At 38.8% G+C, this 72,089-nt stretch overlaps 2 protein-coding genes across 3 annotated transcripts; one reads left to right on the forward strand and one right to left on the reverse strand.

Annotated features, from left to right (window-relative positions):
- The first annotated feature begins 1,111 nt into the window (after positions 1 to 1,111).
- On the forward strand, positions 1,112 to 3,210 carry LOC133866811 (metacaspase-5-like). Its single transcript, XM_062303459.1, has 2 exons — positions 1,112 to 1,581; positions 2,117 to 3,210. The coding sequence occupies exons 1-2, from the start codon at positions 1,236 to 1,238 to the stop codon at positions 3,022 to 3,024; spliced, it is 1,254 nt and encodes a 417-aa protein (XP_062159443.1). The 5' UTR covers positions 1,112 to 1,235; the 3' UTR covers positions 3,025 to 3,210.
- On the reverse strand, positions 3,192 to 53,518 carry LOC133866809 (protein FORGETTER 1). Of its 2 annotated transcripts, XM_062303458.1 has the most exons (32): positions 52,894 to 53,518; positions 36,526 to 36,591; positions 36,213 to 36,386; positions 36,001 to 36,131; positions 35,727 to 35,803; positions 32,210 to 32,391; positions 31,601 to 31,678; positions 31,028 to 31,160; positions 28,897 to 28,957; positions 28,745 to 28,826; positions 27,158 to 27,286; positions 26,886 to 27,029; positions 26,679 to 26,778; positions 26,464 to 26,595; positions 25,914 to 25,978; positions 25,671 to 25,843; positions 25,462 to 25,555; positions 23,296 to 23,393; positions 23,071 to 23,206; positions 22,780 to 22,886; positions 19,770 to 19,865; positions 19,578 to 19,665; positions 19,337 to 19,457; positions 19,022 to 19,133; positions 18,813 to 18,936; positions 18,666 to 18,743; positions 18,420 to 18,538; positions 7,498 to 7,551; positions 7,311 to 7,413; positions 6,442 to 6,570; positions 3,930 to 4,041; positions 3,192 to 3,616 (listed from the first exon to the last, which is right to left on the reverse strand). In XM_062303458.1, the coding sequence occupies exons 1-32, from the start codon at positions 53,305 to 53,307 to the stop codon at positions 3,585 to 3,587; spliced, it is 3,744 nt and encodes a 1,247-aa protein (XP_062159442.1). In that variant the 5' UTR covers positions 53,308 to 53,518; the 3' UTR covers positions 3,192 to 3,584. The 2 variants fall into 2 exon arrangements, 1 of the variants encoding a protein (XP_062159442.1); XR_009899925.1 differs by lacking the exons at positions 3,192 to 3,616; positions 3,930 to 4,041; positions 6,442 to 6,570; positions 7,311 to 7,413; positions 7,498 to 7,551 and having other exon boundaries at positions 18,477 to 18,538; positions 18,813 to 18,893.
- Positions 53,519 to 72,089: the final 18,571 nt, after the last annotated feature.

Consider the following 72,089-nt stretch of genomic DNA (forward strand, 5'->3'; position numbering starts at 1 on the left):
TATCTGTTTCCTTTTTTCCCTTTCTTTATCCGTACAGCCATTTATCACCCTGAGATGCTTATCTTTTCTCAATTAATTTCCTTCGGCTATCTCAGACAGTCATCTCAAGCCACAGTTTATACTTTCTCATATGGCGGCGGTTGTCTTTGATTAGCAGGATCAAAGACTTTAATGAGGTGATCCCCTCATTAAAGTTCTCATTTAATGCTCCGTTCCTCCTCTTACTCTGTCCGAATTTACCCTGTTGTAGCCGTTGAACTTTGCACTCTTCCGGGATCAATGAAAATGTTTTTTATTTTCTTTTTGGGAAATTTCCCTAACAGATATAAGCTCTAAAAAGTAAAAAGGCATAAAACATTAAAGATGCCCAAATGCCAATTACTTGAAAAGCAGTTAATAACCTGCCTTAATAATCGCTTAATCGCTAATTGACCTAGTGGTTGTAATTACGGTTGGAGTTATTTAAAAATAATAATGCTTAAAAGCATGTACAGTTACGATTAGAAGGTAATAATCGCAACTATTCGTACACTTTTAAATAATGTGACATGAACCTAGTAAAAAATGGTAGGATAAAAGTGTAATTATGCGTCATTACTTATTTTGGTGCTTCTTGTTGGGTTGTCCGACCTTAATTTATTGTTCTTGACCATAAATCCTCTTTACTTACTTTTGAAAAAAAAAAAAAAAAAAAAAAAAAAAATTTACTTGGGTTTGGGTAGAGTTTATCTACAACATATTGGGTCATTTTGAAAATGTATTTTATAGGCGACATTTCTTTATTCTTTTTTTTAAAAAAAAAAAAAAAAAAAAAAAAAAAAAAAAAAAGAAGAAATCTCCTTTTGCCGACACGCACGCAGCTAATTACTTGCACCCCACCACTCACTGAAAAAGTAAAACGATATCTGTATCCAGCCACCCATCAAATGGTTTGAACAGCAGTTGGATCCCGAGGCCCTCAATCCCAAAACATTACTATTATACTATATATCATTATTTTTATTTTATTTAATATAATTATTATTATTTTGACGTGGCATTGTGAATCAATTATTGATTGACTCTTTTTGTTTAAAAAAAAAAAAAAAAAAAGTGATCGGCGCACGCACATCAGCAAAGGGTTAAAAAAGTGTGGTGTCACCGTGATCAGAATTCAGAAGGTGTTTGTCTTCAAACATCAACAAAAACAAGAAGAAGAAGAAGAAAGAGAGTCATTCTTTCGATCAAATCATATTATGGCAAAGAAGGCGGTGCTGATAGGGTGCAACTACCCAGGAACCAAGGCGGAGCTCAAGGGTTGCATAAACGATGTGAGGAAGGCTTACCGGTGCCTTATCGACCGCTTCGGCTTCTCGGAGGACGACATCACGGTGCTGATCGACACGGATGACTCCTCCACTCAGCCGACGGGCAGGAACATCCGCAGGGCTTTGGCGGATCTGGTGCGATCGGCTGAGCCCGGGGACTTTCTCTTTGTGCACTACAGCGGCCACGGCACCCGTCTCCCGGCCGAGACCGGTGAAGATGACGACACTGGATATGATGAGTGCATTGTTCCCTCTGATATGAATCTCATCACTGGTTGTTCCTCCTTCTCTTTTTTTTTTTTTTTCTTTTTTTTTCCCCCTTCGTGTTTGTTGTTATTTTTATTGGGTGCGCGCATTGCCATGCATATGATTTCAGATCTCCGTGTGTCTGTTTGTGGAATAATTCTAGAAAAAGCATTGCTTTCTAGGGTATATTCTTGGGCGATCTGTGGAAAGAATCTTTCTTGAATTTCTCGAATCTCTGGATCTGATCCTGACTTTTTCCTTTATATCGCGAGAAACTAATGGAGTTAAGATGATCTTTTTCTTTCCAAAGCTTCATGGCAATACATGGAGCTCGATCCTCAACATTCTCTTTGTTTCTTGGGTGCAAATTTTCCCTAAAAAAGTATTCTTCTTCTTTTTTCTTTTTTTTTCCTTTTTTTGCTTTATCCAAATCCATGCATTGCATTTTGGAATTTCGGAGGATTTATTATAAATAGATCATTGCTATTTCAATGAGTGAATCGAAAGAAGAAAAAAAAGATGCCATGCTAACAGTCAGTGGGGATATAATGTGTTGTAAACAGATGATGATTTCAGGGAGTTTGTGGACGGTGTCCCAGAAGGTTGCCGCATCACCATTGTATCCGATTCGTGTCATAGCGGTGGCCTAATTGATGATAGTAAGGAGCAGATTGGGGAGAGTACAAAGCGTGAAGAAAACAGCTCCGGCTCCTCCGGTTTTGGATTCAAAAGCTTTTTGAAACAGGCGGTGGGAGATGCTATTGAGTCTCGTGGAATTCACATCCCACATCGCCGTCGTCACCGGGAAGAAGAAGATGATGATGCTGACAGAGATGTTGAAATCGCATATGGTGAGCAAGGGTATGTTAAGAGCAGATCTCTGCCTCTCTCAACCCTCATTGAAATACTCAAGCAGAAAACCGGCAAGGATGACATTGATGTTGGGAAGCTGAGGCCAACGCTTTTCGACGCCTTCGGGGAAGATGCGAGTCCCAAGGTGAAGAAGTTCATGAAGGTTGTGTTTAACAAACTTCAACATGGTGAAGGTGGAGGTGGAGAAGGAGGCAGTGGGTTGTTGGGGATGGTTGGAAGTCTGGCTCAAGACTTCCTCAAACAAAAGCTGGAGAATGACGACGGGTATGCAAAACCAGCCATGGAGACGCAAGTAGGTAGCAAGCAAGAGGTGTATGCCGGATCAGCCAAGCGTGCCCTTCCTGATAATGGAATCCTGATCAGTGGCTGCCAGACCAACCAAACATCTGCCGATGCTAGTCCTCCCGGCGGCGATTCTGATGAAGCTTATGGAGCCCTCAGCAATGCAATTCAGACTATCATCGCCGAGACAGATGGTCAAGTAACTAATCAGGAGCTTGTTTTGAGGGCCAGAGAGATGCTGAAGAGCCAGGGCTTTACTCAGCGACCTGGCCTCTATTGCAGTGACCATCATGTTGATGCTCCTTATGTGTGCTGATCTTGAAGCCCTTCTATATATATATATATATATATATATATATATATATATATATATATATATATATATATATAGTGAGAATAAATAACAGTGTGGGATTTTTGATGATGTGTGAGTCCAAAATTGTACTGCTTTGCTTTTGGGATTTGGTAAATAAATCTTAAACAAAGAGGAATTTCAATTTAATTTGTTCTTTGAATAAAATAGTATTTTGACTCATACAAATTAGTTCAAGCAGAACTATTATCATTACAGCCTAGTAAACTGTTGTCTTTCACCTTTCGTGACAATGTTGATAATATACAAAATTGTCGCAAAAAATTGAAGCCCGAATCAAAAAAATCAAAATGAATGAGACTGCACGATGCTGTTAGATGGTGCAGAGATATCCTCTTTTTCTATTTCTTCCTCACTCCTCCCTCTTCTCTTCTTCAGTGTGAGGCCTGCACGGGCTCCTTGAAACATAAACTATATTCCCCGCTTCAAAACTGTTGCATCTTGGCAGGAGAGAGAACGGATACAAACAGCTCTCTATTTTGAGCAAAAAACTTGCACACATCTCAATCGTCGATATCTTGTACCCATGCTAGATCTGCAACCAGTGTAAAAGTCAACTATATTAGTTTCTCCATGAATAACTTCCACCAAATGAATTGAGATCAGAACCAATAAGCATGTAATCCAAGAATATCATTCATGAGATCTCTGAAGTTTGAGTTTCGGGATTGTAATTGCATATATTAACAATAGTGTCAGATATTTTTGCGATCCCTAAATCACCAGATTACACAAATGAACATGCTGTGTAAATAAAACTCTGTACAAGTAATTCAACAAGAAGGAAAAAATAACCAAACATATAGTTTGTCTGTGTGCATGCAAGCACCCATGAAAGAGAGAGAGACCTTGAAGCACAGATTCAACTGCTGCATTGGGGACAAGAAGCCCAACTATTCGCCGATTATCTGTAGTAGTTTCTATACGCACCACACGGAGCCGCTTGTGGCTATGGCGGGCCTACATAATATTTCAGTTGTCATTGATCAGTAATTACTTATATAGAACAAGATATACATGAGTGGGCCCCAAATTGGAGGACCAAAAGCAAAAAGTAATCAGTCTTCAGCAAGCCAAAATAAACATCACTAAATGACAGAAATCAAATATGTGGATCATCCGAAATGATGCACAACTAAAATGGAATTAGTGAATTGGTCCACACAAAAGTGAACTCTTTGTAACATCTTTGCATTTAAACATGACCCTAAGATATTGTGGTCAGAAAAGGCAGTACTAAGCATACAAAGCAATGAAAGAGAGCGAGGGGGGAGAAAGACTAAAGCACATTCCTCTCTTCTTAAACTACCATCCAACTCTTCCCCTTGAAAGTTCTGCTATTTCTTCCTTTCAAAGACACCTGAGAAAGCTATTGATGCCCAGGAATGAAGAGAAAGGGCTACAGACTTTAAGGGTTGGGGTGTCATTAGGTATCAATTTCTTATTGTTGACAAAAAATAACTAATGGAACAAAAATGCACAAACAATAAACAAAAATTGTGTGTGTGTGTGAGAGAGAGAGAGAGAGAACAGAAGGAAGACACCAGATATTGCAAAAAGGTGCAAATACTAAGAGCACTTGAACTCATCCAAACTTCGCATGAATCCCAAGCAGTATATAAGGCTATATTGTATTATCAGCAAATCACTAATAGCAAGTTAAGAAAGTGCGCCACCTATATGATTACGGTAAGATGGATGCATGTTAAAATGAGAAATATGCAATCTTTAAAAGGATGCAAAAAGTCATGTAAAGGATGATAGGCCCACGTTGAAGAAATAAAGATGCAAGAGTGCAGAAGATTAAGGGTGTGTTTGGGATTGCGATTTCGTAGAAAAAAAGTGCGATTTTAAACCAAATCGCAGAAAATGAACCATTTGGAAACTGGGTTTTTAAAAAATTGCGATTTGAAAACGTAGAAAAGTGCTTATTTAAATCGCAATCAATGGCGTACGTTTTTGAAAACGCCGTAATTTAAAAGGCTAACCTGCGATTTTAAAGGCCAAACTGCAATTTTGCCAAACACTTTGCCGTGTTTTTAAAAATCACTTTTTTAAATCGCACATTTTAAAATCGCTATTTTTAAATCGCACTTTTTGAAATCGCAATCCCAAACGGACCCTAAAGTTGAAGAGGTGAAAGGACAAAGAAGGGCCAAGAAGTTAATGGAGAGTACGGCTTTAGACAGGGCAGAATGACACAGTTCACGTAGCAAAAGTTCAATACACCTCTTCATCAACCTTGGAAAAGACCCATACTACTCTAAAACAGGACAAATTGCCATAAAGCAATCTTTCGATGAAACTCAAGCTCCCCAAATTCCCGGTGCTAGGAATAAAAAACCTTGGCAAGTGGGATTTAAAAATATATATATATGGAAAAAAGAAAACACTTAGCAATCAAGAGACCCATAAACAAAAAAACCCCCTCCTTTCTTATACTAAAAGATATCAACCTAGTCTATCCACCTCAAACTTAGATAACATATAGATGGAGCAAAAAGCAATACAATATTAATATCCTATTTATCCAACACTACTCTTGAAGGCCTCAACTGGTGCCTTTTCAATGGTCAGAAATAGCTTGGAGGCTGAGAATTGAACTTTGATAATTTACTTTGTACCAAATTTTATCCTAAAAGATTTACAAGTCCTTTAGTCCACCACAAACTCGATCACCTCCAAAAACTTGGCTAATGACTCAGCAATTGGGGTAAATAACCACCTTATTTTCAACTTCCATTTCTGGATAGGATCAGTTGGAAGCTGTAGCTTTGACGAGGCAAGAGATAATAAAAAATAGTAATCATAAAATAAAAGTAGCTAGCATTCAGTTTGTTGTATTTACTGCTACTTCACTTGAAACCCTAGGAGCAATTAGGAGAAATGAAAGGTCCAAGGAAGCAGTTCCAATGGGTGATCCTTGGAAAGAGTAAGTACAAGGATGTTAAAAATATCCGTTGAATTTATTTTTTTCAAAAAAATCAAGATTGACTAGCCAACTGAAGCAAAGGACCTCCAAAAGCAAGGAGATGGTTGAAATTCTATTGTCAGCGGCACAACACTTGTTGCATGAATATAATCCAGAACTCTAGATGTTGCTTGTCTTTGCCCAACATTAAAAATGTCTCTTTTCTTCTTTCCCCACCTTTGGTTTGTATATCTACTGACACACCCAAGGGTCCAGTAAATAAACACAAAACTAACAAGAATCTTGAATACGGTATTTCACATTCCAAAATAAAAGATCAAAGAAAATAGCAAATTGGAAAACAAGGCATCCATCTTATACCTTTGTGCTTTTGCAAATTACAAAATCACTTGGCTCTATCAATTAAGCAACAGGTGAGGCCAGGTTACCTGCTTAGAAAGGGCCTTCTCAATAGTGCCCCACACGGGAAGGATAAGCCCACCCAATACATTTACTTCCTGTATTCTTCTGCCAACTGTACAGAAGTTGCCAAGCTTACAATTGGGGCCATGCATGCACTGCAGGTAAAGAATAGTAAGCAACGGAAAATAATAATAATACAGAATCAACAGGTATTTACACCAACCTTTAATTGAGCATATCAGGTTTAAAGATTAGAATCTACAGTACATATTCTAGTGTTAGCACAGGATAGATGGACTGAGTTTTCTTTTTTGACAGGTAATCAAAGAAATAGCGTTAAAAAGGCGCCAGGCGCCCCTAAGTATACAGAGAGTATACCAGGACACTAAAATAGAAGAAAAACAGAAAACAAAGGAGGAACACCCGAAAAAACCCAAAAGACAGAAGAAATCCCCAACCCTAACACAGATGGACTGAGTTTTATTGATGCTAAAAGCATCTTAAAATTTTGTGAAAAGGATCAAGAAGCCAAGCAGGTAATGCAACGAATAAAACAACTAACAAGAATAAAACATCTTACTCCAGGATTCCCATACACAGAAATACACACATACACAGCCACCTTAAGCATCTTTCCATTAAGTGGCTGTTCCAAAGAATTGAGCTATGCACTTAAGGATGACAATGAGAAACTTTTATCATTGCCTTAATTAAATGATAAAATTCACCATTTCCTATGAGCTCAAGTTTTTAGGAGAATTGGTGATTTAAGAATATCAGATTTTATTCTAGACAGAAATAACTCCAACCATAAAAAAAAATAAAAAATGAATAAAAAATAAAAAAATAATAATAACAATAATAATAAATAAATAACTTCATCAACAATCTCTACCTGTTTAGATGATACTTCATATTCATCTTCCCAACCACTACGAGCCTTCTCTAAAGATGATATTTTACGGTACTTGTTTTTAAGCTCTGCCAGAGACATTTCCCTGGAGAAGGTAAAAATGAGGAGGTTAAAAACTAGACATTAAGTGCAAAGCTAAATGAATCTTGTAACAATCGTTTTTTTATACCTTAGTGACTCCCCAACAGCTGGACGGACTATCTTAAACATTCCAGATGCAGAACTGAATCACAACTCAAAGGAAAACAATAAAGAAAAAAGAGTCAGGCACATGGTTTTACTGATTTGAATTATATATAAGTACATATGTGTACATGCATTTGTGTCGGTGAACATACATAACACAGAATCTCTACAAGTAACGTTCAAAAAATGCGATTATACTAGTCCATTTGCATCTAATTCCACATTATAAGAAACAGAGATAAGAAGGTAAGGGTTTGATTTTTTTTTTTTGATAACTACATATTCTTATTCTGTAACTAACTTGATATACATTTTTTTTAATAAATAATGTCATATCATTAAAAAGCGCAGAGGGGTGCAACCCTACCATACAGGAATTATACAAATAAAGTATTAAGCACATTTCGACACAACTCCAACACTGGCATTTCTACATATTCAAAATGCCGAGCATTCCTCTCACACCAAAGACCCAAATGAAACATAAGGGAACCTGCTTCCCAATTTCCTAAACTTGACCACGACCCAACGAATTGCCCCAACTACTCAACAAATCCAGCACCCGTCGCGGTATAACCTTCTCCACCCCAAACAAGCTATAAAAAAAACTCCATATATCCCGTGCAACATCATAGTGATAAGGGGTGGTTAATGGATTTCTCACTCTTCTTGCACATACAGCACCACTCAACCACCACTATATGACGCCTACGCATATTGTCATGCGTCAAGATCTTTCCTAAGGCTGTTGTCCACACAAAAAACAACACCCGCGACGGAGCTTTAACACGCCAAATACTCTTCTATGGAAAAGAGAAAACCTCTTGACTAGTAAGGCTTTATAGAATGACTTCACTTCAAAATGCCCCCTCTTAGAGAGACTCCACACTAACCTATCAACCGCTCCATGCCGAATCTGATGAGAATACAAACGTTCATATAAGGAAAGGACCATCTCCACCTCCCAATCTTGTGCAAGGCGCATAAAGACAACATTTCAAAGTGCAACTCCATCTAACACAGACAAATTATCTACCACCCAAGCGTCTTTAAAACGAGCAATACTGAACAAAATTGGATAACAAAGCTTCAGTGGCCTATCTCCACACCAAAGATCATGCCAAAACCGTACATTATACCAATCCCCCACGTCCAAGCCCACAAACTTATAAAAATTATCCCACCCCCTTTGAATCTATTTCCAGACACTCACACCATAAGACCCCACAACCGTTGATGAACACCATCCACCCCTCAAACTCCCATACTTGACTTCAATCACCGATCTCCATAAAGCCTCCTGCTCCTTAGCAAATCTCCACATCCACTTCCCCAATAAAGCTCAATTATCCCTTTAAAAGGGGTTGCCATCATGTGGATTGGTGTTGTTTGGATTCAAAAGGGGCCTCAGGTGGTGTTTTGATTATGGGGGATAGGAGGGTAGTGGAGAAGATAAACAAGTGTGTGGGACACTTCTCCTTGGCTGTCACCTTTAGAAACGTTGAGGGTCATTTCATTTAGGCGTTTGCGGGCGTCTACGGCCCTAATTCCGATAGGGATAGAAGGCCTTTGGGATGAGTTGGATGGGTTACTCAGCTGGTGGAATTTGCCTTGGTGCATTGGGAGTGATTTCAACGTTACCAGATTCCCTAGAGAGAGATCGGGCAAAGCTTGCGTATGCCCAGCTATGGTGGAGTTTTCTGACTTCATTTCTTAGCAAGGCTTGATGGACCTCACTCTTGTGGGTGGAACTTTCACCAGGTCATATAATTGGGAATCTCCCTCTTGGTCCAGAATTGATAAATTCCTGGTCTCTCTAGAGTCAGAAGCCCATTTTCCTGGCGTATCACAAAGGAGGCTTCCTAAACTTTGCTCAAATCATTTTCCAATCCTCCTTGACTGTGGTGACTTTCATAGAGGTAGCAGGCCCTTAAAATTTGAAAATATATAGCTAAATTCTAAGGGTTTTGTGGACAAGGTGAAACAATGGTGGGACTCCTATCTTTTCCAAGGCTCTCCTAGCTTCATTTTGGCTAGCAAGCTCAAGGCTTTGAAAGTTGAGTTAAAGAGATGGAATGAGGAGGTTATTCGCAATGTAGAAAGAAAGAAGAAGCTCGTTTTGGAGGAGCAATGTTTATTTAGTATAATTAAAGAAGGAAGGGCTTTAGGTGTTGAGGAGACTATGAAGAAGGCAGAAATTGTTAGTGAATTAGAAAGATCCACTCTCATGGAGGAAGTGAGTTGGAGGCAAAAATATAGGATCTTGTGGCTCAAGCAAGGTGATAAGTGCATGAATTTTCAAACAACGGTTAATTCCAACAGAAGAAGGAACACCATTGACTCTTCGTTGATTGATGGCACAATTTCTACCAACCGATCAGAGATCAACAAGCACATTGTTCGTTTTTATAAGTTGTTTATGGAGCAGTCTAGCTGGATGCCTGTGGTTGATGGGCTTTCCTTTGATTCTATTGATGAGGCCGAGGCTAATTGGCTAAAGAGAGACTTTGAGGAAAAGGAGGTATGGGCGGTTGTAAAAACAATGAATGGTGACATGGCACTAGTCCCTGATTGTTAGTTTATAGCGTTCTTCCAAGCTTGTTCGATTGTTTTGAAAGAGAACATCATGAAGGTCTTTTGTGATTCCATGCAAGTAGTAAGTTTGAGAGAAGCCTTAATGCTACGTTCGTTACTCTCTTTCCGAAGATTCCAGGGGCTGTTGACCCCAAGGAATTTTGCCCGATCAGTCTAGTGGGTAGCATTTACAAGATTATTGCCAAGATTCTCGCGAACAGGCTTAAGATGGTGTTCGAGAAGCTTATTTCTAAGTCACAAAATGCATTCGTCTGAGGTAGGCAAATGCTATATCCTATTCTTATTGTCAATGACTGCCTTGATAACAGATTGAGATCTACAGAACTAGGGGTTATCTGTAAAACGAATTTAGAAAAAGCTTATGATTATATTAATTGGGATTTCTTATTGTACATGCTGAGAAGGTGCGGGTTTGGGGGGAAGTAGTGCTCTTGGATTGCTCATTGTATTTCCTTGGTGCGTTTCTCGATTTTGGTGAACAGCTCTCCCACAGGTTTCTTAGGAAGCTCTTGGGGCTTGAGGCAAGGGGACCCTCTATCTCCTTTGCTGTTTGTCATAATGATGAAAGCTAGAATGCTTACAGTTGCAATGAATAGAGGTTTGTTGTCTAACTTCTCTGTGGGGACAGGGGTTGATATCTCTCATATTCTATTTGCTGATGATTCATTGCTTTTATGTGGGGCCGACCCAAATCATCTTCACAATTTACGAAGCTTATTCTTATATTTTGAAGCTGTGTCAGGTCTGAAGACAAACTTAGCCAAGTCGGAATTGGTTTTGGTGGGAAATGTTGATAATGTGACTGGGCTGGCTGGGATTCTAGGTTGTGGGGTTATGTCCCTTCCCCTAAAGTATCTTGGCCTCCCATTGGGGGCGTCCTATAAGGCCAAGCATATATGGGACGGTGTTCTTGAGAAGATAGATCGTTAGTAGGCTAGTTGAAAAAGATTATATTTGTCTAAAGGTGGTAGGATTAATCTTATCAAGAGCACCCTATCCAACATACCTACGTACTTCACGTCCCTCTTGCCTCTCCCTACGAGTGTTGCAAACTGTATTGAGAACCTCCAACGTGATTTCTTATGGGATGGGCTAAGTGAAGAATAGTTAGGGTTCCCTTTTTTTTCTTTTGTCTTTTTTCTTTTTTCTTTTTTTGCCTATGGTCATGCGACTGGTGTATCCACGTCTTTGTAATTGTCCAACTAGATGTTGCTCATCATCATATAGGTCACACGGCCCACAGAAGGTATCACCAATGTTCTCTGGACAGTTGCTCCGATGAACGGTGGCAATTTGGTGAGCACACTAATCAGTGTGCTCGATGCATTGATTGTGAATAAGATGGTCTTCCCTGGTTTGTTCGGCAGTTTATGGTCTAATTTGGAGGTTTTGAGGCCTATCGGAGTACGTGGGCGGCGGCCCATGAACCTCTAGCAACAACAAAGGCGATTTCATTATGCGCAACTAAACGACACATCGCTCCATGATTGGTGGAGAACATGTCGTTCAGAAGGGTGGCACTGGTCTGTCGTTCAGCCCTAAAGAAAACAACATGCAATTCAAACCTAGAGAAAACGACATGCCGTTCAACAGTGTGCCAAATGACAGGTAAGCCCTAAATGACCTGTAGTTAACCAAACAAAAAAAAGAAAAAGAAAAAGAAAAATGGCAGATGCTCATTGCAGAATAATCAGTATTTTTTATGGTTGAATTTTAGTATATTCTCCTCTTTTATTTGTAATTTTCCTTGGGCCCACATTCTATGTCTTGGAGCAATTTACTGGATTGGATGTCTAATTTGAAAATGTTAGAAACAAATCAGAAGAAATGAGTAGAGAGTCAGGTGACCTCCCACTGTGAAAATCCAACCCTCCAAATCACCACAGTCAAAGTGGATGGACTCAACTATCTTTTTTGGTCACAATCTGCTCTTATGTATATTAAGAGCAAAGGAAAAATGGAATACTTGAATGGAAAAATTCAAAAACCAAAGCCATATGACCCGACATATGACAAATGGGAAGCAAAAAATTCTACCATTATGTCATGGTTATTGCATTCAATGCAACTGAAGATCAGTCAGGGATACTTGTTTCTTCATACAAGAAAAGAGGTTTGGGACGCAGCTGCTCAGATTTATTCCAAAATGGGGAACGTTGCACTAAAATATGACTTGAAGCGCTGGATACATGGACTAACCCAAGGTAACTCATTAGAAGCCACTTGTTTTCATAAACTTCGTAGTTTGTGGCAAGACTTAGACCATTATCAGAACTTACAAACCAAGTGTGCAACCGATGCTCTTAAAATTAAGAATATGATTGAAGAGGAACGCATTTATAAATTCTAAGGTGGATTGAATTCTGACTATGATCTTGTGCGGGTTCATACTCAATCTGCCCTAGTAAGTGCCACTTCACGCACTTCGAACGGTGATTTTCGAGGTCCGGATGGGGGCAAAGTAGCAGATACGACTTCCGATGACAAGGACAAACTATTTTTGCGACCACTGTAATCAGTCACGGCATACTCAGAAGACTTGCTGAAGACTTAATATACAGCCTCACCGAGGTCATGGGGGTCGCACAAATGCAAGAACCAGGCCTCAGGCCAATCATGCTTCCATAGTCGAGATGGACGTACCCACACCAGATACTCATTCCCCTTCTACTGATACAGGAGGCCTGAGCAAAGACAAGGTAGAAACACTCCATCGACTTATTTCTCGATTAGACACACCTGCTACTGCATCCTCCTCCTTTGCTCATACAAGGAATTTAGCTATTGCTCTAAATGCATCTGCTACTCACTCTGATTATCCTTGGTTCATTGACTTTGGTGCCTCTGATCACGACTATATGTGTCCTTTATTTCTATCATATAACCCTTGTTCAAGCAAAGAAAAAGTTAGAATAGTTGATGGCTCTTTGTCACCACTATTGGGTAAAGGGTTTATTTCTCTCGGGCCCTCTATGATCTTGTCCTATGTTCTTCATGTACATGATTGTCCATTTCCGTATTACCCTCGAGTTGAATTGTCGAGTCATTTTTTACACACATTATTGCTTGTTTTAGGACCTAGTCATGGGGTGGATGATTGGCAGTGGTAGCTTGAAGGATGGCTTGTAATACCTGGACTCTCAGCCCAGCACGCAAGGTTGGCTGATACAGGTTTATCATACAGTTCAGGAGGATGACTCTGCAGCTAAAATCTAGCTCTGGCATCAGCAATTAGGGCACCCTACATTTTTAAATTTCCACTGCATGTTTCCTTCTTTATCTATGCATAAAAACATTTCTAAGTTTCAGTGTGAAACTTGTAAACTTTCTAAACACCATCGTTTGTCTTTTCTCCTAGTATCAATAAAACTAATGAGCCTTTTGTTCTTGTTCATACTGATGTGTGGGGCCCTTCACGGGTGGTTTCTTTATCTAGTTATCGGTGGTTTCTCTTTTATTGATGACTTTTCTCGAACCACGTGGGTTTAATTGTTAAAAGAAAAAAGAGATGTGCCCTCTGTGTTTCAGATGTTTTACAAAATGGTGCAGACCTAAATTAATATCAATATCAAAATTGTCAATTCTCACAATGGAAGTGAGTATATGTCCAGTCATCTCGGGCTTTATTTTCGTGAGCAAGGCATTATACACCAAAACACTTGTGTCAATACTCCGCAACAAAATGGTGTTGCTGAACGGAAAAATCAACCTCTTTTAGAGGTAACTCGTCCCCTAATGCTTGAGATGCATGTTAACAAATCTTATTGGGAAGACGCCTTACTCACTACTACTTATCTCATTAATAGAATGCCTTCTCAGGTCTTAAGAGTTTAAAACACCACTTGTGGTGTTGTCTACATATTTCTCTACTTCAAAAGGTGTCTCTCCGAAGATCTTTTGTTGTGTTTGCTTAGTCCATATTCATGGTCCTGCTCGGGGTAAGTTAAACCCTCAAGCCCTCAAATGTGTCTTTGTGGGCTATTCTCCTACTCATAAGGGGTACAAATGTTATCAGCCCCAATCGAGAAAACACTGTCTCAATGGATGTCACTTTCTTTGAAACACAATCCTACTTCTCTCCATCCCAAACTCCTCTTCAAGGGGAGAGTCACATTGAAGAGGATTTTTTACTTTGTTACCTGTTCTTACTCTTATGCCTGAGCAGGAGAAACAACTTACTAATGAGTCTTGTATTGAACCTACTAATAAGTCATTTGCGCCGCTTGTGGAAGAGTTGAGAGTTTACTCCAGACGCCAGAAAATAAGACCATTCCCGATGCTATATGCCAAACATCTGATCCTGACTCTGGTAACACTACTACTATTTTTGATATGAATTATGTAATACCTGTTGTTGATCATATGAGTCTAACCATTGCACAACGCAAAGGAGTCTGGTCATGCACACACCATCCTATCTCTAATTTTGTTTCCTATCAACATCTTTCACCATCATATCGCTCCTTTGTGTCCAAATTGTCATTTGTGTCTATCCCTAGAAATCTACAAGAGGCACTTAGTGATCCAAAGTAATGGACAGCGATGCAAGAAGAGATGAAAGCTCTTCACCAAAACATGACTTGGGATCTTGTTAAATTGCCTAATGGGGAAGAAGGAGGTTGGATGCAAGTGGGTGTTCACGATTAAACATAAGGCCAATGGTTCTATGGAACGATACAAGGCCAGACTTATTGCAAAAGGTTTTACACAAACCTACGGGATTTACTACGAGGAGACATTTGCTCCAGTTGCAAAGATGAACTTAATTAGAGTTCTACTTTCTATAGCTGAAAATTTGGATTGGCCTCTCCATCAATTCGATGTAAAAAATGCATTTCTTCACGGAGATCTAGAAGAAGTATGCATGGAAATTCGTCCTACACTGGAAGATTCATTCTCAATGGGAAAAGTATGCAAACTAAATAAGGCTTTGTATGGTCTAAAACAATCTCCAAGAGCATGGTTCGAGCGGTTTTCCTAGGCTATGCAAAGATTCAATAACAAGCAGAGTCAAGCTGATCATACGCTATCCATTAAGCATTCCACTCAAAGAAAGATAACATCTTTGATTGTGTATGTTGATGATATTGGCTTAAGAGGTAATGATGATGGGGAGATACAGAATTTAAAGCACTCTCTTGCCAACGAGTTTGAAATAAAAGACTTGGGCAGTCTAAAGTACTTTCTTGGGATATTTATCTCTAAAAGGAAATATATTCTTGATCTCCTTAAAGAAACAAGATTGCTCGAATGCAAAGCCACTAATAATCCTGTAAAAGTAAATGTTAAACTGCGAGAAGTTAGTGAGAGTCCTCTGGTAGACAAAGGAAGATATTAGTGATTGGTTCGCCGGTTGATTTATCTATCTCACACTCATCCATACATTGTGTAACACTCCGGTCACATATTGGGAAGAGATAAGTAAGCCCACATAGAGTAAATAGTTTATAAAGATAATCATGAGTGCTAAGTCTCACATTACATAGTTACTAAGTGAAACTGGGTTTTATAAAGAATTCTAAAAAAGCTCCAAATTGATTAGTTCTTTTGGGATGATAGCGCAGATATGGCTAGCGCTTTTCCCTGGGTCGTTACACGTTGCATACGCTGTTAGTATGGAAAGTCAATTTATGCATTCTCCACGAGAGCCTCATATGGAAGCAATTTACCGAATTCTTTGCTACTTAAAATCCTCACCAGGTAAAGGACTATTGTTTTCTAGACATGATCGTTAGAAAATAAAAGACTATACAAATGCATATTGGGTTGGCTCAATTATAGATAGATGGTCCACGTCATGGTATTGTACATCTGTGGGAGGTAATTTGGTTACATGGCATAGCAAGAAACAATCAGTGGTTACCAGATCCAATGCAGAAGTAAAATTCAGAGCCTTGGCTCATGAAGTGTGTGAAACATTATGGTTGAAAATAATCTTGAAAGAGCTTGAGTTTGACTCCAAGGATCCTATGAGATTGTATTGTGACAATAAAGTGGCAATTAGTATTGTTCACAATCCAGTCTAGCATGATCGAACCAAGCATGTTGAAATTGATCGACACTTTATTAAAGAAAAACTCTGAGCCGGTATCATCTGCACACCATATGTGAAGACAGGAGAACAACTTGTAGGTATTTTGACAAAGGGAGTGTCTAGTAGTGTTCTTCATTCAGCCTTATGCAAGCTGGGCATGCGAGACATCTATGCCTCAACTTGAGGGGGAGTGTTGAAGATGGAAACTATTGACATACTATGATTTTATTCTCCTGGAGTTACTCTAATTATAATATTGTCTTTATTTCTTTCCATATTAGTCAATGGGATTCTTCTATTTAAACCTATGTAATCGTATGAAACAAAGCAACTACATAAGAATTTACTCTTCCCTCTCTCTACCTTTCTTTTCTACTAGTTTATGGAAGAATATTAGGAGGGGTTGGTATAATTTTTGTAGTCACGCCAGATTTGAGGTGAAAGATGGCTCCATGGTTAGATTTTGGCATGATCTTTGGTGCGGGTATATGGCCTTTAAGGATGCCTTTCCAGTCTTATTTGGCATTGCTTGTGCAAATGATGCTTTTGTTGCAACTCATGTGAAATTTTCTGAAGGTGTCATTCAGTGAACGTGAGCTTTGCTAGAGTGGCCCATGATTAGGAGGTGGATACCTTTACCTTGTTCTTCATGTATTTAGCGAGAATGACACCACAAGGGAAAGACAACTTGTGGTGGGTCCCTTCCAAAAGAAAGTTTTTTGGTGTTAAATCCTTCTACAATGTCATGATGGTTTCCGTTTCCCTTGGAAGAGTGTTTGGCGGACTAAGATTTCGTTGAGGGTGGCCTTTTTTGTGCTCGACAGCCCTATGAAATATCCTTACCATGGACAATCTCTAGAAGCGACGCGTCATTGTGGTTGATAAGTGTTGTATTGTCATAAGGAATTGAGAGCCTGTGGACCATCTTCTTCTTCATTGTAAGATTGCTTGTGCAATTTGGAATGTTTTCTTCCGTTGATTTGGATTGTCTTGGGTTATGCCTAAACAAGTAGTTGATTTGTACGCTTGTTGGTGAATAGTCGGAGTACGATTGTGTGGAAGATGGTGACCTCGTGCCTTCTATGGTGTCTATGGAGGGAAAGAAATGACAGAAATTTTGAGGACCCCGAAAGGACTTTGCAGGAAATTAAGTCTATATTTTTCAACACTATAAAACTTTGGACAGATACTTATGTTTCACCTTTAGTTATTAGTTATCATGACGAAGATGACCTGCAACTTTCTTGGATTGGGCTTTGGTGGGGGATTCGTGTGAGGGAATCGAAGACACTGAAGAGGACCACCCTCGGAAGGTGAAGGGTGTTCGCCCTAAGCCCAAAAGTAGAAGGGAGCTTCTAAATTTAGAATGCTCCATCACACGTCCTCTAGGAGTGGGAAAAGGCAAAGCTCACGCTGTCTAGTGTTAAGGGCTTAGTGTGGGTTCGGGTTTGAGGGCTTTTTGGGTTTTGTGGGTTTTTCTTGCTGTTTTGTTTGGGTTTTTCTTTTGCTCATTCTAGTTAGGAGCTTCCTATGTATACTACATGCGTACTTAGAGGCGCCTTGCGCTATTTTAATAAATTGTCCATTACTTATCAAAAAAAAAATTAATTATCATCATTTTTTTTTGTTCTTTTTGCCCCTACTAGTTAAGTAGCTTCTCTTGTATACTTCCTAAGTACATGGGGGCACCTTACACGTTTAATGATATCTTGATTACTTATCATAAAAGAAATAAATAAATAAATGTTCAATTAAGGAATTATATTATTCAAGATCAGTTCCTCTTCACCCTAACACTGCCAAATATCTGGGACCTCTACTCTAAAATAAAATAAGAATAACTTAGGATAACTTTAGAATCATAATCCAGTATATAATCATGGTGGTGGAACATGCCTTGCTTTTTTCTCTTATAAGTATTTAAAATTTTATAGAAAGAGAGGAAAGCTATACATACAAGCAATACACACAGAATTCCCATAAAAAACTACATGCAACATTCCTTGATTGTTTTCAAGATAAGAAATTAATGTTATTACTGATCAACTTAAGATTTAGGAAATAGTATAACAGTTATGAAGACAAGCCAACAAGTTAGCAAGTTGAACCCAAAAAATACAAGAATAATAGATACATATGCAATTAAAAAGTAAGAAGTCAGGACATGAATAGTTTGCTATAGCTTTTCTTCTTTGATTTACATATATAAAATTGTGATTGCACAGATAAACAGGATTCAACAAGAAAAACATGGATATAAGATCCAAGTATGATACCTTTCAAATGCTAAAGTGAAGTGGCGTCTCCCCAACCACTCCCTTTTAGATTCATAGAATCCATCATGTGGTGAACTAAGCCCATCCTTTCGCTTCTCGTCAAGCATGGTACTTGCAGACTGACAGGCAAATGAATTACACATTTTTTGTTTTATCCCAAAGTAAATATACCATTACTTGTCAGGAAAAAAAAAATTACTGATCAGAATATACCATTCAGCTAGTAATTTGGAATGAAAAAATTACCTCCCATGTGATTCCACGATCAAGAGTGAAAGTAAACAGCACTGTTGATGCCCCAGACATTTGATCCATATGAACAGTCTGCAAGAGAAAAGAAATTAGTACGATCAAATTGGTAAAACCAGCAAGAGATCCAGCAGAAGTATTAACCTTCGGAGTTCCTTGTAATTCAATGACATTAGCTTTCATATCAACAATGCCTGAGTCAAGATTTCCTTCAATGCGTGCATTCTGAATAAGGAGATCCAAGATGCTGATAAATAACTCAAACAGCCTGTGTTTTGATGGACGTGTTCAGATAACAAGCCCAAATCTAACTGCAATGAACATATCACTTTTTTAATCAACAAACCACAGACCTATTCTGAATATCAGGCGGCAGTCCTAAAATCCGATTGAGGAAACGTCCGACGTCATGCATGTCCGAATCAACAATACGGCCAGACAACTTTCCAGAATCTTTTCCATTAGCTACATCAAGTATAAAACTCAGAAATTACAAACAAACCAAGTAAAAAGTGATGTTACAAGATTGTGCACTGTGCCTGTAGTATAATCCAAAACTAATTACATAGCAACAATTAAATTTTTTTTTTTTTAAAAAAAAAAAGTATTAAAGTGTGACACTTCTATTCCACTCAATGTGAGAAGATAATTTTAGTACAAAGAATTACCAATAACTGTGTCCCTAACTATTCCTACAGACACAAGAGCAGCTTTTGCCTTCACAATAAAATCCTGGATTGTATCTGGTTTTTCTGATGAACATCCAGGAGGCACAACTGGCAGAGAATCCTGAAAAAATGTAACTTGGTTATTTCCCACAATATTCAGCGTAACGTTTTCCACTACACACCAATAGAAGGGAATATATCATTGTCCAGAAAATCTTATAAATTAAGATAAAAAAAGAACCTGCTCCATGATCCCTTTATACATCACCATAAGTGCCCTCTTTCCATAAGCACTATCATAATTATAAGCACTCAAAGTCGGCCCTGCCCTGCAATGCATTCAACCACATACACTAAGACACAGGATTCATTCAAGAATAAGGTTGAAATCCATTTCTCCCAGCTCTTATAACCAAAAATAAGTCCAACTTGCCTGCGGTCTCCCTGTGTTAAAGCACCAAGAGATTCTAATCTCTTGGCAACAATTGATGCAAATCGGCGTTCTCCACCAAGAGTAGTGAAGAGTAGCCTGCAAAACATAGGATTAGGAATTAATTTTGTCAAACAAATTCAACGACTTTATAAAGCATCAAAGATGTCAACTTCAAATTTAGCATCCATGCCTCAACTTATACCATTTTTGGCTTAAGTATTAGGGGGCTGCAATCATGTAGCTCATAGAATAGGAAAAACTAGAGAGCAATCCAAAGAGTTCCCAACATAAGCATCAAATTTCCTTGATTTCCATGGGAAAAATTATGATTTGAGGTACTTATCAAAAAAAAATTATGATTTGAGGTACCATGTTCAATTTACAATCAACTCAAAGTCAACAAAGCATTCTGCGAACTATATTATACTAGGTGTATGATCTTATTTCCACATTCTACCAGCAGCCATGCATTGCATCGATGCACAGACTTCAGTTTTTAATCTTAGCCTCCCCTACATTCTAAGTCGCCCCCACTTGTTTCAGTAACTCCAACCTCTATCATACATGATGGTGTACTAGAAAAATAGTAACAACCATGGAAGCCCCAGAATCAAGCTACAGGTCCATTCCAATGTCATCTACGGAAAGGAACAGATAATTGGTTTACTGAAGATCAAGCCTTCCAACATAAGAGAAAAGACGCTACTATAGTTCTGCATGAGTGAGCCTTTGTGCCCGGAAGCAGATTGAACCTATGAAGATGAGTGCAGAAGACTCAACAGAACATTTCGTTGCAGAGAGACTGAATTTTCTCTACTGAAATCTTTGATCAGGGTTGACTTGGTTGATGTCCATGTACTGCTAGACTTTGCTAGTTTGATTGTATAGCTATGGTGCTATGATGTATATGTTCTCTAGAGCAGTTGCTATAGCTGGTGGTAGTACCAGCAGTGTAAAGCGTTGCTGCTAGTCCTTCCACCCATAAGGCTCTGTTGCCGTTGTTGTACAGCCTAGGATATGCCCCCCAATGCTCTATACTCTTTTGGTTCTAATGTTCCGTTTGTTCCGATGTAAAATGATTTTTGCATTTTACAGTGTTTAATAAGGGTGAAAATAATGGTCAACGAAAATCATTTTCAGTTTGACCGTAAAACCTTCTTTAATTTTTGAAAAACGATTTACGGTTTTAAATCATTTTCCGAAATTAAACTCTTCGTCCTTGCACACACGTTTGATATCTGATTGTCAGAATCCGGCAATGGTCGATCGTCGGAATCCAGGCGGCACCGGAATCCGGCAACATCTGGCCACCAAAATATTGCCGGCGCCGGAATCCGGCGACATCCGGCCAGCGTCGCCGGATTCCGGCCAAAACTGGCCAGAAGCCGGCCGGATCTGGCCAAAATGGCCGGGATCCGATCTGATTTGGATGGATCTGGCCACTGATCTGGCCGGATCTAGATGGATCCGGCAAGATTTGGCCAAAATGGCCGGGATCCGACCGGATCCGGAGAAGTCCGGCCGGATCCGGCCAAACATGCTCGCCGGAATCCAGCAACGGCGACAAGATGTTGCCGGAATTGCATTTTCACATTGAGAGCCCCTTCTATAAGGATGGGCTGTAAAAGTAATGTTTTACAACTTCCAACAAAAAGATGAAACATCATCTAAAAGAGTAAAATACGTTAGGCATGAAAGCACCGAATGTTTATCCTTTCAAGAGCTCAACTGGTCTTAAAAAAACCACTAGGTCCACCACCTCCTCAGCCTCACGCTGCCGCCGGATTCCGCCAACAACCACCAACAAATCTGCGCCGAAACATGGAGCTACCAGATCTGCGCCGGTGGAAGCCGTGCCACCACGAAGCCGACCTGACCCCAACCCTAACCACCTCACCCTTAACCATCTCCGGTTAAACCAGAATGCTGGCAACACCAAATCACCGGAAAGAATAACTGAACCAACACCAGAGCCCCGAAAACAAAAAATCACCACCGGAAAAATCACCCGATCATACCATACCACCGGAAAAATCACCACCCGAAAATTGCCGACAATCACCAAAATCTCCAGACCTGCACAAGAAAAAAATCCCAGAATCTTTTCAAGGCACCAGACCAGATCTGATCACTGACGGACTCACCAAAATCACTCGATCATACCAGACCACCGGAAAAATCACCACTCGAAAATTGCCGACAATCACCAAAATCTCCAGACCTGTACAAGAAAAAAATCCCAGAATATTTTCAAGGCACCAGACCAGATCTGATCACTGCCGAACTCACCAAAATCACCCGTTCATAGCAGACCACTGGAAAAATACCGAAAACCACCAATCGCACACCACGGCCAAATCAACGAGCAGCACAGAACAGCACCCGTCCCCGTCGACGAGATTTGACAGGCGGCCGGACTGTGGTAGTGGGAGGACGGCTGTTGACTTCAGCATTTTCCGGCGGTGACTCCGTGGTTCCCGGCGGCGGCGCTCGACTGGGAGAGGTGGGGTGGTTTGCATGTTCGTTCGTCTTCACTACGGTGAGAAGGAAATAAGAAGAAAAGATGATCCGATGTATTAGGCTCTACTGTATTTATTGTGTTTTAAATGACGCGTTAAATTTTTATTGAATGCTGTAAAAGTGATGTTTTACAGCCCATCCTTATTAAAGGTATTCTCTTTCATATTTCGTAATTTTTTCGTGCAAACCAAATGCCGAAAAATATTTTCGAGAAAATTATTTTTTTTTTTAAATAATTTCGTCAAAAATATTTTACGACGGAAATTATTTTACGTCGAAACAAATGGAGCATAATACACTAACTTCGTACAAAGCTAAAATAGTTGAAGCACTTGTAGCTTCCCCATCCCATCCCCTGCCCACCCCCCTCCCTTCTCTGCTGGACCAAGCTATTGTAGCTACCAGTTGACCCATTTATCAAACAACAGTAAGACAATGCAACTACAAAACCTATATATTAAAGCCAATTAAAAATATAATGCTTGTCAACCTGTATTCAGGTGCAGAAGCTTGATTTGACCGATGAGTTCTTCCAAACTGTTGAATTGCTCGGTCAGCACTCCACGGAAGTTCTAGTGTTAAATGAACCCTTCTTTTCTGGCCCAATATATGTCAAATGAAAAGAATGAGAAAAGCGAACAGCTTGAAAAGAAAACAGTATATAAAATTACAAATCTGAAAGCCTACTGGGATAATAAATTCAGTTCTCACTAAGAAGACAGTATGCCATGAAAAGAACCATGACCTGCATATGAAAAAAGTTTCACAAAACTAAACATACCTGATTTGCAGCTCTTCTATCTGCCTGCAAAGAAACACCAGCTGACCCTGCTTCAGAGATGATCGCAACAAACTTCTTACCATCCATAAAGAGCTGTTTCTCATGCATGTTGACCATCTCCATGGTAACATCTTTTCTAAAGCAATATACAAAATAGCAATTTAGCCAGCATAAAAAGGAAAAAAAGAAATCAAGCATGATATCATGAAAGATACCCAAACTCACGTGTTCCGTGCCTGATAAGTAACACCTTTTCCACTAGAGGCCCTTACAAGCATGCCTCGCCTCCCTGTTATTTCTGCCACTTTATCAGGCCCTCCAAGCTGCATTAAAGTTACATGCATGGTCAACAAGGACAATAACATCAGATGCTACTAGGAGGTGGCCATCTTTTGACTCTAAACTAACCAGATGCCCAATGTACCAGACTAAAAACCAGATAAGCTGAACAGTGCATATAAGAATGAGAAGCGACAAATTGCAGTAACAGAAAAACTAATTTTGAGCTTTTAAAGGACTGGTATCTGTTAAAAATAAAAAAGACTCGGATATGAGTTGTGACAGCATCATCACTCAATTAGTGAATTAGATTCAGGAAAAACCCATATAGAAAGTTCAAGGTTTCTTAGTCTTTCTGAACTGAATCCAGTCAACCACAAAAAAAAAAATAAAAGATCCTAGAAAGTGATCATAAACGCTTTCACTGAGTATGCATGCTCTCATTTGCTCAGAGCCACGGTATTCTGAGTTCTGTCCTAGTCAGCAGCCCCATGAAGGAAAGCATAGCTTTACTTTCCACCACTACACAAAAACTCCTTACAAATGGTAGTCAAGGGCATCAGTGAGGATTTCCAGCTGGTGCTCATGGTCATGATTGGGTTGCGGACCTGCAACTGTGTCACCATAATGTACAAGTAGTAGGGAAGTTAGAGCACTAGCAGCAACAGCTTCCCTAAATCACATTCTCTTCCCTAAATGTAGGGGAAACTCCTAAAAAACTCATTGAATTAGATTCTTTTGTTGTTCCCTAAACTAAGGAAACATCAAAGGAACCAAAAGCTGTACCAGAAATCTGGGGAAGCAAAAGTGGTTCTCTTTACATTATTTTAATATAAAAAAAGTTATATTTCCTCTCTCATTCCTTTAACATTTATTTGAAACAATATTTAAATGATTTCTCTTTCATCTCTCTTTCCCCTAACATTTAATTTAAAGAATATTTAAATGGTATAAGGAATAGATATGGGAAGCTATTGTGCGAGCATTTAAATAGAAAAGCAAAAAGTGGTTTGGTTCTCTAAACTGAGAAAATGTTTAAGAGAAGCTGCTGCTAGCGCTCTTAAGAACCTAAGGGAAGGTGATAATCTATATAAATTTTTTTTATATATATAAGTAATTTCAATATTATTAAATAAGCACGAAAGGGCACAACCCTAGTACACAAGCAATATACAAGCGAACCCCTAATATGAAGAAAAAGAACAAAAGTTCAAAAAATCTACAAAACTAGAAACAAGCAAACTATGATGTGCCGATATCCAAGTATAGAAAGTGTTGAACATAATCTTCTGCAACTGTCACCGAAGTCTCTACATCTTCAAAGCTCCAAACATTTCTCTCTCACCAAAGACACCGCATTAAACACAATGGAGCCAACCTCCATACTACCATAATTGTACCACACGCAGCCTATCCTCCCCAACTAACCAACAAAACGATATTAAATAATAAGCTTAAACTATTCTAGTGTTGGTATTGAAAAAAAATGGGTTAGTTACACAACGTCATCACCTAGAAAAGCCAAATCCCATCAGCCAACTACAAGCTATAGCACATCTCAGTAAAGGACTTCCACTATTAATTCTATTAGTCTCTCCCATGACAAATATGACGCTAAAGGGCAGAAAATTGGAAGATGTTCGCCCCTAATGTTGCTGCATTCACTTTTTTATTATTACTTGGTTTGCCGATTCAAATCCCACTTCATAGGTCATCAACTTAAGAGCCACCATTCTCTTGTTAGCAAAGTCTTATTTGATTTCTAAACAGCAGGTTATTCTGCATATTCAGTAACTCCAGCTGATAACAGTTCTTGCGCTACTGATGGAAGTCAAATAACTAACTACATCTGATAGACAGAAGCATGTAACTATCTTCAGTTTTCACAGGTTTCCAAACCGCAAGCATTGAGATCGACTGCAGAGGTCATGAGCCAATAGGTCCTTATGTTAAGCCTACAACTATTCATCCCCATGTGTTCAACTAAAAGGCAAAAAGTTATTGGATCTACCATCCAGCAAAATATTGGGAACTTCTGAAAAGCCATGAGGTATATTTCATACCATACACTATAAACAGGTCATGAAAATTATAACATGGCACGTTGTTCACCTGATCGATAATGTCATCTAAAGGATTGTTTGGAAGATCCAAAGAACGAATTATCTCCAAAATTTTGGTCTTACGCTCCAGAGCCGCTTCATACCTATTTAAGGTTATAACATGTACAATTGCTTTTAGCAAGTAGTAACTTATAAAAATACCATCACCAACACCCCAGACACGCTAAATCCCCCAAAGATGAAAGAGACAGAAAAAACCTCTTCAAAAGATCAGCTAGATAGGCATCTCTTGCTTGAAGATATTCATCTGTTTTTTCCTTGCAAGAATGACAGGACCAATCTCCGGTTACTAGGTCTATGACAGGTGGGACTAAACAAGCAGGATGGAAAAGTTGGCCACAACAGGAACATCTGAGCAATTTCTTACTTTCCTGCAAAGAAGAATATGATCATTAGTCACATATTGCAGACAAACCAGCAGCACAATTCAAACGAAATTACCTCTTCAGTGTTGCAAATCTCACAGATCTGAAACTCGTCATCAGATTCAGTATGAGCAGAATCAGCTGCATTGATTAAACAGAAACTTAGTGATAAGAAAGCAGGTACTTCAACAAGCTCAGAACTTGTCTCAGCAGATGATATGCATCACTTAAAGCAGAAACACCTAAGGAAAACATTTTTTTTATAAGAAAACGAACTTCATTAAAATGCAAATGGGCGCTCTCAGTACACAGGAAGTAAACAAGAAAAATACTTAACCAGAAAAGGAAAAAAGATCAAAAAGTCATGTAAACATATTATGAATGATAATATTGATAAAACCAACAATTGCGCTTAGTAAATAGTCTAAAAGTGATGCACCCTATGAGGCTACAAAGACTATAGAGGAAGTTGCACTCATAACAAGCAAGGTAATGATGCACTGAGTTTTCATATAAAATAGAGGTAAATAAAATCTGATTTTGCAAAGCCTTTATACAACAGAAAAGAAGGTAGTTGAAAAAGATAAATGCACCAGATCCTTCAGTGTCCAGTTTGGAAAACTCACTTTCAGATTCTTCATCACTTTCACCATCACTTGCAGGTTTCCATTTTGCAACTTTCCTAACCCTCCCTTTTAATGAGACACCAGGAGTTGCTGAGTGCCTTTTCCGTTGAAGCTCCTTAACACTTTCCTCTCCTATATTAAAATCAGAAGTGAACCTCAATTACAGAAGGTGTATGATAAAGGAACAAACAATCCACAAATAACCAACTACATGCCTGGCAGAGGTTCAGGCTTTTCTGGCAGAGGATAATTTTCCTCCACAAACTTCAGCAAAAGTTCTCGAGGCCCAGAAATAAAATCGTCAAGTTCAATACCCTATTCAAGGTGAGGAATTAAAAGGAATTCAAAAATGAATTAAACCATCCAAACAACATTTAAAATATAGTATATGCATAGACCAATACAAAATCATAGAAACGCACATATTTTGTCACAGCTTCCTCAGTCCGAGCCTCTCCAGTACTCTGAAGGCCAATCACCACACACTTATCTCCCATCAATGCTTGCTTAGCTAGTCTTACAGTAGCAGGCACCTTAGCTGACATACACATATGTCTGAAGAAACGCTACAACAGCACATGGAGAAAACAAATAGCAACTAAATGGTTGAAGAAATAAAACTAAAAAAAGTCAAATGAATGCCAAAAATGTTAACCATGTTAGACCAGTACCAATGATCCAGAGGTTCATATACCTGATGGCTTGCCCAATATAATCGCCACAGCTGACTGCTATTAGGTTTGTCATTTGATAGAAATGCACTTGCAGACAACAACTCCACACGTAACTCTGCCCAAAACTCTGCAGCTTTTTTATACATTTCCTGAGGAAAAATAATTTAGGATAAGATACCGCAAGAGATCTTCAGAAAATTGAAGACTTAAAAAATTAATAAATAAATACAAATTTAATTGTAAATTTGAAAAACATAAATAAATGAGAGATGATGCTTTATGGGGTTTAAAAAACATTTCTATGAGATATTGAATGTAGTTGTTATCAATGATCATTGAGATAACCATGATTCACTAAAAAATAAGCAAAGCCAGCAGCTAAGCCACAAAAAAGCATTCAAATAACACAGGCATATCCATGTAGGAGCCAGCAGTTCTTATCCCTTAAGCTAAACTAGGACAACACACTAATAATCTCTCTCTCTCTCTCTCTCTCTCTCTCTCTCTCTATGTGTTGTCTGTGTGTGTGTGCACATGCGTGCATACATACAACATACAACAGTGTGAGCTCTCTCCCCCTCTCTCTCTCTCTCTCTCTCTCTCTCTATGTGTTGTCTGTGTGTGTGTGCACGTGCGTGCATACATACAACATACAACAGTGTGAGCATGTGTTATTTAAACTTGTATCTGCATGAATCCTCCTCATTCCTTTGGCTAGCCAACTTTGTAATCCTCCAGCTGTTATTTAAAAAGAGTGCGACTTCCAGGTATCGTCAAACCAATAAACGATGTTCAAAAATTACAATTATGTGGAAACTTCACTTAACCCCATGAATTGACGCCGCTTTTGCAATTATCTCCCTAAACTACAAAAACTCTTAATTTAGTGTACCCATCTTTCAATTTTTTTCAATTTCACCTCTCCATTAAGATTTTCCGTTAAATCATGACAAAATTCTTAAAATATCCATTTTTTAAATATATATATATATATATATACACACACACACACACAAAATTTCAAAGATTCAAGAGCGAGTATTTTTACAAATTCCAATAAATCCTGACTAATGCCTAAATCCTTGCAATTTTTTTTCCTAAAAATATGAGTATTTTTAAAATTTTGACACCCCTCCATTGGGATTTAAGGGAAAATCCTAACGGAGGGGTGAAATTAGAAAAAAAAAAAAAAAAAAAAACTGAAAGATAAATACACTAAATTGAGAGTTTTGAAGTTTATGGGGATAATTGCAAATGTGATAGAAATTCAATGGGGTTAAGTGATGTTTCCCCTACAATTATTTGAAAGGGGGACGGGGACGGGGACGGGGAGACGGGGAGACGGGGGGAAACGGGGAACGGAGAACAACGTCATGGACAATCACCAAAATAACCCCACCCAGGAGCAACAAAACGATCTGAGCAATTTTATTGAGCATGACCAACTTAATTTTCATTAGGCAAACGCAGAAAACAGAGATTATGAAGCATGTGCGTGTCAAATTATTACCATTGCTTGAATTAGCATTACATACATACCAACTATAATAACTAGAAAGGATTTGGTTTTAATGCAGTGTCAATATAGCAAAGCAAGTGCCTTATACCATCATTTCAGCTTCTAATGGTGCTTCAACAACTTCAAATTCCGCACCTTTGTAGCTAAGTGTACGACATACATACATTCCCCTGGCATGTGGAGAACATGATTTAGAAAAGTAAAATATTGTACTTAAATGAATTTTACACAAATATTAACCTTGCTTTCATGTCCATGGCAACAAGTTCCAGTGCTCCAACACCCCCTTTTTCAAGAGCGCCTGCAAGAAATTTTTTGTTAGAAATTGCTCTGCTAAAACTTTAATAATTTTGGAAGGAAATTTTTTGATAAGTAATTTAAAAAGAAAATTAACAAAGTGGTGTAAAAATAACATGAGTAAATTCCATGGTATTTTTTTTTTTTTTTTTTTTTGCCCCTCAAATGAAAAATCAATGCAGTCCCGAGGTATGCACGGAATCTTTTAATTGTGATATTTCATTGTGATTCTGCCACTAGTGATGTTTGACCAGCTGAATAATCACAATTTGCTTAGTCTTTTGAGCCGTCTAGTCTGCTGCTTCAAGCAAGTTGAAAGATGAAAATTGTTGCCACTTCATAGTATAAGCAAATTCATTGTGAAGAACTTTTAGCATGCTTATGCAAGGGTAAGCATTCCCGACCGAGTATAATCTATTGGACATATAATGCAAAGTTGCAAACCCAGGTCCGCCTTTTTTAGATTGATTAATAGACCCCTTGCTTCAAAATGAAGTCATTTAATTTTGCCCCAATTTGCTAACTCATCAATTGATCATCAAGTACGAATACCTACATCATTTCTTGCTCAAACATTTGAATTCAACTAACACCCACACACCAACACGAATTTGGGGATAAATTTGTGGCATACCATATATCTTCACAGTTCTTCCTCTCCAAATTCCACAAATTACCAAACAAAATGTACTAAACCTTCAAAAAATCATCAATTACCCAATTCCTAACACTCTTCAAACTCCAAATTCAGACATATACATGGAGAGAGTGAGTGGGAGAGAGGAAAGTCATAATATTGTCCTGTGTCCTACCTTATCTTTCAAATTCATTGTCGGCACATGCCGGGTTTTTTTTTTATCACTTTGTTATTTTTAATGGGGCAAAGAGAGTAAGCAAATTGTATGAATAGCAAACATTTACCAAGAATGAAATAAGATTTACCTACCAACATTGAAAAACATTTATATAAATTAATGCATGTGGGTTTGTGCATTTATGGTTGTGCATGGATGCATACATCTATCTACATGCAATGAACAACTCTTTCAAATAAAGCCATGAATTTCAAAATTACACTGCAATCACAATTTTCACTTGAGCAATTAATTTTCTGGCAATTAAAAATATGAAACCATAGAAAAGGAAAGAGCATCACTGCAGTTAGCACAAGAGATGAGACAAAGTAGAAATTCAAGAAGCTTGCATGATTAAATAGCATAAGCAGAAACTACATCATATTTGATAATTTAACCCACAAACATGCAGCACACATATTTCAGATCATCTTGTATTCCAAATATCTCATATCACCATATCAGTATCTTATTCTACCCATATGCTATATCCTTATTCACGCTTCAAGAGTTGGCCATGTTGAAGGTACCTCGCTGACACCATAAAATTCTATACCTGAGCCTCACAAAGCTTCAAGCTCAAAGCATGCCTAGGAGCTTGTAACAAGTTGAGAATTCAATTTGGTTGGAAACCAAAAGAAAGAAGGTGCATAGGGAAACAAAAGAAAATAAAAGCAGAGAGAGAGAAAGGGGGGGGGGGGGGGGGGGGGTGGGGTGAGAGTATAAAGAGAAATGATAGGACAAATGGGAAGGTCAATTACACATAGCACTTTAGGTGGCACGTATCCTTACAAGTAGCTCCGATAATGGTGATAACCTATCAAATGCTTCATAAGGTAAACAGGTGAAACAATCAGTAGGCCACACAAGTAGTGGTTGATTTGTGAGAGCTCAAGTTGACGCCTGAAATTGATAGCCTTTCTCCTTGGCAAACCTCAATGGGCATTGTGACGAGAAAAGCAATAAAAAAGAGTTCAAGACTCTAATCATTCCAAACTCTGAGTGGCAATGGGCTCAATCATTCAAAACAAGAGATGCAATATGTAAACTATAATTACGGTCATAAGATAACTGAACTAAAGCAGCTATCATAATGTCGTAAACTCTTTATTTTTCCTGCTCACCTTTAATATAATTACTCAACTAAATTAACTTGTTTCCTTGACATAATATGTATTAGAGAGAGAGAGAGAGAGAGAGAAAAAAAAAAAAAATCTCACCTAGAAAATCACGGAAATCTAGGAAAGAGGTACCAGCTCCCCAAAGACCAAGGCGGACCATATAACCCATATTACGTGGTTCGGATGCACCAGTTGCTGAGCAATAAACAACACGAGCTTCAGGAAGTCGAGCCTGTAATTTTCAAAAAGTTTGAACATTAAGACTTAGGGAAACCTAATTAAACAATTCTCTTCCCTTCTACAACAATAGTAGCATATTCCATCATCTTCGGTTGTTATCTTTTCTATGGAGCATCATCTAACACAAACCAAGGTTTTTTTTAATTTTTTGATTTGTTATTTTTTCTGTGTGCCACTAGCTTGAGGCAACAAAAGATAATAGCTAAGAGCCAACTTAACAAAAGAGTAGAAACTCCCCAAACTTAAAAGTATATATAATCACTACCACTACAACACCCATGCCAAATACTGTACAAGAGATAAGTATAACAATACCAAAGGCTCTAAAACAAAAGTTAACAATCTCAGAAAGATGACTCAGAGAGAGAGACAGAGTGAGAGGAACCTTCTACGCAAACATGTGTTTACTATGTCCAGTTTTAAAGGACAAACCTGTATGTCAAGAACAGCTTCACCCGTTCGCGTTGGCTGACTTCCAGCTTCAGGTACCAAATTTTTGGCTTTGTGGCACTACAATGAAGCCATTGACCCTTAGCAATGAAAGATAGAAGAAAATTTTTTTTTTTTTATAAGTAGAGAATTTTATAAAAAGCGTAAAGGCGCCCCTAAGCATATAGGAAGTATACAAAAGTACACCAAAATAGGAAAGAGAGGGGAAGGGAAAAAACACCCGAAAAACCCAAACAAAAGGAAACCCAGAAAACCCCTACAAAACCAGCCCACAAAATCCCGAGACTAATACATCACATTAGGCCGCTTAGCCTTGCCCCTACTAGAACCAAAACCTCTAGCATCATAATTAATCGAGCACTCTAAATTCTTCACTTCACAACTCCCTTTAAACTTAGAAGATAAAAGAAAATATTGAAACCTTGGAACACTTAATTGCATCAGTTATACAAATAAAACAATTACATTGTACTAGGGTTGTGCCCCTTGCACTTTATTAATGATATGCAATTACTTATCAAAAGAAGTAAAACAATTACACTAGGAGTGACAAGTCCCATTAGAAAACCCTTCCGAATTAAAGTCTAGTACCTCATCAAATATGACAAGAGCATCAAATCCTGATCCACACCACTGCACAAGCTGCTGCAGACGAGACCGACCTTTCTCAGAAGATGCTATCAGGCTGCTGTATGTTAAAAACACAACTCCCTCCCTGACCCCAACAGACTTTGAATCAAGCTTAGAATAAGGCAGCTTGTTCAAAGCATGCACTGTACACAAAAATATATACTTTTTAGAAACATATAGCACATCAGGCAAGGAATAACACCAACAATCCCATTAACATTTCTAAAATCCTCACTTTTTTTTTTTTTGATAAGTAGAAAATTTTATTAAAGCGTAAAGGTGCCCCTAAGCATACAGGAAGTATACAAAAAGGACACCAAAACAGAAAAGAGGGGGGAAGGAGAAAAAACACCCGAAAAACCCAAAAACCCCTACAAAACCAGCCCACAATTAGCAACCAAAAGCTATATTTAAGCAGTTAGCATGGCATTGTGCCCTACAAGTGCTTCTCTAATATTCTTCTTCATGTTATTTTAACAAAGTGAACCAGACATACACATGAAGAGTTAAATCATGCAACGTCACATCTACAAATAAGGAGGTAACCATATACAAAGTAAATAAGCGAAAAACTTAAAATCCTGAAAAACACCAAGAAATCACGCAAGACAATTATTTGAATTTTTATTTATTATAAAGAATCCAACTTAAATTTAAGATTGTTACAATTACTCCCCAACACTCCAAAAGAACAATGTGGACACTTAAACCACTACGCGATTTTCTTTTTCTTGTCTTTTTTTTTTTTTTTTTTTGGTGAAACAAATAGGTAAATATATATATATATATATATATATATATATATATTTTGATAAGTAAATGAAATTTTATATAAAGAAAAAAAGCGTAAGGCGCCCCTCTAAGTACACTGGAAGTATACACAAAGAAACGCCTAAGAAAACTTTATTAATGAAAGCGTAAGACGCCTCTAAGTACACAAGAACAACCAAAGCTAACCCGTAAAAACCCAATAGAACCCACAAAACGTAGGCCCCAAAAGACGAAAAAAACACCCAAAAACAAACTACAAAAGGACCCAACTAAGAACATGACAACCCACCACCCGCCAAGGCACAACTAGCCTACATCAAGTGTGCCTTGCCTTTCCTACGCCTAGAGGGATATTTCCCGTCGCTATAATTGATGGAGCTATGCAAATTCAGTAGCTCCCTTTTGCCTTTAGGCTCATGGCGCGCAATCATCAAATCCCGCTGGAATTCCTCTTCCACGGCATCCCGAATTGCCATGACCTCCTCCCCAAAAACCCCATCCATCACCCAATCCAAGGGCAATCCATCCCAATAATCATCTTCCTCCTCCCAAACCACAATCTCCCCATTATGATCAAAACCGACTGGCCAATTCTGGGATTGGAAGAAACCATTTATGCAACCACTCGGAGGGGAGGAAGGACCTACCACCTCGACATTGTTGACCTCCTAAAGCGACGAGGGAGGGACTGAAACTATCGGGGGAAGGTTGAGAAACCCTTCCTTAAGAGGCCCTATTTCACTGGAGTCTCTGTCTTCTTCTTCGCAGGAGGCTCTACCACCTTCTTTGCTAGCGGCTCTGCAACCGTAACCTTCTTATCAGCATAGCCAACAGTCATCTTCGCAGCTTCCAAGGACTCAGAAAATAACACATCATTCTACTTCACAGATTGCCCTTCCCTCAGTTCCTTCGCCCTCCTGTAGTAACATTGAAAAGGCTTAGAAACCACCACAGGGAGGGAAGAACGCAGCTTCTCTCCTAAAACAGCCACTCCAGAGAGAGATGGAGGGGCAAAACATGGTTGAGGAATCTGAGGCGCCCTCAAAGGAGTGAAGAAAAAGACAGGAGCCAGAGAAAGAGCTGGAGACGCCAAAAGGATAAGATCCGAAGCCAGCGAAGGGGGAAACCCAAATTCTTTAGAGGCTGAAAATTTGCTTGACGGCACCTGAAACACCTGCAAGCTACTATACCCACCCCCGAAAGAGGACTTAAAGAAGCCATCCCAGTACCTGACGACAACGAGGGTTCCAGTTGAAGGGAACACCCAACAGGAATCGTCGACGCCGGACCCAAGCACTCTGTGGCTACTAGTGTGTCAACCTCCAAACCCCCAGGAGATTCCGAACCAAAAACATCCCAGAAGACAACAACGGCATCGACGGACGAGAAGCTTTATGTTTCGGTATGAGACAGGCCACGCGGAAACCAGAAAGATTTTAACCCAGCCTCGACCTGACAAACCAGTCCAGAAATTTCCTTACAGCCCGGCCCAATGCCAAATTAAACCCGGTACCCAGCTTACTCCACGTTCGCATTGTCGAAAATTCAAATTTCATATTAGACCAAGAGATAATCTTCTTACCCTGCGGACGAAGATGTCGATCAAAGTCAAATAGAGCAATTCGATGGGACTCCAACGAGAAACAATCCACCGCCGATCTCGGTTCAACCTCTGCATGCCTTACCATCGGAAGAATATCAAGAGCACATGGCTCCGCCGGCGAAGCCCTCCACCCAAACTGACGACCCTGCACAATGGGTGCCCTCTTCACTGCAGAGACCGAACTTGACCTCAGTATCTCCACAAAGGAGGGCCCCTTCCACAAAGGAGCCAAACCCAGCCTTACCTCTTCTTCCTTCCCATCTTCCATAACCGATGCAAGCGAGGACCCAAACCCACAACCCACTTTGGTAGAGAGATAATTTACGGCCTTTCTTAGCTCGCCGGAGAATTTGTGCCATCCCCACCCTCCATGCCCCTCAAGGATCAAAAGAAAACCTTTCCGGCCACCCATCCTGAAATCTTCTGCCTCTAAGAAACGACTAGCTTGATTCCCACCTCTCCGAGCAATCAAGACTTTCGATCCTTTCCTGAAGGATTTGATGAAATCTAGATCTTCCGGATAACCCAAAAGAATCTCCAATGTCGATGCAAGCCACTCAGCACACTGAGAATTGATGATAATTTCGCCATAAAAACTATTTCTCTTCTCCCCCACCCTCAGCATCGACGCCCCATCCAAAACCGAGAAGACAAAAATCTTCGACTCCACGATAAAGCTTTTCTCCATCTCAAAACCCACCCAACTCTCAAACGGCCGACTCAGAAAATCACATTGTCGCCGGAAGAGAGAAACCCAACAAGAGGAAACACCGGTTGAAACCCCTATGCGCGAAACAAGCGAGATCCAAGAACCGGAAAGACGAAACTCAAACCCCGACAGCAAAAACGAGAAGCAAGGAAGCGAAGAGAATGGATCTGCTAGCTTGACGTGATCTGCGGAAGTCACATCACATCACATCTGTCTTTTCTAGTCCTTTCAATCCCCAACCTCCATCCTCCAAAATTATATAGTGTAACACAAATCAAAAGTAAAGCATTTTTCAGAATTATAATACTCCAGCGAGAATCTTTACCATCTAAAATAACCAAATTATGTCATATAATTTATTTTCTAAGATAACTATAATTTAAGGCTTTTTTTACCTTCAATACAAGTTGCTCCCACATCATCCAAGTCTCTTCTTGCATCAAACTTCAAGTCTGAACCAACAGAAATCCACCTGTGTAAGATCATTAAAAATGGAAGAAAAAGCATTACAAAACACGAGTTAAAAAACACAAGTACTGCCAGCAGCATATGCAGTTATCATACGTTTCAAGGAACAATTAAAATCAAGTAGACATTCCCCAAAAAAAATCAAAATTAAAGTTGATAAGCCAAAAAACATGCGCACAGAGATTGCAACAGAAAACTTACAAGGCTTTCCTCCTACCATGGTGCCAATTTTCCCATATTAATCCTGCAATTGTTCGACCTTTACCCACACCGGCTCCATCTCCAACAAAGAATCCTGCCCTAGCACCATTGGGAAGGTGATGGAGATGTCTCTGTCATAGAAATTCGCATTATCTTACAAGAAAAGGAGCAGAGGAAGAATTCTTAACCACAAGTTCTGTCAAAGAAGCAACCTGACAGGCATAAACCAATGTCTCAATTTGCAAACATGACAAAGAATTGGAACTTTCCAGGTCATCCTTGATTTTTAGATCATAGGTTGGTTCAGGTGGCTGCACTGCAGATAAGGAGGATGTCTCCACAATGGGATCTGGATGGAGAGGTCCAATAGAAAGTTTTGGAGGGCGCTGCAAAAAGAATCACACAAAAGTCATCTGAAATCCTGGTTCCAAAGCTTAAAATAAAAATTCAAGGTACCAGAAGAAAGGAGAGAAAATCCCAAAACAGCACTTCAAATCATATAGTCTTGAAAAGCAAAAGACTCACATAGTCCGTAAATGTCTCTCCCACCATGCCACCTTCATCTTCTTCTCGCTCTACTTCAATAGCTACCTGACAAAGTACAATGTTTTTTGGAGCACAGAATTATAGATGTGAGGAAACTAATAGGACTTTAGACTGAAACACAATAAGAAAAAATATATCAGCCAAGCAATGTACTTAAGTTTCACAAAAAACAGAAATCATCAAGTGTTCAATGCAAACATGAAACTTTAAGGACTCCTGATGAACAACAGAAAAGGCAAGTGATGAAAACACCTATCCAACAAGAAGTTTTATTGAAGAAAGAGGAAAATCCTCGTACACGAAGAGTATAGAGATGGATTCTATTTCTCCTAGCCCAAAACAGAAAATAAATAGGAAAAAAAAATATCCTGAGAATGATCAATGTCATTTATCAGACAAACTGAAAGCAACACCATTCCTATCCCTTTGTTAACAAATAATAACCAACACTAAATCCAACAAAAATAATCTTCCCAAAAAAGTTCCCATGCACACTTTTCAAAGATTCAACTTGTAAAATGAAATTTAATATACTCTTTATTTTGATGCCAAAAGATATGCCACAAGAAGGGCAAGCCTACCTTCATATACGTTCATAAAAGAAAGAAAGGAACATAATCCCAAAAGATGATGTTCCTTCGAATACTTTCTTGATACGTTCCTTTATTGAATGTATTTCAAAAGGAGTAAAGCATCCATCAGATATGTATTTTACTTTACATTCTAGCTTGCTGAAAGCGCAGAACAAGTAAGGTACAGTTTAAAAGAAAAGTTTTCAGTCATGTCTCAATGTCCTAATACATCTTGCACTTGTATTTCTGGCAATAATGTCCACTCATAGTGTTAATCTGTACATTGAGGACATATCTGATAACATATAGGTGAGGCTGGTACGTGGAATTTATTACTGAATTATTAAGGTGCATGATCATATTGTTAACGTTGTAGGACACATAAATCAGTTAACTATAAACTGCATATAAGAACAAGATTATGGATAACCATTATGGTGATCTACAAAGTGCTCCCCAAACTTTTCTCGTGACTTCTAACTTAACCAAATTCCAAAAAGAACTGCTGGAACTTACTAATGATTTCCTCAATAAAGAAGAATTTTTATTTCAAGAACACCTCAATATTTGGGATGTTTGTATCCAGCGCTAGGTTTCTGAACCCACACTTTTTCTTCTTCACCTGTCCACTAGATGCAAGTGGTTTGCCACACTTCTTCTTCACTTCTCTATTAGATGCCAGTAGTTTGGAGAGAGAGAGACAACAATTCGCAAGGTATCAAAGCTATTATTTTTCCTTCGCCCTTTATTATTAATCTTGGTTCTTCTCTTTGCCTCACACTATGTTGAGTTTCGAATATGAATAAACAAAATAAACCAACAAGAAAATATATAAATAGGATGAGTGCTCTGTCCTATGAGATAACATCCTCTGGTAGACATCCCCTTTCCTACATTTCCCAATTGGTAACAGCACCCCGTTTTGGGATGTATTGCCTTTGGATTGGGCGTCAGAAGGTGCTTTTGGGGAGGAGGCGTTGGCAATTCGGGATGCCATAGAAGAAGAATTTCAGCGTGACAAGATGATATCGCGTCAAAAGTCCAAAGGCAAGAGAGAGCTTCTGAATCTGCATATATCTATCAACTATGGTGACACTAAGCCTTCTACTAGGAGTAGGAAAGGAAAAAACCTTATGTTGTAGAGTTGTATGCTTGGGTTGGTTTGTGGGTCGTTCTTCAGGCTTTTGGTTTTTGCTTGGGATCTTTTGAGGGTTGTTGTTCTTGGGTTTTACCCTTTGTTTTTTGGGTTTGCTTGTATTTCGGGTTTAAGGTTTTGGGGGTGTTTTCATGTACTTTGGATGGGGGTTTCTTCTGGGATGTATTTTGTAGTTTGGGCTTTTTGGGAGTTTCTTCTGGATTTTGGGTTTTGGGGGGCTTTGGGTTTTGTGCGTGCGTAGGTTCTTGTGGGTTTTTTCTGTGGGTTAGCTGGGTGTTCCTGTGTATACTTCATGTGTACTTAGGAGCGCTTTTCGCTTTTTTAATAAAGTTTTCTTACTTATCAAAAAAAAAAAAACAGCACCTTGTTTTGTACCAGAAAGCAACCAAAAGTACCCTAGCGAGAGGGACTTCATTGATAATTGATTTATTTAATTTTGTAAGCCTGGGGCAGTGAAAATTGGTAGAAAAAAAAAGGTATAAACAGAAAAACAGATCAAGAGAAGTGCATGGGAAGGAGGTTTGAAATTTCTGAACAAAGGAGAGGATCAACTATTCAGAGAACTAACAAGCTTTGGTGGTTTCCCCTCCAAAAGACGTTTGTTCGCTATTAGATCCTTCTATAGTGTCTTGATTCGCACTGATGGCTCTCATTTCCCTTGGAAGAGTGTTTTGCAAACAAAAAATCCTTTGAGGGTGGCCTTTTTTCCTTGGTCGGCGGCCCTAGGTAAGATCCTTACTATAGACAATCTGAGGAAACAACATGTCATCGTGGTTGATAGGTGTTGTATGTGTAAAAGAAATGAAGAGTCTGTAGACCATCTTCTTCTCCATTGTGACGTTACCGGGGCTTTATGGAATGTTTTCTTTAGTAGATTAGGGTTGTCTTCGGTTATGCCTAGACGAATACTCGACTTATTCAGAACTTGAGGATGTTCAATAGGGCCCTTTTAGAGAAGTGGTCGTAGACTCGTAGCGTCATGTGCATGAGAGAGAGGCTTCGGGGAAAATTGTTGTGGATGCTAAATTTGGTAGTGGTTGGGGTGGGTGGTGTTTTGATCCCCCTAGGCCACATGGGGTGGGGCTTTGGAAGAATATTAAGTGGGGGTGGGATTTGTTTTTTAGCCATACCAGATTTGAGCTAGGAGACAGGTTCAAGATCAAATTTGGGGAAAACATGTGGTGCAGAGAGATGACCCTTAAGGAACCATTCCTGGTTTTATATGGCATTGCTCATGAGAAGAATGCATTTGTTGCAACTCACTTAGACTTTTCTAGTGGTTCCCTTAAGTGGGATGTTAGTTTTATTCAAGTGGCTCACGATTGGGAGGTAGATGTCTTGGCTTCCTTGTACACTTTGTTGTATTCCCCTCTTCTCACAAAGGGGAGTTTGATGTTCGATCCTTCAATAAGGTCATTGTTTGTATAGATGACATTCCTTTTCCCTGGAAGAGTATTTGACGGACCAAGGCTCCTTTGAAAGTGGCTTTTTTGCATGGTCGGCGGCTCTAGGAAAGATTCTTACCATGGACAATCTTAAGAAGAGGCATGTCATCATGGTTGATAAGTGTTGCATGTGCAAAAGGAATGAGGAGTCTGTGGACCACCTTCTTGTCCATTATGAAGTCATCTGCGCCTTATGGAATGCTATTTTCAGACACTTCAGGTTGTCTTGGATGATGCCTCAAAGGGTAGTTGATTTGTTCACTTGCTGGTAGACGGGTGGTCACTCTTGGAGTACTGTTATGTGGAAGATAGTGCCTTATTGCCTTTTGTGGTGCCTGTGGAGGGAACAAAATAATAGAAATTTCAAGGATCAAGAGCTCAAGACCTTTTATTCTCTTTATACTTGGACAGCTGCGTACTTAGCTCCTTTAGTAATTAGCTTTAATGATTTCCTTATTCTTTTTTCTTTTTCTAATTAAGCATTTCTCTTGTATACTTTTTGTGTACCTGGGTTGCGCTTTGCACTTTTAATGATAATTCACTTACTTGTCAAAAAAAATAAATAGTCAACTTCTATGCATTTTGGTAGACTGTTGATAGCGCTCAGAGTGCTGCAGTGTGGAAGATGATACCTTCATGCCTGTTGTGGTGATTACAAAAGTTTCGAGGACCTGATAGGTCTTTGGAGAAGACTAAGGCATTAGTTTTCTATACTCTGTATCTTTAGACAGTTGCTTTTGTTTCTCCTGTGATGATTAGTTATCATGATTATCTTGTTCTTTTTTCTTCTTCTAGTTAGGTGTTCTCTCATGTATACTTCATGTGTTACCCGGGAGCACCTTACACTTTTAATGATATCTCGATTACTTATTCAAAAAGAAATGTTCAAAGAGCTACCAAACTGCTAATAGCTTTCTATTTTTGGGGGGATTTCTTGCATTTACTCATAACGGTATCCAGCTTGTCAAAGAAAACGTATATAAACAACGGTCATGATTGGAAAAGTTCACTGAAAGCCATTCGTATACTAAGAGCACGTTTGATACACGAAATGGGTATTATTGAAAATATAAGAAGTTAGAATGGAATGACCATTCCATTTTTTTTTATATAGAAGTAGAGAAATTTTATAAAAAAATGTAGGTGCCCCTAAGCATACAAGAAGTATACAAAAGGATGCAAAAATAGAATAGGCAAAAAAGACGAGAAACATGAAAAGAAACACACACAAAGACCCAACCACAACAGAAATCCCCAAAGTACTCCAACAAAAACCCAAAAACCCTCAGCAACATTATAGCACGACAAGACCCCTCTTGCTTTTGCCCCAAGTAGAACCAAGACTCCTAGCATCATAATTGATATCGCACTCAAAGTTCTGTAGTTCTGTATTCCCTTTAATCTTAGGAGTGGAAACTGAGACCTCAAGACACTGCCCCTCAACCACTTGAGCCATGACATCCAAACGATCCCTGCAACATATGAACTTTTTTTTTGGTAGGTTTGTTTCTTATGCATCAATAGATATAAAGAACCCTAATGGGAATTACGCACAATATTTGTTGATATGTTCAGTATTTGTTTATGAATCCTATTAAAGTTGTTGATATGCGTTTGTTTCTTATGTTTTTGCTATACACTAACAAGTGACAATGCATGATGATATTTGTGCAATTGTGCTTGTTATTTTTGTTGTGCACTAATTATGTTATTTTTTTTAATAAATGGTAATATTTTATAAACTGTTGATGATTTTTTTTTAAATTAATCGTAGATTAATGGATGGTAATTCAAATAGTGGTGCTAAGAATATTGGTTCTATTGCTGGTGCTTCGGCTTCATCTACTCCTAGTCTTTTAGATAACACTACGCCTACTATTGATAATGAGAATGTTGAATGCGTTGGTAATAGTTGTAGTGGACCTACAACAAATATTGGTACTCAGAATCCTAGTTCAAGTCTCCCACCGAAACCTAAAAAAAAAAAAAAAATGAGCAGACATCATTTGTATAGGAACATTTTACCAAGGTAGAGGGGGGTGATCCCGAAGATCCTAAATCAAAATGCAAATATTGTAACAAATTGTTTAGTAGTCGCTCCAGAAGGCTAGGTACTTTATCCATGCTATCACATCTGAAAAATAGTTGCAAAAAATATCCTAGTAGGTTTGGCAAATTAGATAAGTCACAATCAAAGTTGAGTTTTAATGCTAAGAAGGAAGGACAAGTGGGAGAAGGATCTGTCGGTAATCTTGTCATTGCGAAATATAATGTTAAGAAAATAAGGGAAGCTTTGGCTAGGATGATAATTGTGTATGAGTTGCCTTTTAAGTTTGTTGAGGGTGAAGGGTTTCACGATTTCATGAAAAAAGTTGAGTCTAGGTTTCAAATTCCTTCTCGTTACACTGTGATGAAGGAGTGTATAAAGATCTTTATATCTAAGAAAGAAAAGTTCTTTTTTTCATCAGTAATAAACTGGTCTTTTTAAATATATCTGAGAAGGAAAAGTTGAGGGCAATGTTCTTAACAACCGGTGCTCGGGTTTGTCTTACCACTGATACGTGGACGTTGGTGCAAAATCTTAATTATATGTGTATTACTTGCCATTTTATTGATACTAACTGAAATTTACACAAAAGAATTATAAATTTTTCTTTAATTCCTTTTTTTTTATAAGTAAATTAGTCTTATTGAAAGCGTAAGGCACCCCTATGTATACTGAAAGTATACAAAATGAAACACCTAACTAGAAATAGAAAAACAGACAAGGAAATCGGCAAAACTAATCGACAGTGGGGACAAAAAAAGCCACCGTCCAAAGATACAAAGTATGAAAAAACGAAGCTAAAATATCCTCCATGGAACTCTTCAAATCCTCGAAACACCTAAGATTTCTTTCCTTCTAAACACATAAAAAAATGCAAATTGGCACCATCTTTAAAATCACAGCACTCATCGGCCTTCCAGACTTCCACCAATAGGCAAACAAGTCGATAACTCTTCTAGACATAACCCAAGACATACCAAAACGAGTAAAAATGCTATTCCACAAAGCGAAAGCCACATCGCAATGAAGGAGATGGTCCACTGATTCCTCATCTCTCTTGCACAAGCAACATCTGTCCACAATTATGATATGCCTCTTCTTAAGATTATCCACAATAAAGATCTTGCCTAAGGCTACCGATCACGAAAAAAAAAAAAAACACCCTCGAAGGAGCCTTAGTGCGCCGCACACTCTTCCAAGGGAAGTGTCTACCTTCAGAATAGGCCAAGGAGTTGAAGAAGGACTTGAACTTGAACAATCCTTTCTTGGAAGAAACGCACCAGAGCCTATCTGCACGATCTCTAATCACCATGGCTGAGTGCAACACCTGGAAGAAAGAAGCAAAGACATCCACTTCCCAATCATGCGCCTCTCTAACAAAGCTCACATTCCACTAAGTAGAACCACCCAAAATCTCCATATTATCCACAACTAAGGCATCCTTCACCAAGCAATACCAAAGAGATCAGGAAAAGATTCCTTCAGAACCATATCCCCGCACCACAGAACATGTCAAAATTGTCATAACCCCATCCCCCACCTCAAATCTAGCAGAACCAGAGAAAGTTTCCCACCCTTTCCTAATGTTCTTCCACAACCCCACTCCAAAGTCACCTACAGACTCAAGGGAGCACCACCTACCCCACAAACTGCCAAACTTGGAGTCCACCACAACTCTCCACCAAGCATCTCTCTCAATCCCAAACTGCCACAACCATTTACCTAACAAAGTGCGGTTAAACATCAACAAGTTCATAATACCCAGCCCCCCTTTTGAAATTGGGGTACAAACCTTCAACCAACTCAGCAAGTGATATTTGAACTCTTCACCAATCCCACCCCATAGAAAATCTATTTGTAACTTCTCAATGCAAGCAGCAACACTCCTCGAGATAGGGAACAAAGACAAATAATATGTAGGTAAATTGGTGAGGGTACTCTTTTTTTTTTTTCTTTTGATGACAAGGAACCCCTCCAAGGCAGGGTCATTTCGTGTACCCACCTCTATCAGGTAAACTTCAAACCCATGTAAAGCGCTCCCTCCACACGGTTGGCGAGGGTACTCTTAATAAGGGTGACTCTACCACTCTTGGAGAGGTATAATCTTTTCCAGCTGACCAATCGATGCTTTATGTTCTCGATTACCCCGTCCCAAATATGAGTGGACTTATAGGAGGCCCCCAAAGGAAGACCAAGATAGTTCACTGGCAAGGAGGCAACCCCACACCCTAGTATGCCGGCTAACCTTCCCACTTGATCTAAATACCCTACAGGAATTAAATTTGACTTTTCCAAATTAACCTTCAAGCCCGAAGCAGCTTCAAACAGAAGTAAGAGACTCTGCAAATATCGCAACTAAGAAGAACGAGCACTACAAAAGATCAAAGCATCATCGGCAAACAGAAGATGAGAAAAAGTAGCATTACCAACTTTGAAACCTTCCAGCAAACCCCCACTAACTACAGCAAAAATCATATGGCTCAAAACCTCCATCACAAACACAAACTATAAGGGTGATGGAGGATCCCCTTGTCTCAACCCACGAGAACTACTGAAAATACCATTAGGAGAGCCATTGACTAACACCGAAAACCACACAGAAGAAACACAATGAGCTATCCACGAACACCATTTCCCCCCAAAACCACACATCCTCAGCATATACAAAAGAAAATCCCAATTTACATGATTGTATGCTTTCTCCAAATCCATTTTACAGATAACGCCTGGCTCACCTGATCTTAATCTACTATCAAGGCATTCATTAGCAATAAGGATCGAATCGAGGATCTGCCTACCTTTGATGAAAGCACTCTGAGATTTGGATATGACCTTCTCCAAAACCAACTTCAATCTGTTTGCTAGAACTTTAGCAATAATCTTGTAAATTCCTCCCACAAGACTAATAGGCCGAAAGTCTTTGAGGGAATTAGCACCAGGAATCTTTGGAATAAGCGAAATGAACGAAACATTAAGGCTCTTCTCAAACAAACCTCTAGCATGAAGTCATAAAATACCTTCAGAATGTCCAAGCTCAAGATATCCCAGCACGCTTGGAAGAAAGCCATAGAGAAACCATCAGGACCCGGCACCTTATCACCATTCATAGCTAACACTACCTTCTTAATCACAAATGAGAGACAATTGGGAAGAAGGTGGAGTCTTGTATGCTTGAGTGGGAGTATTAGTAACATTTTTACCATCACAGTTGACAATATTTTTTTTTTTTATAAGAAAGAAAAGTTTTATTAGCACCCCTAAATACACAGAGAGTATACACAAGAACAACCAAAGCTAACCCACAAAAAACACGGTTGACAATGTTAGTGCTAATGATACTGCTATTGAGTACTTGAAGAGGAAAATGAGAGATAAGGTGACACCATGTTGGAGAATGAGTTTATGCATATGAGGTGTTGTGCACACATACTAAATCTTATTGCAACTAATGGTTTGAAAGAGGTTAGTGACTCTATTGTGAAGGCTCGAAATGCAGTGAAATACATGAAATCTTCACCTTCAAGCTTTGAGAAGTTTAAGCATTGTGTGGAGAGAGAACAAATTCAATTTAAAGGTTTGTTGTGTCTTGATGTTTGAACTAGATGGAACTCCACATATAAGATATTAGAAGCCGCTGAAAAATGTCAAAGTGCTTTGCAACTTATGGAAGATGAAGATGGACACTTTGTTTCTACGTTGTTTGAAGAAGAGCAAGGGAGAAGGGGTTTGGGACCTCCTACTTTTAATGATTGGAAAAATGTTAAGGCTTTTCTCAAGTTTCTGAAACTTTTTTATGATGTGACCATGCGACTTTCGGGCTCTTTGTATGTAACATCTAATATGTACTTCCAAGATATTTGTGGCATTCAAGCACATTTAAAAGCTTTTAGTGAAAGTGGTTATTACGTATTGAGTGTCATGGCGGAAAAAATGAAGGTAAAGTACAACAAGTATTGGGGGGATCTTGATAGGGTTAACTTGATGCTGTTTGTTGTGCAACTCGAATGATTACAAAAGGGAGGCACCACATCAACAAATTGTATAATCACTATGAAATCACTGGTGGGAGTTCATCTCAGGTTCATCATGTTGGTGATTCATCTCAATGTTCATCAATCATAATCGCTGACAGTGATAATAGTGACCATTCACTTCACTTCATGAATAAGGTTCATAAGTATTGAGCTTCTAAAAGTGATGTAGAAAGCAAATCGGAGATAGATTGGTATTTGATGAAGGATGTCGAAAAATTGAATGCTAATTTTGATATTTTACATTGGTGGAAGGTGAACTCAACCAAATTCCTAATACTTGCCCAAATAGCACGAGATGTTTTGATCATTCTCGTTACAACGGTTGCTTCAAAGTCGGATTTTAGCATCGGAGGTTGTGTATTGGATCCTTTTCAAAGTTTGTTGGCTCCAAGTACACTTGAAGCCTTGATATATTCACAAAATTGGTTAAGGTCAAAACCCATAAGTGATGGCAATAGTAATGATTTAGAGAAAGTTAATGCTGAAAGTTATAGGCTCGAATCAGGTAAGCTTTCTATTATTCACAAGTTAATTTATATAATTATTTTCTTAATCTATTTATCAGTTTGAATTATGATTGTAAATCATTTTTTTTTTCATTCTCTTTTGTAGAAATAATGTTGAAGAACGTCATCATTTTGCTTAATGATGATTAGTTGAAGGTGTTGTTATGCTGGGTTGCTGGTTTTTTGCTGCTAGTTTAGAGCATTCAGTTGTAATGGGACTGCTGGTTTAGTGTTTTGGTGGATGTTGCATGTTGGTTTATCTTTTATTATTTAATGGTTTATATTTTATGTAACTTTTAAGCTTTATGTTTGTTGGATCTTTTAAGTTTAATGTCTTCAATGTGCTGAACTTTTAAGTTTTTGTGGGTAGTATGCTGAACTTTTAAGTAAACTGAAAATAAGCCCAGGTTTTTTTTTTTTTCAAATTTTCAATCAAAGAAATTGAAACTAAGCACAGGTTTGTTTTTTCAAATTTTCCATTAAAGAAACTAAAAATAAGCCCAGGTTTTTTGGTCTGATTTTTTCAATTAAAAGTAAGACCAGATTTTATTGGGCCCAATCAAGTTAGATGAGAAAAGTAAAAGAAAAAATAAAAACTAAAATACCTGCCCCGCCCCGAAACCGCCCTACCCCGTAAGACCCGCATCCCAACAGATGACCAACCAAAAATGCAGGTTGCAGATCACGGGTTTGAAACCCATGAGTTGCGGGCCAGGTCTAAGAAATAAGTAAAATCCAGCCTGATCTGGCCCGCGCACACCCTGCTAGGAACCACCGCCAAAGAAGCTTGCTGCGAAGAGCTCTAGACCGGGGCAAGCAAACCAAGGCCTTGGCTCAGCATCTCCAGTGAAAAGAGATAATCTCACTGGAATTGAACCAAAATTCCTGACTAAAAGTAGGGGATCAGAACATTGGTTTTTTCCATCGTGTTGGTAATTCACATAGAAGAAACAACTTTATCTCCGGTCTTTGTATTGAAGGTAGTGTTACTTCCGAGCAAGAGGTGATTAAAGATACTATTTCTAAATACTATACGAATCTCTTTACCAAAACAGCTCCTTGGCGCCCCAAATTCGATGGTTTGGAGCTCTCCTATTTAGATTCTTCAGAAGCGCTTTGGCTGGAGAGAGCATTTCAAGAGGAGGAGGTTCTTCAAGCGTTGCTTAGTATGGATGAAGACAAAGCGCCGAGCCCTGATGGCTTCACTATTGCTTTTTTTTATTCTCGTTGGTCTATTGTGAAGGCTAATCTTAAGAGTCTTTCATAACTTCCACGAGCATGTGAGGTTTGAGAAGAGCCTAAATGCTACCTTTATTGCTCTCATCCCTAAGAAGATTGGACAGTTGGAGCTAAGGGACTTCAAACCTATCAACCTGATAGGGAGTGTTTATAAGATCTTGGCAAAAGTTCTTGCTAGTAGATTGAAGCATGTGTTGGGAGCAGTTATTTCAAATAGCCGGAATGCATTTATTTGGGGGGAGACAAATTCTAGACTTAGTTCTTATAGCCAACGAGTGCTTGGACAGCAGGATGAGATCAGGTATTCCTAGTGTTTTGTGCAAACTAGACATAGAAAAGGCTTATGACTATGTCAACTGGGATTTCCTCTCTTATCTATTGAGGCGTAGTGGGTTTGATTCTAAATGGAAGAAGTGGATTTCTACTTGTATTTCCACGGCCCGCTTTTCTATTTTTTTTTATAAGTAGTTTCATATCATTACTAAAACGCAAATAGGCGCAACCCTAGTACACAGGGAGTATACAAGAAGAAAGAGAACATAAATTAAAAAAATCTGCAAAAGTAGAAACAATCAAGCTATGATGTGCCACTATCCAAAGATGTAATGTGCTAAGCAGAAGCTTACTCAATTCTATCACCGGTGTCTCTATGTTTACAAAGTGTCAAGCATTCTCCCAAAAAAAAAAGTGTTGAGCATTCCTCTCACGCCAAAGACACTACATTAAACACAACGGAGCCAACCTTCAGAATTCCTTAACAGTACCACACCCAACCGAACCACCCCAGTTGTACAACAAATCAATGACTCGTCTTGGCATAACCCACTATACTCCAAACAAAATAAAAATATAGCTACATACTTCTCTAGCAACGTCACAATGAAGCAATAGGTGATCAATGAACTCCTCACTCTTCTTAGACATACAGCACCACTCAACCACCACAATATTCCTCTTTCGCAAATTATCTTGTGTCAAAATTTTCCCCAAGGCTGTTATCCACACAAAAAACACTACAATCAAAGGAGCCTTTACTCACCAGATACTCTTCCATGAAAATGAAGGATCATCCTGGCTAGTTAACACTTTATCGAACAACTTCACTTCAAACTTACCCCTCTTGGACGCTCCAGCCTAATCTATCCTCATCTCCATGTCGTAAATGGAAAGAATACAACCACTCAAAGAAATAGAGTGCATGCTCCATCTCTCGATCTTGGACTAGCAGTGTAAAAAATTACATTCCAATGGATGATCCCATCTTGAAAGAGCATATTATCTGCCACCCACGCATCTTTGCACAGAGAAATACTAAACAAAGTCAGATAAGAGAGCTTCGACAGTCTATCCCCACACCAATGATCATGCCAGAAGCTTACTTTGATCCAACCCTCACTTCAAAAAAGACAAAATTGAAAAACTTATCACACCCCCTTCTAATATGTTTCCAAAATCCCACTCCATATGTCCCCATTACCTCCTTTGAACACCAACCACACCTCATACTCTCATATTTATTTCGATCACCAATCTCCATAAGGCCTCTCTCTCCATAGTATACCGCCACAACCACTTTCCCAACAAGGTTTGATTAAACTGAATAAAATTTCGAACTCCTAATCCACCTAATTTTATCGGAGTGCAAATCCTCCTCCAATACACTAAATGAAATTTAACCTCATCCCCAAGGCCACCCCATAAAAAATCCCTTTGAAGTCTCTCGAGTCTATTAGCCACGCCCCTTGGAATAGGGAACAATGGCAAGTAATGCGTAGGGTAGGTTGTAAATAGTACTTTTAAGTAGAGTCAACTGACCACCCTTCGATAAATAAAGTTTCTTCCAACTAGCCAACCAACATTCCATTTTCTCAGCACTCCATTCCAAAAAGCAGTGGCCTTATATGAAGCACCCAACAGCAAACCCAAATATTTCATTGGCAATGTAGCAACTCTACGTCCAAGAAGATGAGCCAACTCTTCGACATCTTCCACTTCTCCGATAGGAACAATTTCAAATTTGTCTAAATTGATTCTCAAACCCGAAACTGCTTCAAAACATAAGAAAATACAAGGCAGGTGTCAAATTTGTTTGGAATGCGCACCAAAAAAAAGTAGCGTATCATCGGAGAAAACCCTGTCAAGAGACCCTGATCCATTGTTGCATTCAACATCCAGCTTAATGCCTCTATAACCACCACAAACAATAGAGGTGAAAACGGATTCCCCTGCCGCAGCCCATGAGTAAAAAAACTGGACGGAGTTCCATTCACAAGTATGGAAAATCTCACCATCAAAATACAAAACTCTATCCAATCCCTCCATATCTCCCCAAAACCACATATACTAAGCAAATAAAGTAAAAAATTCCCAGTTGACATGATCATACGCATTCTCCAAATCCAATTTGCACAACACCCTAGATTCCCCCGATCTAAGTTGACTATCTTAGCATTCATTAGCAATAAGCACTAAATCCAAAATTTGTCGACCTCCAATGAAGGCATTCTGTGAGTTGGAAATAATCTTGCTCAAGGCCGACGTAAGCCTGTTAGTGAGAACCTTTGAGATAATTTTATACACCCCACCCACATGACTACAGGCCGGAAATCCTTCACAGCCACAGCATCTGTCTTCTTTGGAATCAGATAAACCAACGTTGCATTAAAGCTCTTCTCAAACTATCGTCGACTGTGAAATTCTGAAAACACAACCACAATATCCTTTTTCAATACTTCCCAACACTTGTGAAAAAAAGTCATGGTGAAACCATTCGGTCCCAGCGCCTTATCACCATTCAATTCCCTCACCACCTCATGCTACTCAAACTCCCTTTCTAACCAAGTACTCTCATTCGCATCAAGAGACTATCCATCCTTGGCCGCCAAATACACAACTTAGAATACAATTTGCTATAAAAATGTACTATAAGCTCCTTTATCTCCATTGGATTATTGGACATAGAACCCTTCGATAAATAAAGATTCCACATGATTATTTATTCTATGTGAGTCTGCCACCCTACGAAAAGAAATTGGTGTTTTTGTCCCCATGGGATCTCTTTTGGATTGGGTTATTGTAAATGTTCCTAATTTCGACTCCAAGACTCTGGTAGATTTGATTTGTTTTTTAGAATGTATTAGCCTTTAGGGTTTTCGGCTCTCTTTTATACTTTTCGTGTACGAGGGCTTTGCCCTTTTCTTTCAATAAAATTATTATTATTCATCAAAAAACAATTCACCCGCCTCCCCCAATCCCCCTATCATCCTCCCAAAGCCGACGTGGCATGGTCCCACACAGCATTTAGTGTAGGGAGATTGATTTTTTGGTTGGGCGAACCACAACACAAAGGCTTTAGGGGGATAGGGTTTGATGTATAGCATTATGCTTACTCATAAGGGTATCCGGCTTCTCAACGAAAACATATATGAACGGCAGTCATGATTGGAAGAGTGCATTGAAAGCCATTCGTATACTAAGAGCGTGTTTGGTACACGAAATGGTTATTCCTTAGGAGTTAAAATGGGTATTCCTGGAAATATAAGAAGTTTGAATGGAATGACTATTCCTTTTTTAGACCTTTTTTTTCTAACAACACAGATGCTCTCAATGGAATTGAACCAAAATTCTTAAAATAACCAAGATTTATGATAATAATTTTTAAAAGAAAAAAAAGTTCTAATGGGTGGCCGACCACCTTAACAGAAAACCGAGGGTGGACAAGACCACCGCCGACAATGCTTGGGGGGTGGCTGTGATTAGGGGTGAAAATGCGGATGCGGTTATTAACAATATCCACATCCGCATAATGCAATCATCACATTTAGGCATCCGCATCCACACCCGCATCATTTGCTTACTATCCGCATCCGTGGGGTTATTGCTGTTATTAAATGCGGTTATTATTCGCTATCAGCATATGAGGTAATGAGCATTTTGAATTACTATCTAAATCTATATGAAAGATTAAATAATGCGGTTATTACTATATGCAAGCTTAAATAAATTAATATTTAACTTGTTATACAATTCACGATTATCAACCATACAGGGTGCAGGGTCATTGTCTCATAGAGTAATCAGGATTTGGATTACCCTAAGAAAATAAAAAAGTAAATGTCATGAGGTATGACTTTGAGATGATAGTAAAAAAAACCTAACATAACTTAAAGATCCTAAACTTACCAAATTCAAAACAACAATGTTTTAGTGAATTTAATTAAATATATATTATATATAAAGGGAATGTGGATGCGATTAATAATCGGATCCACATACCTTAAAACCGATATCCTCATCTATATGCGAATATTGGTTTTTGTTAACCACATCAGCATATGCAAATAGTGGTTAGGTGCGGATAGTAGATGCGGGCGGTTATTATCAACCCGCATTTTCCACCCTAGCTGTGGCCACTCCCGATGAGCATTTGGCAATGCTCTTGGCCAACCCCAATGGCACTAGGGTGCTCGCACAACCCCCAGTGTTTTATAGAATATTCAAAGTTCTTTTTATATAAATTTTGGGTTTGAAAAATAAATAAATAAATAAGGTGGGTTTTTTGAAAAACACATTCATATGTTCCTTTAGAAATAGCTCCTTTCATTTTTTAGAGGAATAGTTATTCCTCTATTTAGGGGATTAGCCATTCCCATTGGAATGGTTATTATCAAAAATGGTGGGCAACCAAACAAAGATAGAAATAGCTATTTCATTCCAATGATCTATTCCGCATACCAAACAAGCCCTAAGTTGAATTTGTATTGTCGCTCATTTTTTTTTTCAAGTGGTGACCATAGAAGAATAAATTGCAAAACTCAAAAAGTTCCAAGTCGTATTGGTTCTACTCAAGACTATATCTCCCTTCTCCTGTATTGCTTGTTATTGCAAATAAATGCGAGAAAAAAAAAAAAATATATATATATATATATATATATATATATATATATATATATATATATATATATATATATATATATATATATAATAGCATTACATGTGATTCTCCCATGTCACATATCAATTACGTATCAATGAACGCCAATCCATTCGCATATCAAACAAAACATCTAAACGGTTCCACGCTGCAGCTGCCTCATATCCATCAATATGACTCAGCATTATCAAACCCAACACTCTAAACAAGTGCCCGACAACAATGAATGTAATACCAATCATTTAGCAATACCATTAATGGCACTAGGCGTAGTAGCCCCACAATTATACTTGCGGTTTGTCAGTAACTAAAGACAGTCTCCAAATAAAACCCAATTCCCAAGCAATCAAATCAAATTAAATTAAAACGAATGAGAAAGAGAAGACATGGTTGGGAAATGGATCGAAAAGCAAACCTCATTTTCTTCCTCGGGAGGCGGACGGGGAGGGAACAGCTGCTTGAGCTTGGACAAATCGACGGCGAGGTCAACGCCGCACTGAGGGCAGGCGAACCTGGCCAGACCGTGGGGCACATTGAGGATGGCCTTGCAGTGTGCGCAGGGGACCTGGATCTTCGTGGGATCGATGCCGTGGGCCGGCACGTTCTGCTGCGACGAAGCTAGCGGAGGCGGAGCCGGAGGGGTAGCCACCTTCAACTGCACTCTCATAAGCTCCGGCGGCAGCATCTGAGGCAATTGGCACGTGGGGCACACGAACTCCGTCACGCCCCCAGCCACCGTCAAGATCAGTTTGCAACCGGCGCACCGCACCTGAACCCCACCACCACCGCTCACCGCCTGCGTCGGCGGAGGCACCGATGGCTGACTCATATTATTTTCTCGATCACTCACTCGCTCTCTCGCTCACTAATGCTTGCTAGACAGATACGTGTGGAAGTGTATGTATAGGTTAGGGCGCGAAGAGGGTTCAAGGGGTTTCTTCGTTGGCGCTTCGGCTCCCTCGCTCCCTCGCTCTCTCTCTCTCTCTCTCTCGCTCGCTTTTGGATTTTCCTTAATTATTTTTTGTCGAGGGAGAGAAATGAGGCCATGACGTTTGAAATGAATCATCTATAAGGCTTAAGGGGGAGAGAGTACCCAACTTACCACTCATGCTCAGAATGTGGCACGTGCAACAACTAGCACGTGATAATAACTGTTTTGTTCTATTTATAAGCAATCATGTTTATAGAGTGATTCCTTTATTACTCAAAATTAGATAACCAAACATGTTTTGTTATACACATGGTTTGTTGCACAATTTCTCTGAAAATATATATAGCCGATAGATAACCTAGAATGCTGTGAAAGTGTATAGATTTTCAAATTATCATGCACATGTGTTAATAAAATGGGTCGCTTCTCACCTTGTATTTAGAAGCATTCCCATAGAATCTCTCATTCTCTCTTCTATTCGGATCAAGAAATGAAAAAATCCTCCTTTGTAATTCATTTTTCCTCATCAATTAGGTAAAAAAAAAAAAACCCCTTACACTAATACTATAGATATATAATACAATCCACATGTGCGACACGTATATGTTACACACTAATACAAACAAGTTCGATATAATAGTCCGTTACATACTCATTTAGCAATAATTACAGACAAAATAATAATAATTACTGTAGCACCAAACATTATACCACAGTGTTTTCTTATCGGTATTACCCAATTCTCTACAATAGGATTGGTTTGTTCATGACTGTATTTATAACACCCCTAGTCCTAGACTCTTGTGGGCATATCATTATTGTTATAAATAGGCTTAGAGCTACACTAGCAAAATAGTTAAAGAGTTTATAACAGGTATATTTAGCTATTTTGAGCTTTTTTATGTCTCCAACAGATTAACTCATAGGAGCTAAAATGCATTTATTGCTATAATGAAGAGCAATTTTTTGCTACTTAATGTAGCAAACTAGAAGAATTAAATAATAATTCTCGGTCACCTCTCTCCTCTCTCCTCTCTCCTCTCTCTCTCTGCCATTTCAACACCCAAGCTAAAATTTAGCTGTCGCTGCCTCTCTCTCTCTACTGAAATTTAGTGTACCTCAAACATTGTTGGTTGTTCTTGATAATGGGGCGGTCGTGGAAGATAAGGGTTTCATCAACGCAATCCCGAATGCCTAGATTCCAGAACCCTCTCCCTATCCGTCTCTTCTCTCTCCCTCTCCAAGATTACTTACGATCGTGTGACGCAGCACGGGGCGCGCAGTGCGGTGGCTAGTTGGTGTATGGCCCAATGGTTTCTAGGTAGAAATGGTAGCACCGTTTGGAGACAACGGCTAGGTGTGGATGGGAACCCTGAGACACTGCTCACAGAAGAGTGTGACGTAGCGGAAGACTAAGGTAACTAATCAAAGAACAGCATCTTCGATTCTGCAAGGAGAAGCGTCTTCGTCTTCTACCCCAAAAGATAAAACAAGCTCAAAGGCTAAAAGAAAGATAAAACTCCGCAGAGTATTTGAGAGAGAATTCTCTGATTTTATAATAATTTAATTGATTGAGTTTTTACATAATAAGCAAGCCTATTTATAGGAGAGAAATACTTGTAGAAAAAGTAATCATAATCCTAATAGTAATAGTAAACCTTATTCTAATAACAATAGTAAACATTATCCTAGTAGTAAAAGTAAACCTTATTTTAAAAGGAAATCAAATAAATAAAAACTATTTATTAGGGATCTTCTAGAAACTTCTAAGGACCTTCATGTGCTACATCAGTCTCCCCTTCTTGAAAAGAACTCGTCCTCGAGTTAAATTCCGACTCCGCTTGAGGGAAATATTCAAAAATGTCTGCCACGTTGAATGTTGAAGATATCGCCAAGTCCTCGGGAAGGTCAATGACATATGCATTATCGTTAATCTTTTTAAGTATTTTGCATGGACCGTACTTCTTATTCCTCAGCTTTCCAGAAACACCAGTCGGTAATCGCCCCTTGCGTAGATATACCATCACAAGATCTCCTTCTTGAAAAATCTTTGATCGTCGACCCTTGTCTCCTGTTGCCTTGTACTTAGCATAGGATTTTTCTAGATGCTGACGAACTCCCTCTTGGGTAGCTTTCACCCGTTCTGCTAAATGCTCCGCTGCCACACTTACTCCTGGTAACTTAGGTAAAGCTGCCAGATCTACTGCAAGTCTTGGAGTTCTCCCATAGACGACTTCGAATGGTGCCTTCCCCGTAGATCGATTCACCATGTTGTTGTAGGCAAACTCAGCCTGAGCTAAAGCTAGGTCCCACTGCTTCGGTTTGTCGCCTGCAATACAACGAAGTAAATTACCTAGGGTTCGATTAACAACTTCTGTCTGCCCGTCCGTCTGAGGATGACTTGTGCTACTAAAATTCAATGCTGTGTCGAACCGCCTCCATAATGTTCGCCAAAAGTGAGACAAGAACTTGGTGTCTCGGTCAGAAGTGATAGACTTTGGAATCCCATGCAATCGAACCACCTCTCGAAAAAATAGATTGGCCACTTGAACAGCATCAGATGTTTTCTTGCAAGCAACAAAGTGAGCCATTTTGGAAAATCTATCCACAATTACTATTATAGAATCTGCTCCTCGTTGGGTTCTCGGGAGACCCAATACAAAATCCATAGATACATCTTCCCATGGTGCTTCCGGTATTGGTAGAGGCATGTATAATCCCGTATTTTGAGTTTGTCCCTTGGCGACTTGACAAGTCTGGCATCGTCGAACAAAATTACCTACTTCTTTCTTCAGTTGCGGCCAGTAATATCGCTCTTCGACCAGAGCAATAGTCTTGTCTCTTCCTAGATGACCACCCAAGCCTCCAGCATGTAATTCTCGGATTATTTGTTCTCGTAAGGAACTCCTTGGAATGCATAGCCGATTCCCACGAAATAAATACTCCTCCTGAATGTGTATCTCGGAAACTGGTTGCCCCGCCTTGCAATGCTTCCAAGTCTCACCAAAATCCTCATCTTCCTCATATAACTCCTTTAGGCACTCGAATCCAGTCACTTCAGCTTTCATAGTTATCAGCAAGGTAGCTCGACGGCTCAAAGCATCAGCTACACGATTTAGTTTGCCCGACTTATGCTTGAGAGAAAAAGTGAACCGTTGGATATAAGAAACCCACCGAGCATGCATCCGATTTAGATTCTTTTGACTATTGATGAACTTTAATGCTTGATGATCGGTATAGAGGACAAACTCTCGTTGGATTAGGTAGTGCTCCCACACCTTGAGCGCTCTTAAGACAGCATAAAGCTCCAACTCATATGTTGACCACTTTTGTCTTGCTTCTCCGAGCTTTTCACTAAAAAATTCCACAGGCTTCCCTTCTTGAGATAACACAGCTCCTATCCCGACGATTGATGCATCACACTCAACTTCAAACAGCTTGTCAAAGTCGGGTAAGGCAAGTACAGGTGCCGTGCATAGTTTTTCTTTGATGATCGAGAAACTTCGCTCAGCTTCGTCACCCCAGTTGAATTTTCCTTTCTTCATACACTCAGTGATTGGTGCTACAATACTGCTGAAATTCCGAACGAACCTTCTATAGAAAGTTGCTAACCCATGGAAACTTCTTACTTCTCCCACTGTCTTGGGCGTAGGCCATTCTCTGATGGCTCTCACCTTTTCTTCATCCACTCTGATTCCATCGGCACTAACCACAAATCTGAGGAAGACTAATTGATCCATCATGAAGCTACACTTCTTTAAGTTGATAAACAACTTATTTTCACGGAGGACGTCCAATACTTTCCTCACGTGATCTATGTGATTCACCGGGTTGCGACTATAGATAAGAATATCATCGAAATAGACAACAATAAAATTTCCGATAAAAGGTTTCAATACCTGATTCATGAGTCGCATGAAAGTGCTTGGTGCATTTGAAAGACCGAAAGGCATCACCATCCACTCGTAAAGCCCCTCTTTAGTCTTAAACGCAGTTTTCCATTCATCTCCCGGTCGTATACGGATTTGATGATATCCACTCCTCAAGTCAATCTTTGAAAAAATCTTAGCCCCAGATAGCATATCAAACATGTCACTTATTCGGGGAATTGGAAATCGATACTTGATCGTGATCTTGTTTATTGCCCGGCTATCCACACACATTCGCCAACTTCCATCTTTCTTCGGTACAAGTAGGGCCGGTACTGCGCATGGACTCATACTCTCGCGCAGATGTCCCTTCTGAATTAACCCATCTACCTGCTCTTGCAAAATAGCATTCTCCTTTGGGCTCATTCGATAGTGTGGCAAGTTTGGGAGACTTGCTCCTGGCACTAAGTCAATACAGTGCTAGATATCTCTCATGGGTGGCAGGCCTTCGGGCATCTCTTCAGGCATGATGTCTCGAAATTCTTCTAATATCGGTTGCATTATCTTGGGAACTTCTTGTGAGACGGAATTCGGCATTCCCTTAGTCACCAATGCTACGATGTCTCTGGCTTCCTTAACTTCTTCTACAAATTCTGAACCAGTGGATAGGAGGACCGGCTTACCCTTGGAATGAGTTGAATTTTTGACTTCTTGTAAGGGTCGAAATATTATCTTCCGACCATCTCGAAAGATAATGTAAACATTAGCCCTTCCTTGGTGCTGGGCATCCACATCAAATTGCCAAGGTCTTCCCAGGATTAAGTGGCATGCGTCCATCTCCACTACATCACATAAAAGAGAATCTGAGTAATGTTTACCGATTGAGAATGTGAAACGACTTCTCTCGGTTACTAGTGTCTCGGTTCCTCGCTTGATCCATCCGATCTTGTATGGAGCAGGGTGCTTCTCAGTTTTCAAACCCAACTTCGATACCATCTCCTTTGACACTACATTCTCCCCACTACCACCATCAATAATCACATCACATACCCTTTGGTTGACTGTGCAGCGAGTACGAAAAATCTTGTGCCTTTGGGATTGATCTTCTTGCCACGGGGTCAAGAGTAAACGTTGAATTACTAAGGATCGGGAAAGTGGGATTCCCTCATCAGCGTCAGCCAACTCCTCTTCCTCATATTCGGGTGTATCATCATCTCCATGCTCGGATCCTTCTTTTGGCTCAGGTTCGATCAAGTTTACCATCTGTCTCCGGGGACATTGATGAGATCTATGTCCTGGTTGGTTGCATTTGAAACACTTGTCTGGACCGGGCCGTGCGTACGGATTGTTGGTTGGTTGTCTCGGGATGTTTGAACTGCTACTGGCTCCTTTTCCCGTGGAAGTCACTGGTTGACTTGGTGTGACCGTCGGAACTAGAGATTGCTTTCCCCGACCTTGTGTTGCTCTCGTTGAATCGCTCGGGTTTCGCTCCCAAGCTGGTGCTCTAGGCCGCTCCAATTGCTTCTCGGCTCGAGTTGCCAAGCTAACTGCCTCTTTCAAAGTAAAGACAGGATGCATAGAGACTTTATCTTGTATTGCTACACGCAGTCCACCAATAAACCTTGCAACTTGTTGATCTTCTGTCTCCATGAGATCATTCCAGGCGGATAGGCGATAGAAATCATCAACATACGCCTGGATGGTTCGACCTCCTTGTCGACATTCTTGGTATTGCTGGAATAGTCGTTGCTCAAAATCCGGTGGTAAAAACCGTGCTTTGAGTAGCCGCTTCATCTTCAACCATGAAGTTACCGGTCCCTTCCCTTGTCGGGCACGGGAAATCTGTAATTTCTCCCACCAAGCAGAAGCTCCTCCCTTGAATTTGTATGCCACTAATTTCACCTTGCGATCCTCGCGAATATTCATGTAATCAAAGAACCTCTCTACCTCTGTCACCCAATCTAGGAAATCTTCAATTTGAAGATGCCCGTTGAATGATGGGAGATCAATCTTCATTCGGTATTCATGGGATTCCTCCCTACCGTGATCCTGACGTCTGGGTTGCTCTTCATAAGCATCCCGGTGGCCAGCGCCTTCATAGACATTCCCCATATGGCCAGCTCCACCGTGCTCATAACCTCTGAAGCCTGCGCCGCCGCCATGACCGGCGCGCCTACGTCCTTCACCTCGTCGATCTACTCCATGGTTCTGTCCGAACACCCCTTCAGCGAAGTCTTCATCGTCACTAAGATCCTCATAGACCGGTGGTCGGTTTATGGGTGCAAGTTGTCGGTGAAGAATAGGCCTCACTCGAATCCCATCGTCATCATGGGCATCATTGTCCCTATGATTACGATTAGGACCCACGTGCATGCGCTCCATCATCTCTCGCATCTGGCGCATCTTTTGTCGCATCTCTTCTCGCATTGTTTGCTGGAACTCTTGGAATTCGGCTTTCCAAGGAGCCTCCCTGTCACGATCAGCGTCGTTAGGGGGATTGTCACCGTTGCGTTGATTGGCCATGATCAGGATAAAGCCTGCTCTGATACCAACTGACGTAGCGGAAGACTAAGGTAACTAATCAAAGAACAGCGTCTTCGATTCTGCAAGGAGAAGCGTCTTCGTCTTCTACCCCAAAAGATAAAACAAGCCCGAAGGCTAAAAGAAAGATAAAACTCCGCAGAGTATTTGAGAGAGAATTCTCTGATTTTATAATAATTCAATTGATTGAGTTTTTACATAATAAGCAAGCCTATTTATAGGAGAGAAATACTTGTAGAAAAAGTAATCCTAATCCTAATAGTAATAGTAAACCTTATTCTAATAACAATAGTAAACCTTATCCTAGTAGTAAAAGTAAACTTTATTTTAAAAGGAAATCAAATAAATAAAAACTATTTATTAGGGATCTTCTAGAAACTTCTAGGGACCTTCATGTGTTACATCAGAGTGCCAAGTGGTTATGGTTCCAACATGGGATGAAGCTGGTGCTGGTGCTGGTGCTGGCTAGAGATTCCAATGGGGTTTGTCAAATATTGGAGGATTGAATTTTCTTGTACATTGGTGATTGGGTGTTGTGGATGGTGGTGAGATTGGATGGCAGTGAGATTGGATGGCAGTGATATTGGGGTTATGGGATTGGGTTGGTTGTGTGTGTGGTTTATTACTGTGAGAGGGAAAAAGAGACCGAAGACTTGAAAGAGAAAGAAAACAATAAATAAACTTTGAAAAAAAAAATATAATATAATGAAAAATCTATTGGAGTGTGTATAAAAAAAAAAGGGTAATAGAAATTTGTATTTTTTTGGTAGCTACTTTGACTACTACTACTAGAGATGCTCTTAATGGTAGCTTAAGATTGATAGAAAAAAAAAAAAAAATCATTCTAGGTAATTGAGGATTTCACAATTTGGAAATTTTTTATTTCGAAAAACTTATTATTTTGAAAAAAGTAATGCTACTCTTTACACCTATTTATCACACATATTTTACACCAACTAATGTTGTGTGTTCTAAGTGGATTTTCATGTCAGCCACTTCAAAAACACAAAAATATTAACCATTTAAAATACGTCACATCAGCTTAGGTGAAATGTGTGTGATAAATGAGTTTAAAGAATAACATTACTCTTTTGGGAATACACTTTAGGGCAGTTGGACTTGTAATGGTTAGGTCAAAACTAATGGGTTAGAATTAAAAAATAAAAATAATAAATTGGGCCTAAAGAGTGTATTCTCTCAATTTTGTTTAAAAAGCCCATAAAAAAAGGGTAAAAACCCTAACCGCCATTTAAAAGAAGAAAATAGAAAATGAAAATGGTTGGGGGGAAGGTTAATTTATCTTTTCCCCAAGAACTAACACTCATCTATAAGTTTTCCCCACGAGCTTATTATACCTTGAAACACAAAATACCTAGAAAAATTTGAGAAATTAAGCTTAAACTCTAAACATTGACACAAAATGTAAGAAAAGCTAGGGTTTGTAGATTTATCTCAAACTAATCGGTGAAAACAATGATTTCATGTCAAGGATTGTGTTTCTGATGTCAGATTTGAATTTGGAAACTTCAAAATGCTAGAATTTAGGGTTTGGGTGCAAACCCTAGGAGAGAGAATGAGTTTTTTTTACTGGCAAAGAAGAAGAAGAGATAAAAGTGGGTTGAAATCGCGTCCAGCCAACTTAAATCCTGGCTTGTCCAAGTAGTTTAATGAGTCGTCTAGACACGTTAGATTGAAACATGCATCCTGACTCTCGGATCGCGCTATCCAGACACCTAGAATGTCTAGTCTGGACGCGCATGAAGAAGTGAACTTTCTGTCAAAGTTGTTCAGACACATATAAACTTGGGACTCTTGGCCAACATCGTCTGGACAAGAAAGCAAACGGGACTCTACTACTTGACCTGTCCAGACACAAAAATGTCATGTTTGAACACCCAGCCCAACATTTCAGACTCAAGCAATTTTCTAAGTGTTCTTTTATATTCTTTACCTAATTACTCACTTAATTAGTCTAATTTGTGTTTTAAACACTTAATTAAAATCTTGGATGTTACATCCCCTCCCTCCTTATCAGAATTTCGCCCTCGAAATTTAAGTTATAAATTGCTAAATAAGCCCACACGTATGGTTTACATCAAAAGGATATGCATTAAAATGGTATGATAAAGTGTTCATACATGGGTTTACTCGAACAAATGAGGATATCGATCCCGCATATCCTACTCAAGCTCCAATAAGGCTTCTTCCACTCCGTGGTTTCGCCATAAATTTTTTACTAGAGGTATGGTCTTCGTCCTCAATTTTTGTTCATTGCAATCCAACACTTGCACAGGGAGCTCCTCATATGTCAAGTTTCCTTGAATATCAAGGGGCTCATTGCTAACGACGAGAGATAGATCATAAACACACTTCCGCAACTAAAAGACGTGAAATACATCGTGAATACCCGCCAAGCTAGGTAGCAATTCCACTTTGTATGCTAGTGGGCTCACACGTTTCAACACTTGGAAGGGTCCAACATGCCTTGGACTGAACTTGCCCTTATTGCCAAAACGCATCACACCCTTTATAAGCGACACCTTGAGATACACAAGGTCATAAACTTCAAATTCAAGCTTGCGGCGATCCTTATCCACATAAATTTTCTATCGGCTTTGGGCAGTGAGCATCCACTTTCGGATGAGTGCAACCATCTCTTTCGTGTCTTATATCATTTACGGGCCTAACAATTGCCCTTCGCCTACTTCATTCGAATACTATGGCAACTGACACTAGCACCCATACAGAGCTTCAAACAGAGCCATGTTGTTAGTTACTTGAAAGCTATTGTTGTAAGCAACTTCAACTAAAGGCATGTATCATATCCAACTACCTTTGAAGTCCAATACACACAACCTTAGCATATCCTCGAGGGTTTGGATGGTCCTCTCACATTGGCCGTCGATTAGCGGATGGTATGTCGTGCTAAAGTTTAGCTTGGTCCACATTGCTTCATGTAGTCTCTCCCAAAACTTAGAAGTGAACCGTAAATCACAGTCCGATACAAGGGATACAGGTATCCCATGCAATCTCACTATCTCCAGCACATACATTTCTACTAATTTGTCCATCGAATAAACTTGTAGTAGCAAAACTTATAGCATTAACTAAAATCAACATTAGAGACATTTAATTGTCTATCTGTTTAAGGCTTATGCTCCATTTATTTCGATGTAAAATGATTTCCGTCGTAAAATATTTTTTACGAAATCATTTTCAAAAAAAATAATTTTTTCGAAAATATTTTTCGGCATTTGGTTCGTACGAAAAAATTACGAAAGGTGAAAATGCAACTATCGCCGAAATCTGGCAACGTCCGGTAGCCGTTGTCGAATTTTGGCGAGCATGTTTGGCAAGATTTGGCCAAAATTGCCGGATTCCGACCGGATCCCGGCCATTTTGGCCAAATCCGGCCGGATCCGTGGCCGGATTCATCCAGATCCGGCAGGATCAATGGCCAAATCCATCCAAATCCGGTCGGATCCTGGCCATTTTGGCCAGATCCAGTTGACTTCTGACCATGGCCGAATTCCGGCCAGTTTCGGTCGGAATTTGATTTGCCGGCATCCAGCGACGGTGGCCGGATGTCGCCAGATTTCGGCGTTGGCAATATTTCGGTGGCTAGATGTTGCCGGATTTCGGTGCCGCCTGTATTCCGACAACCGACTATTGCCGTATTCTGGCAATCAGATATCAAACGTGCATGCAAGGACGAAGAGTTTAATTTCAAAAAACGATTTACTTTTTTAAAACAGTAAATCGTTTTCCAAAAATTAAAAAAGGTTTTATGGTCAAACTGAAAATGATTTTCGTTGACCATTATTTTCACCCCTACCAAAGACCGTAAAATGCCGAAATCATTTTACACCGAAATAAACAGAGCATTAATCAAATATTGTTTACTTATAAAAAGAATGGCTATACGAAAGGGTGTCACAACACATTGACATATACAAAAAGCTATGCAAAAGTGGACTATCCACAAGTTCGACACAAGCAACCGACATGATATGCCTCAGCCGTAATATCCAAAATATAAAGCCACAGGGTCCTCATTGACGTCTGCGATACCTTTAGCCAAAACATCATCATCTATATGGTCGTGGTGTTTGCCATGTCCGCATAAGTGGAATAATGAGTCAACAGTCTCAGTAGTATAAAATACACTAAGTTTTCACAATGACCCGACATTTCTATTTTTCTACCATACGTTTACAATAACAGCTATCATTAGTAAAGTACTTCATCTTAAAACGTTTCACAGTTGATAAGATGAATATTGGCATCCCATAAATACATGAATTCATACTATGTAGCTGTGAATATAAATAGATGTTCCAATCGCCCACTCAAAAGCACGCACATCATACCATATATAAATAAATATATTATGTAACTCAGCTATACACGAATACTAGCTTTCCAAACCTTTGGGAAATACAAGCATACGCATACGTCTAAGCAAGAAACAAACAACACCATACTCAACTATACTCATACACAAGCTTTCCAAATCATTGGGAAACACAACCATATAAGCACGTCTAAGCACGAAGTCTTATAAATCATCATATGCAATCCAGCCGTAATAATATCATATATTCTGCTTCATTCAAACTCATAAGCATATTGATATGTCTAGCATGAAATACCACATAAATCATTCTATGCAATCTAGCTGTAATGTATAAATATATTATGTTCTATTCAAACTGATATACATACTGATACATCTAGCATGAAATTCATAATAAAACATGTCATACATCATCATCATGTCATGCTTGCCTTTCATCTGTTGTCCTTGTTTTGTTGCTGATGCCTGTGGAACTTTAATCCCCGGTCTTCCACTTGTGCTACCGATGGGACCGTAACCCTCGATTTTACGTTTAGTGTTCATGATTTTGTTCCATGCTCATGCTATCATGCCACATATTCATCATGCTCATGCTTTCACACACATGCATAATTTAACATCATATGCTTTTCATAACATTTTCTAACACATCATGAAATCCTTAACTCATCATAAAGCTCATAAAACATATCTCAATTCTCAATTCTCATTAGAAATACTTTAAAACTCATAAACCATCATCAAATCACACCTCAAAATAATTAAAGGTATTGCAAGCATTCATAAAGTACATATCATCACAAAATATTGTCAACTTGAATTTAAGCAAATATAGCATTTGTAATATCATATAACTACAAAACTTAGTATCTTTTCTTAGTGAGTTAACTACTCACCTAGGCTGCTCGATTGTTGGCTTATGAAGGAATCCACAACGTAAGCCATGCAATGTACCATTGCATATTGCGTGGCAATGACATATTAAAATTAACCCACAATATTTCTAACTCTAAATCCCACATAGGTTATTGATTTGCCTCAAGAGCCATAACCCATAGAAACCCATAGAACTTATAGCATTCCATTTAATAAACCCATAACTAATAACACTAACCATAAGAAAATCTTAGGGTTATACACCAAAATCGCCAACTTACAACACTTGATCAAAATCTATGGTTTGAGTCTTACTTTGATTTCTCACCAAAGATGAACCCAGTGCTTGAAAGTTGTCTAGAACACCTTTAAACACAAAATACCTAGAGAAATTTGAGAGATTATGCTTAAACTCTAAAGATTGACATAAAATATAAGAAAACCTAGGGTTTGTAGATTTACCTCAAACTAATCGGTGAAAACAACAATTTTGTGCGAATGATTGCATTTACGGTGTAGGATTTGACTTTGGAAGTTTCAAAATGCTAGAATCTAGAGTTTGGGTGCAAACCCTAGAAGAGAGAAGAGAGATTTCCAAGTGGGAGAGAAGAAGAAAAGAGAGAAAAGTGGGTTGAAAATGCGTCCAGCCAACTTAAATCCCGGCATGTCTGGACAATTTATTGAGCCGTATGGACCTGCTAGAGTGAAAATGCGTCCAGCCAACTTAAATCCAAACATGCTGAAGTCTTGTCCGGACACACATAAACTTGGGACTCTTGGTCAAAACCGTCTGGAAATGGAAGCGAACGAGACTTTACTAACTAGCCCGTCCAGACACAAAAAAATGCCATGTCCGGACACCTAACCCAGAATTTCAGACTCAAGCAATTTTCTAAGTGTTATTTTCTATTCTTTACCTAATTACTCACTTAATTAGTCTAATTTATGTTTTAAACACTTAATTAAAATCTTGGACGTTACAAATCTCGAGCTAAAAGGCCCTAACTACTCAAAATAGGCTTACTACCTATCCATCGAACGTTTAGGCAGAACATATCGAACATTCGGTCATGACATCGAACGCTTGTACATGAGGGTGTCAAACGTTCGGTCCTAAACAAAAAACCATTATGAAATAGAAATCTCTACGATGTCTCATTCTAACAAGGCCTAAGGTCCTCGCTAACTCCTAAGGTAATAATAAACCTTAATAACATGCTCATGCAGAACATGGTATGTCTCGCATTATAATCCAACATAAAATCAAAACCAACTAGAGATTACAAGCTAAGGGTGCAAAACTAACTAAACAGTATGTAAGCAATAAGATAAGAACCCAATAACACTAACCAAAATGAGTTAGGCTTGGAAAGTTACCTCCTTTAAAGAACATGGGGCCAAGAGAGCTCATTCTCTCTCCGAAACACACTCTCTCCAACTCTAGGAATGCCAGGCAGTAAAGGTGCGGAATGGAGGTGAAAGGGGCGAGGGTGGGGTACTTATAAGCGTGCATGGGCTGCTGAAATGTTATTTTTTTAGCACTACGGCCAGTCAAACGTTCGAGCTAACTGTCAAACGTTCAGTGTACGATCTGACATACATACCAAATGCGTGGGCTGTACTTTCTGATATATGGTCGATTGTATCATACGACAAATGTTCAAATGTTCGGGGATAGCTACTCGAACGTTCGGCCAATACTTTGAACGTTCGGTCAAAACAAAAAGTAAAAACTTCAACCCCTTAACAAACCCTAACATTCCCATTAATTCTATTAAGGCCCACTTAACCTTACTTAATATTTTAAGGTATTACAGTTGGTGGCCCTGTGCCAAGACGTAGAGCAACTCTCTAGGGCTTTCATTGAGGAGCAGGGGAGGATGGCCAGAGAGCGTTTGGCTCAAGGGACTGTCGCTAAAAGGATCCTCGACATCCATACCATCGCAGTTCAGGAGAAAGGCAGCCCACCTCTCAACATGGACGATTTTGTGATTGACGCTAGCTTATTCCAGGGCAATGGAGCGGCTTAGTAGTTTATTTGTTTAATTTATTTGACTTGTGAGACATTGTTTTAATTTGTTTTATCTTGTTATGTTTTATTTCCACCATGGGGGTAGCAAGTAGAGGATATTTAGCATTTCATTTCTTTTTGTGATTTGGATGATTTTAAAATTTGTGTTAGTATGTGGCAATTTTTTTTTTTATGAACTTCAAAATTTTTGTAAAAACTGAAATTTCGAGGATGGAGTTTTTAGAAAAGGGGGAGAATGTATTACCCCTCAATAATAAAACAAAATAAAGAGTAATTATCTCTTTTAATCTCATTTTATAAAAAAGAATACTTGAGTTGTTAGAATTTATTTATGTATCGGTCAAAGATTTGACATTTTCGAACTTAGTGCCCTAAAATGATTTTTCCAAAAAAAAAAAAAAAAAAAAAAAAATCAAAGATTTAACATGTTTTTATAGAGTTATTATGAACTTTGGTTAAGCTAGAATATGGTCTGGTAGAAGTTTTGAGTTTTTCATGCATTATGGTACCCATCAAATGTTTGTTACATTTGATCGAACGTTCGAACCCTTTGGTTGAACTCTTGACCTTGAAACGGAACATTCTACAGTGACTAGATGGTTAATTAGGGTTTTAATAATAGATTAGAGTATCTAGTTCGTTACTATGATTTTTGCGTGCATGGTTAGAACTCTCATTATATTATGTTTAATATTAGGGTATGTTGCGCAATAGTGGGAGTCCAAGATGTCCAATTTTGTGGATGAGCCCTTTAAGGTAAATAAATGCTGATGAAACTGATTTCACTTTAACATGTAATTGAGCATGCTTTACTTTTCAAAATAATATGTCCTCAGCCTACTGATTTTATAACATGTTTAGACTGCTTCAAATGGATAAATGCTTATATATAATTTTGTTAATATAAATGAACAATATTTTCATCGTATGACATACTACACCGGTATGTGTGGTATGATGACCATGGACTTACTATTATACGGATTTGATCTTATGGTCACGAAGATTTATGTTTATATTTGGCATTGGATTCAATGGTTGTTTTGTGACAGGTGAACATGGGGTCACCGTTATGACTTTGCTAGTAGTGTGGCCACCAGAGGTTAGACTCGATCGCGCTGCTAGTATAAGACAGGATGCGACAATATCCGAGATACCGGTATTGTACTATGAGTCCCTCAAGACAACACCAACCCTACCAAGAAGGGATTATGGGCTTTTATAGACCATATGGAGGATAGTTATGATTAGATACATATATATATATATATATATATATATATATATATATATATATATATATATATATATATATATATATATATATATATATATTTATGCAGTATAATTTTCCTGCATTAAAATATATGAGATTGTTATCATAATTATGTGTCATCGTTCTTTAAATTAAGCTACATTTTTAAAGGCATAACGGAGGCAATACACATTATATTTGTGAAAACTCACGTTTAATATTCCAGAGTCATGAACTGTAATCTAAGCCTTAATGCATAATTGGTTTTTTAATAATTTGCTTGCCAAGTCATGGACTTACGCAGTTATTGTTGGGACTGGTGTACAAAACTCTAATTGTCTGGATGATGTTTCTTATAATCGTATAAAATTGTACATTTGACATATACATTAGTCTTTTACATGTATATATATGTTTGAATATTTTCTTATTATATACGTATAAAGTCCCTAAGTTACATTGTTTTTGAATATGGTGTGAGCAAATGAATTACCACACAGAAGATCATAGTCATAGGCCATTGTAACTTATAAAAGATTGTTCATAGTCGTAAATGGAACTAGGAAATCCATCTACACTATAACATGTCAACCTCAACGATCTGTCTTGATTAGGAGAAGCAAGTATGGCTTCGAGTTGATATGTTGGTGTAAGAGCAAGATAGTGCCCTGCACCAAACGGACTATGTGAGTCATCATTCTTTCAACACTGTGATAAAGAATGATGTACGTGCACGGCGACTTTTAACAGTTACTCTAAATTCTGAGAAGATTGTGAACTTAGATGTAAAGTGTAGGTCACTTTGATGTATACATGAGTGAGATCAATCATGATCAACATCTTCGTGCATTGAGTGATCACATGTAGCATTGTGAGAACACTTTCTTCAGAAAGGAATTCAAATCCTTTGACAACAACAAAGTGATAAGGAATATTCTCCTTGATGTAGATTTAATGGGAATGATTATCCTAAAGTTTAGGTCTAAGTGTTTCAGTGGGATTTACTAAAAATTTATTATGTGCAACGTGAGATGAAATCTCATAGGGTACAAAAATGATAATCTTGTAATTAAATCAGGTTATTAAGGAAAAAAGATAATGAACAAAGTGATAGAATATGACTTTCATTTGACTACGGAATGATTCCATGAAAGGGTAATATGTAATAAGTAAGTATGTCACATGGATTAATTTATTAAAACGAAAATACATATTACAGTGCAGTCATATTTATTTAGTGGAATCAATTGTGATTAATAGTATCATGTGATATTGTCACAGACTTATTGAAGTTAATTGAATTTTTTCATTTAGGTCCCTCTTTGAGCTGATGTAAATTGACTATTTGTTTTGGGCCATGCATTTATTTATTTGGGTTGTTTTATTTGATAACGCATGGGCCAATGAATTTAATTCTTATATGGATTATTACTTAGAGATGATTGGGCTTAGAAACTTATTTCCTAAAGGCTTAAGCAATTAAAGAGTTTTGGGCTTCTGGATTTAATACCAAAAGGGTTAAATGGAGTTAAAACAGCATTGAGCCTAAGGGATAATACTCAAGCCCATGCTTAGGAGCGAGGAGTAGTGGGCTAGGGTTAGGCGGATGGGGAGAATTGTTTCTCCTCATGGTCATGCAACCCATGGTACTAGGACTTGTAGTCCTAGTTCTACTATGACTCTACTCCTAGTTCTACTATAACTCTAGTTTATCTCATATCTCAACTATGATAGTAAATCCAAGTTTATAAAGAAATGAACATATTGAAGCACAAATTACACATTCATTGATAAGTTTGATAAACTACAAACTCAAGTTTCATAAACAGTTTTATGAAAGCACAAGAACATGTAAGAGAGTTGTGAGAAATATTCAAGAGAGAATATTTGGTTTTCTCAAGTTTATGCTTCTACCTATTCTCTTTATTTGAGAATAGTTTTGTGAGTCCACACTCACATTCATATTCAATCATCGAAAAGAAGATCTAATGGAGGAATCAATTCCTTAAGACCTTCTAATTCTTGAAAAAATCAAGAACTTCAAGAACATCTAGTTCTTGAAGAATGCGAAGAATACAAAGAACATGAAGAACAAAAGTTTAGCTTCAAATCCTATTAGGGGTACAAGATTATTTTTCATCCAAGATTACTCAGTCCTATGCCCCAAACCCTAGGAGAGGCTGAATCATCAAGTAAGTAGCACAAACTTTGTCTTGAAAAGCAATCTAGCTAAATTTCTCTTGAAGTTAAAAGCTCCGTGATATCGCTCTATTCCGCGCGAACTTTAGTATGAATTTTGTTTCATATGCGCTAGTGGATCCCCAACAGTTACTTCTCTTCCATTATGAAACACCTAAATATTTTGTAGATTAGTAGGTTACCATGTGGTAGAGTGAGAAATTCGCTGGGATGAAGATGCCAAGTGAATGGCTCGTATTGTCAGCTTTCATTAGTTAGTAGTTAACTATTATTATTATTATAGTAATGTGTGTTTGGAAGCTATGAATCTATGATTGATGATACATGATTCTGTTTAAAGGTTTATTGTTAGAAATCTCATATCAATTTATTCCGCCTTTTGCTATAGTATACTCTGATGATTAGTGTAGTGTGGTAAATTCAGTCAATTACTAGTTAATTGGTTTGATGACACTATAAGTAACACTCCAAGTTAGGTAAATACAATTATTTAATTTCAGGGGCATTATAGAGGTCATAGTGCAAGTGAGTAGAAAAATGTTGCATATAAACAAGCGTCAATCACAAGTAAGGGCATTTAGTGGATTGTGATGCACCTACATTTAATGCAATCAAAGTTTTACTAGGGTTCTTACGTCTTATGTTTTATTAAAGCTCTTAAGATTCTCTAACTCTGGTGTAACACTTAGACTTAGACTCTTCTAACCTTACTTTAAGCCTCACAAGGTCTATACCAAAACTATGACTTCCACATGGCTTGACACTACTCCTTCAATGGTTCTTAGGCCAAACATTCAGATCCAAAAGTTGTGATGACCCGGTTCAATGCATTTTTTTAACCCAATCATCCCAACAACCTGTGCTCACCTTATAACTTATCATAATATGAGCATATCAAATTAGAGATTAATACATAGCAACGAAAACATTAACTTAACAAAAACTTACATAACAAACAAAGCTGACAAATTCAAACACACACACACACACACACACACACACACACACACACACACACACACACACACACACACACACACACACACACACACACACACACACACATATATAACACACACACACACACACACACACACACACACACACATATATATATATATATATATATATCATTAAAACTTAAACATTGTATCCATTACATTAAAAATAATGGCTATACAAACGTGTCACATACGACACAAGCCAATATGTACCATAAAGCTCTATGGACATGACAAAATATTGATTAAGCTATGACTTAAACCCAAAATGTCTTGCATCCCAAGACTTAAGTCATAATAACCTAAATATGTGGCGATCGGATCCTCATCCATATACTCGGTAGCTATAGCTAGGGGTGTAACACACACACACACACACACACACACACACACACACACACACACACACACATATATATATATATATATATATATATATATCATTAAAACTTAAACATTGTATCCATTACATTAAAAATAATGGCTATACAAATGTGTCACATGCGACACAAGCCAATATGTACCATAAAGCTCTATGGACATGACAAAA

Source organism: Alnus glutinosa, chromosome 4 (genome assembly GCF_958979055.1).
Source record: "Alnus glutinosa chromosome 4, dhAlnGlut1.1, whole genome shotgun sequence".
Lineage (NCBI taxonomy): Eukaryota > Viridiplantae > Streptophyta > Magnoliopsida > Fagales > Betulaceae > Alnus > Alnus glutinosa.

What these genes read in the sequence shown, in the direction of transcription:
- LOC133866809 (XM_062303458.1), bottom strand. Translation starts at nt 53,307, where the DNA reads ATGAGTCAGCCATCGGTGCCTCCGCCGACGCAGGCGGTGAGCGGTGGT. An exon ending in CTAGCTGATCTTTTGAAGAG is followed by an intron (nt 25,556 to 25,670) that starts GTTTTTTCTGTC and finishes AACCTTAAATAG; the next exon opens with GTATGAAGCGGCTCTGGAGC. An exon ending in ATCGTGGAATCACATGGGAG is followed by an intron (nt 18,539 to 18,665) that starts GTAATTTTTTCA and finishes TTTGCCTGTCAG; the next exon opens with TCTGCAAGTACCATGCTTGA.
- LOC133866811 (XM_062303459.1), top strand. Translation starts at nt 1,236, where the DNA reads ATGGCAAAGAAGGCGGTGCTGATAGGGTGCAACTACCCAGGAACCAAG. An exon ending in TGATATGAATCTCATCACTG is followed by an intron (nt 1,582 to 2,116) that starts GTTGTTCCTCCT and finishes TGTTGTAAACAG; the next exon opens with ATGATGATTTCAGGGAGTTT.